General features: G+C 43.2%; 3 non-coding genes across 3 annotated transcripts; 1 reads left to right on the forward strand and 2 right to left on the reverse strand.

Moving 5' to 3' along the window:
- Nucleotides 1-28,177: 28,177 nt before the first annotated feature.
- On the reverse strand, nucleotides 28,178-28,250 carry TRNAF-GAA (transfer RNA phenylalanine (anticodon GAA)). The gene has a single exon. It is a non-coding gene; the product is annotated as a tRNA-Phe (tRNA).
- Nucleotides 28,251-29,902: 1,652 nt separating this feature from the next.
- On the forward strand, nucleotides 29,903-29,975 carry TRNAT-UGU (transfer RNA threonine (anticodon UGU)). Its single transcript has one exon. It is a non-coding gene; the product is annotated as a tRNA-Thr (tRNA).
- Nucleotides 29,976-31,279: 1,304 nt separating this feature from the next.
- On the reverse strand, nucleotides 31,280-31,366 carry TRNAS-GGA (transfer RNA serine (anticodon GGA)). Its single transcript has one exon. It is a non-coding gene; the product is annotated as a tRNA-Ser (tRNA).
- Nucleotides 31,367-72,089: the final 40,723 nt, after the last annotated feature.

Genomic DNA, 72,089 nt, shown 5'->3' on the forward strand with positions numbered 1-72,089 from the left:
TTGGTAGGGGCCATTCTTCCAGGCCGTTTTATTCAGCACTTCAGGATTTTCACGGTCCTCCAGATGGCCGTGGTTCTCATATGCAGTATTCTGATCAGTTGCTCTACAGTGCACCGCCAACTCCTATCAGTGCACCACCACTCTAGAGTTTTTAGGGTGGTCATTCAGGCCGTCAGGGTTAGCAGTATCAGTAGCCAAGGGCTTGTTATACTTGTGGCGATATGAGGCATATTGCTAGATTTTTGCCCTCAAGCACCGAGCAACTCCCAGCTTTAGGGTTCCCATGCCATTGTTCAGGAATCGAGTGTTCCACCGCCCGTTCAGCCAACTAGAGGTAGAGGTAGAGGTGCTAGAGGTGAAGGTAGAGGTATTAGAGGTGGAGGCCAGCCGACAGGAGGCTATCCCATAGATGTAGTTTAGAGTGGTGGGGCCCAACCCCGATGTTATGCAATTCCAGCTAGGCCTGAGGCTGAGGCTTGCGATGCAGTTATCATTGGCACTGTTCTGGTCTGTAGTAGAGATGCTTCAGTTCTATTTGGTCCAGGATCTACATACTCCTATGTGTCATCTTATTTTGCACCGTACCTGGTCATGCCTAGTTATTCTTTCAGTGCTCCTGTATATGTGTCTACACCAGTAGGTGATTTTGATGTCATATTGGGGATGGACTGGTTATCTCCTTACCACGCTATCTTGGACGCTCATGCCAAGACTGTAACCTTAGCCTTGCCGGGTTTACCTCGTTTAGAGTAGAGAGGGACTCCTGGTCATTCTACCCATAGGGTAATCTCATACATGACGGCTCAACGTATGGCCAAGAAGGGGTGTTTGTCCTATTTGGAATATGTTTGTGATTCTAGTGTCGAGGTTTCTTCTTTGGATTATGTGCCTGTTGTTCGTAAGTTTCCTGAGGTATTTCCTTTAAACCTGCCAAGTATGCCACCCGACAGTGATATTGACTTCTGCACTGATTTGGCTCCAGGCACTCAACCCATTTCTATCCCGCTGTATCGTATGGCCCCGCCTAAGTTGAAAAAATTGAAGGAGCAGTTGCAAGACTTGCTTGATAAAGGCTTTATTAGACCTAGTGTCTCGCCTTAGGGTGCGCCAGTGTTGTTTGTCAAGAAGAAGGACAGATGGATGAGGATGTATATATATTATCGACAGTTCAACAATGTTACAATCAAGAATAAGTATCCATTACCGAGGATTGATGATTTGTTTGATCAGCTTTAGGGTTCCTAAGTGTTTTCGGAAATTGACTTGAGATCTGGCTACCATCAGTTGAGGATTAGGGCATTTGATATCCCTAAGACAGCTTTCCGCACTCGGTACGAGCATTATGAATTTTTGGTGATGTCATTTGGGTTGACAAATGACCCAGTAAATTTCATGGATTTGATGAACTGAGTGTTCAAGCCTTATTTGGATTCGTTCATAATAGTCTTCATTGACAATATTTTGATATATTCCCGCAGCCGGGAGGAGCATGAGCAACATCTGAGGGTTGTTCTTCAAACTTTGAGAGATAGTCAGTTGTATGCTAAGTTTTTGAAGTGTGAGTTCTGGTTGAGTTCAGTTGCATTCTTGGGTCACGTTGTTTCAGCAGAGGGTATTCAGGTGGACCCGAAGAAGATAGAGCAGTCAAGGACTGTCCTAGGACCCGCGTCAGCTATAAAGATCCGGCGTTTCTTAGGTTTGGTAGGATATTTCCGTCGGTTTATGGAGGGGTTTTCGTCTATTGCAACCCCAATGACCAAGTTGACCTAGAAGGGTGCCTAGTTCAGGTGGTCGAACGAGTGTGAGGCGAGATTTCAGAAGCTCAAGACAGCTTTGACTACGGGAACGGTGTTGGTTTTGCCCATAGGTTCAGGGCCATATACAGTTTATTATGACGCATCTCATATTGGACTCAGTGCGGTGTTGATGTAGTATGGCAAGGTCATTGCATATGCTTCGTGACATTTGAAGATTCACGAGAAGAATTTTCCAGTTCATGATTTGGAGTTAGCGGCCATTGTTCATGCGTTGAAGATTTGGAGGCATTATCTGTATGGCGTATCGTGTGAGGTGTTCATGGATCACATGAGTATGCAATATTTGTTCAAGTAGAAGGAGTTAAATTTGAGGCAGAGAAGGTGGTTCGAGCTATTGAAAGACTATGATATCACCATCTTATATGATCCGGGAAAGGCCAATGTGGTGGCCGATGCTTTGAGTAGAAATTCAATCAGTATGGGCAGTCTTGCGTATATTCCGGTCGGTGAGAGACCGCTTGCTTTGGATGTTCAAGCTTTGGCCAATCAGTTCGTAAGGTTGGATGTTTCTGAGCCTAGCCGTGTGTTAGCTTGCACAGACGCTCGTTCCTCATTATTTGAGACTATCTGAGATCGGCAGTGTGATGATCCTCATTTGTGTGTCCTTAGGTACACAGTGCGGCACGGTGATGCCAAGCATGTTACATTCAGAGATGATGGATTTTGAGGATGCAAGTTCGAGTTTGTGTGCCTAATGTGGATGGGCTTCGAGAGTTGATTTTAGAGGAGGCCCATATTTCCCAGTACTCTATTCATCCGGGCCCTGCTAAGATGTATCAATACTTGCGGCAGCATTATTGGTGGAGGAGGATAAAGAAGGATATTGTTGCATATGTAGTTCGTTGTTTGAATTATCAGCAGGCAAAGTACGAGTATCAAAGACCTGGTGGTTTGTTGCAGAAGATTGAGATTCTTGAATGAAGTGGGAGCATATCACTATGGACTTCGTTGTCGGACTCCCACGGACTCAGAAGAAGTTCAATGCAGTGTGGGTTATTGTTGATTGGATGACCAAGTCAGCGCAATTTATTCCTGTGGCAATTTCCTATTAATCTGAGAGGTCAGCCAAGATCTATATCCGGGAGATTGTTCGTCTTCATGGTGTGCCCGTGTCTATCATTTCGGACTGAGGTACGTAGTTTACCTCACATATATGGAGGTCAGTTCAGTGTGAGTTGGGAATACGGGTCGAGTTGAGCACAACATTTCATCCTTAGACGGACGGGCAGTCCGAGCGTATTATTCAGATTTTGGAGGATATGCTCTGAGCTCGTATCATTGACTTTGGAGGCTCGTGGGATCATTTTTTGCCTTTAGCAAAGTTTGCCTACAACAACAACTACCAGTCGAGCATCCAGATAGCTCCATTTGAGGCTTTATATGGTAGGCAGTGTTGGTCGGCAGTTGGATGGTTTGAGCAAGGAGAGGCTCGATTGTTGGGTACGGATGTAGTACAGGATGCCTTGGACAAGGTCAGGATCATTCAGGATAGTATTCGTAAAGCTCAGTCCAGGCAAAAGAATTATGCCGACCGTAAGGTTCGTAATGTGGCTTTCATGGTCGGCGAGCAGGTGTTGTTTCGGGTGTCGCCTATGAAGGGCGTGATGAGATTTGGGAAGAGGGGCAAGCTTAGCCCTAGATTCATTAATCCGTTTGAGATTCTTGATCGAGTGCGAGAGGTGGCTTACAGACTTGCGTTGCCGCCTTGTTTATCAGTCGTACATCCAGTGTTTCATGTGTCCATGCTTCGGAAGTATCAAAACAATCCATCCCACGTGTTAGACTTCCGCAGTGTCCAGTTGGACAAGGACTTGTCCTATGAGGAGGAGTCGGTAGCTATCCTAGACCGGCAGGTTCGTTAGTTGAGATCAAAGAATTTCCCTTCTGTTCGTGTTCAGTGGAGAGGTCAGCCTATTAAAGCAGCGACCTGGGAGTCCGAGTCCGATATGCAGAGCCGATATCCCCATCTTTTTCTCAAACTCAAGTACTTCTTTCTTATATCCGTTCGAGGACGAACAATTATTTTAGAGGTGGAGAATGTGACGACCCAAAAGGTCATCACTCTTTTTGGGAATACATTCTATGTTCTGAGGCCTTAAAAAACTTTTTTGTCTCACCTCAATTTGCGTGTGCAGTTCGGGCGCATTTCCGAAAAGCTTTTATGTCAAAACTAAGTAAAATAAGGAAATTGACTTTTAAAATTGAATGAAATTGACTTTGTTCAACATTCTTGGTAAACAGACCCGGACCCGTGATCTGATGGTATTGTAGGGTCCGTAGTAAAATTTGGGACTTGAACATATGCCCGGAATCGAATTCCGAGGTCCTAAGCCCGAGAAATGAATTTTTGAAGGAAATTGTTCAACTGAAATTATATGAGTTTTTGGAAATGAAAAGAGGTTTGAAATCGATGGTATCGGGCTCGTATTTGTGTTTCGGAGCCCGGTATAGGTCTTATATAATAATTAAGTTGAATCTGTGAAGTTTGGTAAGAATCAGAGTTCGTTTGGTATAAATCGGACCTTTATTTGAGAAAATAGTAATTTCAATGTTCTTGAGTGATTTCATGAATTTGAGGTTGAATTCATATTTGTTGATGTTATTTTGATGATTTGATTGCACGAGCGAGTATGTATGATGTTTTTGGACTTGCGTGCATGTTTGATTTGGAGCTTCGAGGGCTCGGGTCAGTTTTGGATAGGCCACAAAGTGAATTTTGACTTAGGAAAACTGTTGGTGTGTTGTAGGTCTGCATGCTTTGCAATTACAAAGCCTTGTTCGCAATTGTGAGCTCGCATTTGCGACTAACCATCACATTTGTGATGACTGGGCAGGGGGGTGACCTTCGCATTTGCGAAGCTCTAGTCGCAAAAGCGACTCCAACAATGTTCGCATTTGTGAATGGTTGTTTGCATTTGCAAGGTTAACAGGGCAAGCCTCCCTTCACAATTGTGAAGCCTTGGCCGCAATTGCGAGTTCACATTTGCGAATATATCATCGCAAATGCGATATCTGCACCTGTGTAAATCATAACTTAGCCGAAAATTCTTCATTTTTCAAACTCCCTCAAACCCTAAGCTCTCTTGGGCGATTTTCTAAGGAAAAGTTCTTCTCCAAATCAATTGTAAGTCATTTGTAACTCATTTTCTTCAATCTATAACATCTTTTCACCTGATTTCAATACAAAATCAAGGGTTTTAATGGGGGAAATTGGGTGTTTTGGGTAGAACATAGGATTTTAAAATTTTGGGAATTTGGACCTCGATTTGAGATCCAATTTCAAAACAAATTATATATTTGAGATCGTGGGTAAATGGGTAATAAGATTTTGGTTCGAACCTCGTATTTTTAACATATGGGCCCAGGGTCGATCTTTCCTGTCGTGCGACTTGATTTCTAAATGCTAATTGAACTTCCACTTTGTTCTTTCTAAATGGTGAGAACACGTACCGCTTCGCCAGTATGACCAGCTTAGGTCCTAGAGGGGTTCATTGCCACCCCGGTACTTCAGGATGCTCTGGTCCGACTAGTGGGCCTTATGGAGAGTATCTCCCAGGAAAGCTTGCTTCCTGTAGCACCAGCCATCTCTCAGGCTGGAGGAGGATCCTAGACTCCTGCTACTCGCACTCCGGAGAAGATGGCTCCCTAGTTACAGACTCCAATAGCTCAACCAGTTGGGGTAGTTCAGCCTGGTGTTGTGGCACAGACCGGAGATGGGCCAGCTATGTCTGCTGATGCCTTGTGAAATTGGACAGGTTCACCAAGCTCTTCACTACTACTTTTGGTGGTACATCTTCTGAGGATTCCCAGGATTATTTGGACAACTTTCATGAGGTTCTACGGAACATGGGGATAGTGGAGACCAATGGGTTCGACTTTGCTGCTTTTCATTTGTCTTGATCCACCAAGACTTGGTGAAGAGATTATTGTTTGCCTATAACAGCTGGTTCACCAGCTTTGACTTGGGATAAGTTCTCTCAGCTATTTCTAGAGAAGTTTCTTCCTATCACTTAGAGGGAGAACTATCGGAGGTAGTTTGAGCGTCTACAGCAGGGTTCTATTACTGTTACTTAGTATGCGACTAGATTTATCTACTTGGCCCTTCAAGCTCTTTTTATACTTCCCACTGAGAGAGAGAGAGAGAGAGAGTGAGGAGGTTCATTAAGGGACTCGTTCATCCTATTCGATTGTAGATGGATAAGAAGACGAGGAGCGATATTTCTTTTCAGGATGCGACCAATGTGCCCAGGAGAGTTGAGATGGTTCAAGCACAGGGGGGGTGGTCTGGGGTCTAACAAGAGGCCTCGCCATTCGGGCAAATTCAGTGGTGCCTCATCTAGAGGCACAGATTCTTTTGGTAGGGGCCATTCTTCCAGGCTGTTTCATTCAGCACTTCAGGATTTTCACGGTTCTCCAGATGGTCGTGGTTCTCATATGCAGTATTCTGATCAGTTTCTCTACAGTGCACCGCCAACTCCTATCAGTGCACTACCACTCCAGAGTTTTTAGGGTGGTCATTCAGGCCGTCAGGGTTAGCAGTATCAGCAGCCAAGGGCTTGTTATACTTGTGGCGATACGAGGCATATTGCTAGATTTTTGCCCTCAAGCACCGAGCAACTCCCAGCTTTAGGGTTCCCATGCCATAGTTCAGGAACCGAGTGTTCCACCGCCCGCTCAGCCAACTAGAGGTAGAGGTAGAGGTGCTAGAGGTGGAGGTAGAGGTATTAGAGGTGGAGGCCAGCCGACAGGAGGCTATCCCATAGATGTAGTTTAGAGTGGTGGGGCCCAACCCCGATGTTATGCAATTCCAGCTAGGCCTGAGGCTGAGGCTTGCGATGCAGTTATCATTGGCACTGTTCTGGTCTGTAGTAGAGATGCTTCAGTTCTATTTGATCTAGGATCTACATACTCCTATGTGTCATCTTATTTTGCACCGTACCTGGTCATGCCTAGTTATTCTTTCCGTGCTCCTGTATATGTGTCTACACCAGTAGGTGATTCTATTATGCTAGATTGTGTCCATCATTTATGTATAGTTGTGATTGGGGGTCTTGAGACTCGAGTAGATTTATTACTTCTGGATATGGTTGATTTTGATGTCATATTGGGGATGGACTGGTTATCTCCTTACCACGCTATCTTGGATGCTCATGCCAAGACTGTAACCTTAGCCTTGCCGGGTTTACCTCGTTTAGAGTGGAGAGAGACTCCTGGTCATTCTACCCATAGGGTTATCTCATACATGACGGCTCAACGTATGGCCAAGAAGGGGTGTTTGTCCTATTTGGCATATGTTTGTGATTCTAGTGTCAAGGTTTCTTCTTTGGATTATGTGCCTGTTGTTCATAAGTTTCCTGAGGTATTTCCTTTAAACCTGCCAAGTATGCCACCCGACAGTGATATTGACTTCTGCACTGATTTGGCTCCAGGCACTCAACCCATTTCTATCCCGCTATATCGTATGGCCCCGCCTAAGTTGAAAAAATTGAAGGAGCAGTTGCAAGACTTGCTTGATAAAGGCTTTATTAGACCTAGTGTCTCGCCTTAGGGTGCGCCAATGTTGTTTGTCAAGAAGAAGGACAGATGGATGAGGATGTGTATATATTATCGACAGTTTAACAATGTTATAATCAAGAATAAGTATCCATTACCGAGGATTGATGATTTGTTTGATCAGCTTTAGGGTTCCAAAGTGTTTTCGGAAATTGACTTGAAATCTGGCTACCATCAGTTAAGGATTAGTGCATTTGATATCCCTAAGACAGCTTTCCGCACTCGGTACGAGCACTATGAGTTTTTGGTGATGTCATTTGGGTTGACAAATGACCAAGTAAATTTCATGGATTTGATGAACCGAGTGTTCAAGCCTTATTTGGATTCGTTCATAATAGTCTTCATTGATGATATTTTGATATATTCCCGCAGCCGGGAGGAGCATGAGCAACATCTGAGGGTTGTTCTTCAAACTTTGAGAGATAGTCAGTTGTATGCTAAGTTTTTGAAGTGTGAGTTCTGGTTGAGTTCAGTTGCATTCTTGGGTCACGTTGTTTCAGCAGAGGGTATTCAGGTGGACCCGAAGAAGATAGAGCAGTCAAGGACTGTCCTAGACCCGCGTCAGCTATAAAGATCCGGCGTTTCTTGGGTTTGGCAGGCTATTTCCGTCGGTTTATGGAGGGGTTTTTGTCTATTGCAACCCCAATGACCAAGTTGACCTAGAAGGGTGCCCATTTCAGGTGGTCGAACGAGCGTGAGGCGAGATTTCAGAAGCTCAAGACAGCTTTGACTACGGGACCGGTGTTGGTTTTGCCCATAGGTTCAGGGCCATATACAGTTTATTATGACGCATCTCATATTAGACTCAGTGCGATGTTGATGTAGTATGGCAAGGTCATTGCATATGCTTCGCGACATTTGAAGATTCACGAGAAGAATTTTCCAGTTCATGATTTGGAGTTAGCGGCCATTGTTCATGCGTTGAAGATTTGGAGGCATTATCTGTATGGCGTATCATGTGAGGTGTTCATGGATCACATGAGTATGCAATATTTGTTCAAGTAGAAGGAGTTAAATTTGAGGCAGAGAAGGTGGTTGGAGCTATTGAAAGACTATGATATCACCATCTTATATGATCCGGGAAAGGCCAATGTGGTGGCCGATGCTTTGAGTAGAAACTCAGTCAGTATGGGCAGTCTTGCGTATATTCCGGTCGGTGAGAGACCGCTTGCTTTGAATGTTCAAGCTTTGGCCAATCAGTTCGTAAGGTTGGATGTTTCTGAGCCTAGCCGTGTGTTAGCTTGCACAGACGCTCGTTCCTCATTATTTGAGACTATCTGAGATCGGCAGTGTGATGATCCTCATTTGTGTGTCCTTAGGTACACAGTGCGGCACGGTGATGCCAAGCAGGTTACATTCAGAGATGATGGATTTTGAGGATGCAAGTTCGAGTTTGTGTGCCTAATGTGGATGGGCTTCGAGAGTTGATTTTAGAGGAGGCCCATATTTCCCAGTACTCTATTCATCCGGGCCCTGCTAAGATGTATCAATACTTGCGGCAGCATTATTGGTGGAGGAGGATAAAGAAGGATATTGTTGCATATGTAGTTCGTTGTTTGAATTATCAGCAGGCAAAGTACGAGTATCAAAGACCTGGTGGTTTGTTGCAGAAGATTGAGATTCTTGAATGAAGTGGGAGCATATCACTATGGACTTCGTTGTCGGACTCCCACGGACTCAGAAGAAGTTCAATGCAGTGTGGGTTATTGTTGATTGGCTGACCAAGTCAGCGCAATTTATTCCTGTGGCAATTTCCTATTCATCTGAGAGGTTAGCCGAGATCTATATCCGGGAGATTGTTCGTCATCATGGTCTGCCCGTGTCTATCATTTCGGACTGAGGTACGTAGTTTACCTCACATTTATGGAGGTCAGTTCAGTGTGAGTTGGGAATACGGGTCAAGTTGAGCACAACATTTCATCCTTAGACGGACGGGCAGTCGGAGCGTACTATTCAGATTTTGGAGGATATGCTATGAGCTCGTATCATTGACTTTGGAGGCTCGTGGGATCATTTTTTGCCTTTAGCAAAGTTTGCCTACAACAACAACTACCAGTCGAGCATCCAGATAGCTCCATTTGAGGCTTTATATGGTAGGCAGTGTTGGTCGGCAGTTGGATGGTTTGAGCAAGGAGAGGCTCGATTGTTGGGTACAGATGTAGTACAGGATTCCTTGGACAAGGTCAGGATCATTCAGGATAGTCTTCGTAAAGCTCAGTCCAGGCAAAAGAATTATGCTGACCGTAAGGTTCGTAATGTGGCTTTCATGGTCGGCGAGCGGGTGTTGTTTCGGGTGTCGCCTATGAAGGGCGTGATAAGATTTGGGAAGAGGGGCAAGCTTAGCCCTAGATTCATTAACCCGTTTGAGATTCTTGATCGAGTGCGAGAGGTGGCTTACAGACTTGCGTTGCCGCCTAGTTTATCAGTCGTACATCCAGTGTTTCATGTGTCCATGCTTCGGAAGTTTCACAGCAATCCATCCCACGTGTTAGACTTCCGCAGTGTCCAGTTGGACAAGGAATTGTCCTATGAGGAGGAGTCGGTAGCTATCCTAGACCGGCAGGTTCGTTAGTTGAGATCGAAGAATTTCCCTTCTGTTCGTGTTCAGTGGAGAGGTCAGCCTATTAAAGCAGCGACCTGGGAGTCCGAGTCCGATATGCAGAGCCGATATCCCCATCTTTTTCTCCAACTCAAGTACTTCTTTCTTATGTCCGTTCGAGGACGAACAATTATTTTAGAGATGGAGAATGTGACGACCCAAAAGGTCATCACTCTTTTTGGGAATACATTCTGTGTTCTGAGGCCTTAAAAAACTTTTTTGTCTCACCTCGATTTGCGTGTGCAGTCCGGGCGCATTTCCGAAAAGCTTTTATGTGAAAACTAAGTAAAATAAGGAAATTGACTTTTAAAATTGAATGAAGTTGACTTTGTTCAACATTCTTGGTAAACAGACCCGGACCCGTGATCTGATGGTATTGTAGGGTCCGTAGTAAAATTTGGGACTTGAACATATGCCCGAAATCGAATTCCGAGGTCCTAAGCCCGAGAAATGAATTTTTGAAGGAAATTGTTCAACTGAAATTATATGAGTTTTTGGAAATGAAAAGAGGTTTGAAATCGATGGTATCAGGCTCGTATTTGTGTTTCGGAGCCCGGTACAGGTCTTATATAATAATTAAGTTGAATCTGTGAAGTTTGGTAAGAATCAGAGTTCGTTTGGTATAAATCGGACCTTTATTTGAGAAAATAGTAATTTCAATGTTCTTGAGTGATTTCATGAATTTGAGGTTGAATTCATATTTGTTGATGTTATTTTGATGATTTGATTGCACGAGCGAGTATGTATGATGTTTTTGGACTTGCGTGCATGTTTGATTTGGAGCTCCGAGGGCTCGGGTCAGTTTTGGATAGGCCACAAAGTGAATTTTGACTTAGGAAAACTGTTGGTGTGTTGTAGGTCTGCATGCTTTGCAATTACAAAGCCTGGCTCGCAATTGTGAGCTCGCATTTGCGACTAACCATCACATTTGTGATGACTGGGCAGGGGGGTGACCTTTGCATTTGCGAAGCTCTAGTCGCAAAAGCGACTCCAACAATGTTCGCATTTGTGAATGGTTGTTTGCATTTGCAAGGTTAACAGGGCAAGCCTCCCTTCACAATTGCGAAGCCTTGGCCGCAATTGCGAGTTCGCATTTGCGAATATATCATCGCAAATGCAATATCTGCACCTGTGTAAATCATAACTTAGCCGAAAATTCTTCATTTTTTAAACTCTCTCAAACCCTAAGATCTCTTGGGCCATTTTCTAAGGAAAAGTTCTTCTCCAAATCAATTGTAAGTCATTTCTAACTCATTTTCTTCAATCTATAACATCTTTTCACCTGATTTCAATACAAAATCAAGGGTTTTAATGGGGGAAATTGGGTGTTTTGGGTAGAACATAGGATTTTAAAATTTTGGGAATTTGGACCTCGATTTGAGATCCAATTTCAAAAAAAATTATATATTTGAGATCGTGGGTAAATGGGTAATCAGATTTTGGTTCGAACCTCGTGTTTTTAACATATGGGCCCAGGGTCGATTTTTGACTTTTTTGGGGAAATCTTTAGAAAACCTATTTTTATGCATTAGAATTGATTCATTTAGCATTTATTGATATCGTCAAGTAACTTCTGCCTAGATACAAGCGAGTTGGTTGAAACAAGAGGTAAAGTGGAAGTTGAGGCTAGAATTGTGTTCGTGGCATCGAGGTAAATGTTTGGTCTAAACTTAGCTTGAGGGATTAGGAGTTGTGTCTTATTTTCTATATGTTAATTGTTGAGTACGTCATATAGGCATAGTGACGAGTATCTATATGTCGGTGTCAAGCATGACCGTGAGTATTATACTATGATTAATGTGTCCCCATTTCGTATTGTTCATGCTTTATATGGTGATTTCTATTGTTGAACAAGGCTTGTGGAAGTATTATTGGTAATTGAACATTGTAGAGCGTTGGTCAAGTTGAGAATTGAGTTGTGAAGTAATTGTGGGAAAGATAAGAGGTTTATGATATTGTCTCCCTTGCCAGGATGTTATTGCTTTTGATATTATCTCCCTTGTCGGATGTTATTACTCATGATATTGTTTCCCTTGACGGGATGTTGTTGTTATGCTATAGTTCCCTTGACGGTATTTTATTATGATATTATTGATTCCCTTTCCCAAATTACTTTGTGATTGTATCTTGGGTGAGGAAGAGTGTAAAGCACGAAGGGTGATGCCGTGTATGATATTTGTGAGAGAGTGTTAAAGCACGAATGGTGATGTCGTGCATGATAATTGTGAGAGAGTGTTAATGCACTAAGGGTGATGTCGTGCCGCACGATGTACAATCTTGTGCCTTTATATGAGTGATATTGCACGAAGGATCATTCCTTGCCATGATTATGTGAGGTAAAAGCACGAATGGTGATGCCGTGCCGATTATATTGATTTTGTGGTGAGGACGAGAGTAAAAGCACGAAGGGTGATGGCGTGCACTTGTCTTTGATTTCCTGATTTCTACTGATAATTGAGTTATGGTGTTCTTGACATTTAACTGTTGGTTTCTATTGCTACTTGTTGTTCCCCCAGCATGATTCCCCCTTCCTATCTTAATTGTAAAGTTTTGCCTTTATTTTTCCGCTGTATATGATTTAAGTACACGGGTTTATTTGGTAGTCTGGTCCTAGCCTCGTCACTTTGGCTAGGCACTTACCAGCACATGAGATCGGTTGTGCTGATACTACACTCTGCACTCTTTTTTGCAGATCCTGGTACTGGAGCATACGGACCTTAGCTTGGGGTTGTTGCCTTCGGTCCATTTGGAGACCCGAGGTAGTCCTACAGACGTTCGCAAGCCTTGGCGTCTCCTTATATATTTTCATTCTGTTTCTTTTATGTATTTCAGAGACAGCGTTGTATTTATCTTTCGGACCCTTATTTGTAGTATTCCTAGACAGTCTGTGAAATTGTTACACCAGTTCCGGGTAGTCTATGTTTAAGGATTTGTATCGGTAATGTTTAAATGGTGATATTCTGTTCTTCCGCTTATTAAATTCCGCTTTTTACATGATGTTGGTTCTTAATTGTTAAAGGATTAAAATGGGAAAAAGGAAAATAATACAGATGGTTGGCTTGCCTAGCTTTAACTAGTAACCGCCATCACCACTCCCGAGGGTGGGAAATACGAGTTGTGACAAGTTTGTATCAGAGCCCTAGGTTGCTTAGGTCTCAAAATTCACGGACAAGCTTATTAGAGTCTGAGGGATCGGTACAGAGATGTCTGTATTTATTCCCCAGAGGCTGTAGAGTTAGGAAAAAAAGCTTCACATCTATTTTTTCCTTTGGTGCAACTTGATTTCTTAATGCTAATTGAACTTCTACTCTGTTCTCTCACAGATGGTGAGAACATGTGCCGCTTCATCAGCTGACCAGCAGCCCGAGCCCTCAGTAGCAGCCCCCACGATGGGCAGAGTTAGAGGCCATGCTAGAGCCCGAGGTAGAGGCAGAACTCAGCCTAGAGATCAAGCAGTAGCACCAGCGGTGGAGCCTCAGGTTGAGTTTGACGAGGAGATTCCAGCCTAGTCAATTCCAGTGAGGATAGCTCAGGTCCTATAGGGGTTCATCGCCACCCCGGTACTTCAGGATGCTCTAGTCCGTCTAGTGGGCATTCTGGAGAGTGTAGCACAAGCAGGCTTGCTTCCTGTAGCACCAGCCATCTCATAGGCTAGAGAAGGAGCCCAGACTCTTGGTACTCGCACTCTGGAGCAGATGGCTCCCCAGTTTCAGACTCCAGTAGCTCAGCCAGTTGGAGTAGTTCAGCTTGGTATTATAGCACAGATCGGAGAGGGCCAACTATGTCTATTAATGCCTTGTGGAGATTGGACAGGTTCACTAAGCTCTTCACTACCACTTACAGCAATGCATCTTCTGAAGAACCCTAGGATTATTTAGACAGCTGTCATAAGGTTCTCAGGAACATGGGGATAGTGGAGACCAATGGGGTCGACTTTGTTGCTTTTCATTTATCTAGATCCGCCAAGGCTTGTTAGAGAGATTATTGTTTGGATAGACCAGCTGGGTCACTAGCTTTGACTTCTCAGCTATTTCTAGAGAAGTTTCTTCCTATCACTTAGAGGGAGAACTATCAGAGGCAGTTTGAGCGTCTCTAACAGGGTTCTGTGACTAATACTCAGTACGAGACCAGATTTATTGATTTGGCCCGTCATGCTCTTCTTATACTTCCCACAGAGAGAGAGAGTGAAGAGGTTCATTGAGGTTCATTGAGGGACTCGTTTAGCCTATTCGACTACAGTGGCTAAGGAGACGAGGATCGAGATTTCCTTTCAGGACGCGGCCAATGTGGTCAGGAGGGTTGAGATGGTTCTATCATAAAGAGGTTGTCAGTGGTCTGACAAGAGGCCTCGTCATTCAAGCAGATTCAGTGGTGCCTCATCTGGAAGCAGGGATTCATTTGGTAGAGGCCATCCTTCTAGGCCTTTTCAGTCAACACTTCAGGTTTCTCATGGTGCATTAGGTGGCCGTGGTTCTCATATGCAGTATTTTGATCAGCAGTCCTATAGTGCACCACCAGCTCGTATTAGTGCACCGCCGCTCCAGAGTTTTTGGGGTGGTCATTTAAGTCATCAGGGTCAGTAGTCTCAGTAGCCGAGGGATTGTTATACTTGTGGCGATACGGGGCATATTGCTAAGGTTCAGGCACCGAGTGTTCCACAGCCTGCTCAGTCTGCTAGAGGTGGAGGTAGAGGTGCTAGAGGTGGAGGTAGAGATGCTAGTGGTGGAGTTAGAGGCATTAGAGGAGGAGGTCAGACCGCTATAGGTGGAGGCCCGCCAGCAGCAGGCCGTCCCAGAGATGTAGTTCAGAGTGGTGGGGCCTAGCCCCGAAGTTACGCTCTTCGAGCCAGACCTGAGGCTGAGGCTTCCGATGCAGTTATCACAGGTACTGTTATGGTTTGTAGTAGAGATGCTTCAGTTCTATTTGATCCAGGATCTACATACTCCTATATGTCATCTTATTTTGCACCATATCTGGTCATGCCTAGTGATTCCTTGAGTGCTCCTGTATATATGTCTACACCGGTGGGTGATTCTATTGTGGTAGATCGTGCCCATCGTTCATGTATAGTTGTGATAGGGGGTCTTGAGACTCGTGTATATTTAATACATTCAGATATGGTTGATTTTGATGTCATATTGGGGATGGACTGGTTATCACCTTACCATGCTATCTTGGACTGTCATGCCAAGACTGTGACCTTAGCCTTGCCGGAGTGGCCTCGTTTAGAGTGGAGAGGGACTCCTGGTCATTCTATCCGTAGTGTTATTTCATATATGAAGGCTTGACGTAAGGTCGAGAAGGGGTGTTTGGCCTATTTGGCATATGTTCGTGATTATAGTGCTGAGGTGCCTTCTATGGATTCCGTGCATGTTGTTTGTGAGTTTCCTGAGGTTTATCCTTTAGACCTGCCGGGTATGCCACCCGACAGGGATATTGACTTCTGCATTGATTTAGCTCCAGGCACTCAACCCATTTCTATTCTGCCGTATCGTATGGCCCCGCCCTAGTTTAAAGAATTGAAGGAGCAGTTGCAAAACTTGCTTGATAAGGGATTTATTAGACCTTATGTCTTGCCTTGGGGTGCGCCAGTGTTGTTTATTAAGAAGAAGGACAGATCGATGACAATGTGTATAGATTACTAGTAGTTGAACAAGGTTACAATCAATAATAAATATCCATTACAGAGGGTTGATGATTTGTTTGATCATCTTTAGGGTGCCAAGGTATTTTTGAAGATTGACTTGAGATCTGGCTACCATCAGTTGAGGATTAGGGCATCCAATGTCCTTAAGACATCTTTCCGCACTCTGTACGTGCACTATGAGTTCTTGGTGATGTCAATTGGGTTGAAAAATGCCCAAGCAGCTTTCATGGTTTTGATGAACCGACTATTCAAGCCTTACCTGGATTCGTTCGTGATAGTCTTCATTGATGATATTTTGATTTATTCCCGCACCCGAGAGGAGCATGAGCAACATCTGAGAGTTATTCTTTAGATTTTGAGAGATAGTCAGTTGTATGCTAATGTGTACGGTGAAATTGGAGGACAAATTTCTCATGGGCAAATTGCTTCAGGAGGTCGCCTCGAAGGCTCGGGACCTCGAGCTGGTTACTTCCCTCAAGATCTGTCGATACCCAGCCAAGGATAACATCGGCCGAAACCCCGACGAATACGGGGAACCTCTGAAGAGTGCATGCAAAGTCGATCAAGTTTACCTAGGCAGCCTAGCATTAGCCTACATATACATTATGAAGCTAGTTATCTATCCCATCCCGTTTCCTTTATCACTCAACGTATCTTGTACTAATTTTGGACTCCCCCCTCTTATAAAAGGGGAGTCGTTAGCACTCTATAAAGGAGATCTCCAATTATTCTACACAAGACCAATAACATCTCTCTCTCCTTCTTCTCTCTAACTTACTCGCTCTTACTCGCTCGAGGACACTCTTTTCACTTATTACTTTCATACTTGTTCTTCATTTATTTCTTGGTATTGGCCATAAAGAGCCTTCTTTAATTATATTCTAACTGTTATCCCTTCCCCGGTTACCCCCGATAGCTCGAGCTCGAGCCGGATATCGACCCCGAGGCCCTTTATCGATCAGTCCGAAGCCCGGGCAACAAGCCCCTCGGTTTGATTACCGCCCTATTTTAGCTTGTAACTCATCGTTAAAATTTATACTCCTAGCGTCAACTACTCTAACAACTACATAAAAATAGATCACCTATTTTAGAGTCCCATTTACAAATTTCATTGTTGCTACCATTTTCACGGTAAATAGTTTGGCGCCCACTGTGGGGCTAAAAATAATAGTGATTATTTTCTTGCTAGTTTCATTACACAAGCACAAGTTATCTTTCACGTTTTTCTTGTTCAAGATCTTTGATTTCAGATCAAAATGTCTGGCTCGGTAAACAGAGTCGAGAACGACAACTTCAAAAACTATGGGAAAAATGGCGTGGCTATTCCGGGTGTCAACGCGCCACCACACAATCCCAATAACGCGCCTGGACCGATTCTAGCGGACTAGGATTCACAGGACGTACAACAGGTCAACGAAACCTCGCATACCGTTAGGAGTATACGACATGGCGACCGACAGGAAGCCCAAAAAACCCCAGCCCGGGAAGAAATAGAAGTTAGTCTTCATGTTATTTTTTGAAATGTTGCAGGAACAACAGTTGGCCATCTCTTAGTTACAAAAGCCATCCGAAAACTCCCAACACAGCAGCACCAGAAATAGCTCCCCCCGCCGAACAAGTTCCCGAAAGATCGAGGAATAACGGATCGGTAGCCGATCCCGCCATCGTGAAAATACTGGAGGACCTCACCAAAAGGATCAATTCAGGCGAGAAAATGATAGCGGCCAACGATAAGAAGGTCGAAACTTACAACTCTAGGGTCGACCAGATCCCAGGTACGCCCCCGGCCATCAAGGGCATGGATTTGAAGAAATTCATTCAAAGGCCATTCCCCGAGGAAGCGGCCCCGAATCCCATTCCGAAGAAGTTCAGAATGCCGGAACTCCCTAAATACAATGAGACCACTGACGCTAATAAATAGGTTATTAACTACACCTGCGCGTAAAAGGCAACGATATAAAGAATGACGAGATTAAGTCTGTATTGTTGAAAAATATCGGAGAAACACTCTCGAATGTGGTATCACAACATGGCTCCTAATTCCATAGATTCATTCGCCATGCTAGTAGACTCCTTCGTAAAGGCACATGTCGGAGCCATCAAGGTAGCGACAAGAAAATCCGACGTTTCAAAATCAAGCAAAGAGAGAACAAGATGCTACGAGAATTTGTGTCTCGCTTTCAGATGGAATGGATGGAGCTATCACCAGTCTCCGACGACTGGGCAGTGTAGACCTTCACCCAAGGCCTGAACGGCGAAGCTCGGCGACTTCAAAACTGCTAAAACAGAACCTGATCGAGTATCCAGCCGTGACCTGGTCGGACATCCACCCGGTATCAATCGAAGATCAAAGGACGAGGATGACCAGCTGGGAGCCCCTTCGGGCTCAGTATACCCAAAGAGGCTCCTAGCAAAGGAGCCGAAACCAAACAAAGAAAGGTATCAACCATACCTCGAGGATAGGAGGAACGCCCCAAAGCGTAACCTACCTCACAATGATCGGAGAATGGATCGAGTACATGACCCCCGAGGGCTCCTCAACAGAACCAGGTTCGATCGAAACACAATGCCAAAGGGTGCGCCCACCTATCATAATACAACTTCAACGTCGATGTGTCAGACATCGTGCTCGCCATCAGTAATGTATGCGGCAAAATCAGAGGATTTGATTTCTCGCTATCAAGCCACTTCGTAAGAATGCCTCAAGACCCCGAGGACGTGAAACCACAACCGAGTTCCCTCCCTCGGGGCTCGTTGGGGCCCGACTCGAAGAAGACAAAGGACGAGGCTAGAATAGAAGGGGAAGTTCCCTAGGCACACGGCTAAGTGTGACAGGGCCGTCCTATCCAGAGCCTTCGCTGAAGCATGGCGTCTAGCTGTCAAATCTACAAACTTTACAATTAATGCCCATGTACTATAGTCGGGTTCCCCTCCTATATAAAGGGAACCCACACTACCTTGTAAAGGGCTGATGTTGCTCCATTTATTTCTCCATAACATCAATAATATCTCTCTCTCTCTCTCTTTTCTCACTAACTAGCTTGCTCTCATTGGCTCGAGGCCACTTTAGAATTTATCGCTTTCTTACTTATTCTTTATTTATCGCTTGGCCTAGGCCATATAGAGCTTTGTTTGATCATAACCTAACTATTATCCCATTCCAGACTATCCCTGATAGCTCGAGCTCGACCCGGATATCGACCCCGAGGTCCCCCATCGACCAGTCCTATACCCGGGCAGCAGGCTCTCGGTTTGATTGTTGCTTCATTTTAGCTTGCATTTCATTATTAAACTTCATATTCCTAGCATCATCTGCTCTAACAACTAGCATAAAAATAGGTCATGTATTTTAGGAATCCCATTTACAAATTTAATTGTTGTTACCATTTTCACAGTAAATAGTTTGGCACCCACCGTGGGGCTAAAAATAATTGTGATTATTTTCTTGCTGGTTTCATTGATCAAAGCAAATTATCTTTCACACTTTTTCTTGTCCAAGATCCCTTGATTTTAGGTCAAAATGTCTGGCTCGACAAATAGGGTTGAGAACAACTACCTCCAAAATCACAGCGACAATGGTGTGGCTTCTCAGGTCGTTGGCGCGACCCTGATATCGTATCCAGGCCGATTCCAGCAAACGCGGGTTTGCAATACGCGCAGCAAGTTGATGAAACCTCGTGCACCGATGGGATCATACAGAATATCGGTCGACAGGAAGCCCAAAAAACCCCGGTTCGAGAAGCACATGAAGTGAGTCTTCACGATATTTTTCAAATGTTGCAGGCACAGCAGTTGGCTATCGCTCAGTTGCAAAGCCACCCGGAGACTCCCAGTACAGCAGCGCCGGAAACAGTTTCCCCCACCAAACAAGTATCCGAGAGATCAAGCAACAACGGATTGGTAACCAACCCTGCCATAGCAAAGTTGCTCGGGGATCTCTCCAAAAGGATCGAGTGAGGTTCGTGGAAGTTCATGCAACGGCCATCCCCCGAGGAAGCGGTCCCGAAACCTATTTCAAAGAAGTACGGAATGCCATAATTCCCTAAGTACAACGGCACCTCAGATCTCGACGATCACATCACTGCTTGTACGTGCGCGGGAAGAGGCAAGGACCATGAGATGATGAGTTCGAGCTAGTCTTGTTGAAGAGATTTGGGGAAACACTCTCAAAGGGAACCATGGTGTGGCATCATGGACTAACACCTGACCTCGCAAACTCGCTTACCACACCGGCAGATTCCTCCATAGAAACACACGACGATGCCATCGAAGCAGCGACGAGAGAGCCCGACACATCCAGGGCCGAACAAAGGGAGAGTGAAGCGCCACGGGAATTCGCACCTCATTCCTTGATATAACAAACGCGATTGCCCCCGGTCTCGGATGACTGGGCAGCACAGGCCTTTTCCAAAAGCCTAAACAAACCAAGCCCAACGATTTCAGGGCAGTTCAAACGAAACTTGGTTGAGTACCCAGCCAAGATCTGGTCGGATGCCCGTACCCGGCACCAGTCGCGAATCAGGGTCATGGACAACCATCCAGGCACCTCATCGGGTTCAGTGTACCCAAGCAGGTTCTCGGCAAAGAAAATAATGCCAAACAGAGGGAGGTACCATCCGTACGTCGCGGATAGGAGGAACACACCGAGACACAATCTACCTCGCAACGATTGGAAAATGGCCCGAGGGCAACATCCTCGAGGAATTTTCAACAGAGACAGATTCGACGAGGCATGGCCCACAGGGGCACCTAGCCCATTAGAGTATGATTTCAACATTGCTATACCAAACATCGTGTTCACCTTAAGCGAAACCAGGGACGCCAAACGGCTCAGACCTATTAGACCGAATCCCCCTCAAAGGAACCATAACCTGACACAGGAACCGCATGGCGCGTGCGACCACAGGGTCGAAAATGGCCACTAGCTTAGGAGGAAAATAGCCTTGCTACTCAATAAAAATCATCACCGAGTACTATCGAGCGATCAGGCTCGAACCCAGCCCCCAGGGAGGAAGGCAACCAGGAAGAACGAAGCAAATAATCCGCAACGTATTGCCACGATAGTGGAGGAACAGGAGCACCCTCCAATACTCATAAAGCGGAAAGTAAAAATGCTCGTTACCAGGAAAAGACGGCTCCGGGGATACATTCTTGAGGACGCCCTTATATCCAGCAAAAAATATGCTGTGACTTCGCCTCGTCCTCACACTAACGCATTGGTAACCTTCTCCTTATTTGATCTATTTCAAATAAAGGATGTGTTCATGAATTCAGGTGGTTCGATCAACACATCAATATTGTCGGGCCGAGGTTAATATTGCGACTCGGACCGCTGGGTAAAAACACGACCACCTCTCGAATCATTAACAAATTCCAGATGGCGATCGCTACAACAAGGAGAAAGACCATTCTCTCGATACCGCACGACTTGCTCAGTTGGGAACGCCGAGTCCCTTACCATCAAAGGAGGCGCAAAGCATGGACACTTTATTCAGACAACCACAAGCGCACACACAAAGACAGAGCTGCCCCTACTTCGCCCGAAGGATGAAATTCCATGCAAGGGACGAAATTAAAACCGTGAGAGAAAAGCAATACACAGCAAGAGGAAATTCCTCATCATATGACGCATCGCCGACATCGATACCTCCACTCTCGAAAGGATGAAAGGGTAAGCGAACTACATCTTCGGCCATGTCCGATTAAGCACGGCGGAGGTCCGTACTAGAATCCACGCACCGAAACAATAGGAACCTATCAAACCCCGGAACATCGCGTACACACACGCGGTAAAGAAAAACTACCTCCTTCCTTCATTATTTTTTTACTAACATGTATGCAGACATCTGGCTAGGACATTCGAAAGTGCTAGCTCTACCCAAGGATCCCAAGGCCTTAACAAGACGTGTCGCACTCTTTCCCCTCGGCCGGACATCCGCCCCAAAGAGGGTCCCATCAGTGAGTTTCTTAGTGGAGCAGCGTACCCCTTAAGGAGGACCCGACAAGATCGTAAGCCTTCCTTCTGCAATCAAACGGTGGAGGACATCCCCCTCTCTGAAAGCTACGACCGCTTAAAAGGGCCAGGGAATGACAGATCGAGTTTTAATAGGGAATCATGTATCAGACCAAATGGTCCAAGGATCCGCGCCCGTGCGGGCGGAGTTCACAACAACGAAATGATATGTATTTACTCCAAGCAATAAAAGAATATCATTCAGCATATCATACTCCGAAAGAGGAAATTTCAGTATACTCTCGACAAGGATCCCTCTACCGAATGCATCCCGAAGTACTCGGAGACCTGACGTCGACAATTTGGCGTTCGCACGACCCCAAGGTCGAAACTCCAGGTTCATAATGCCCCAGCAAGGTAACTCGAGCTCACTAATGACGGCCTTCAAGCTCAACCAAACTCGATGACTCGGAGACTGTCGCCAATTGCCTTACTCTGGGAAACCCGAGGCCGTAAGACCCCGTGCGGGCAGACTCGGTATAACCAGATCTATTCTACATAGCAACACAAACTGTAAGACCTCAACAAGCATGACAAAACTGTAAGACCTAAACAGGCATGACAAACTGTAAGACCTCAATAGGCACGAACAATTTTGTAAGACCTACTACAGGCATAAAACTGAAAATCCCAAAGTTTAGGCTATACGTTGCATTTGTAAGAATCCAAAAAGGGCATACCCTTGGTATATATGCCTAAACTATCACTCGGGATCAAAAATGGCTCCGACCAAACATATATGACTACGGTCAAAATGGCTGATTCAGCCAAAATAACACAACTCGGGGACGCCCGACTGTCGCTAAACAAAATCGAAGGCCATTACTTCGAATATACTTCGGAAAGAATCGGTTAGAACAGGCTTCCCTCAACAGGCAAACGAGCTTCGACCATGTCAGCTCCAAATCACAAGGCTTCGACCTACTCAGCCTACGAGCTAAGAACCTTCCGAGGTGCTCAAACATCGCCGATAATGACTTGAAATCGAGGTTCTTCTCGAACCGACGATGGGTCAGGAAAAATTATTTCAAAAAGACCTTAAAGAGAGGAATACAAAGCCTACAAAATGCCTACGGGCAAAAGCGTAAGAGCTATTGTTGCCAGCTAAATAAGCATCCGGGCCGCACACTAAAAGGTCTCAATGACCAAACAGCGTAAGAGCCATTGTCGCTAGCTTGAAAATTGACAACTTGAGGATTAAAATGAGCTCGAGTCATAACCCTATTAGGAGACCGAATCCAAAATAGTTAACTATTCAAGCCTCTGGGCCGTATATTAAAAGGTCTCAATGACCAAATAGCGTAAGATCCATTGTTGCCAGCTTGAAAATTGAAAAAACTTGAGGATCAATTGAAGCTTGAGTCGCAACGCGACTCGGAGACTGGACCCAAAATATTTGAAACAACAAACAACTAAGGGCAAGAAATAGAACCATCGTCATCCGCCCATGCATGCATGAAAAACTTGAGGGTCAATTGAAGCTCGAGGCGCAACACGACTCGGAGACTGAACCCAAAATAGTGGAAGCAACAAACGCCCAAGGGCGAGAAATAAAAACGATTATCATCCGCTCATGCATGCATAGGAGATTGGGAGGTCTGGTAAGCTCGAGTCAAGGCCGTGCTCAAAGATTGAGCCTAAACAGCTGGGCAAAACACAGAGGCCCCAACGCCTACTTACAACAAAAGTCGCACTTAAAAGCCTCCAGGTCTGCCTAATTAGCTGCGGACCCATGAGGTTCCCGTAAAATACCAAAACCTGGCTGCCTGGTCAAAAGCAATGCAGAAACGGATACGAAAGAGATAAAGCTTCAAGTTTTCTCTTATTTTATATACGCAAAATGCGCGCTCTACATCTACAAACTTGCTCTACAGATATCAAATACAAAATTGAAAAACGATGGAATCTACGCTCCGCTACAAAAGGCTATGGCTTGCCAACCCCAGATTCGCTCTCTGTGACGGCTGCAAGAAGTAACCGAGTAGCACGCTCGTTCGCCCTTGCGCGAGCCAATTCCTCCGAGAGAACGAAGCCCCTAGTGCTGATCTCCTCGAGTACCTCTCTGCGGGATCTATAATGAACATACTCTTCGATCCTCTTCCCACAATCGAAGGACCGCTTCAACTCGGCCTAGTCATCAGCAACATCTTTCACATGAATCGCCATCTCCTGATCAGCACTGGCTCAACTCAATGATGCTTCAGCCCGAGCATCAGTTATCTCAGCCCTGACCTTTAAGAGATCGGTCTCGAGCATCACGATCATATCTACTTGAACTGAAGCATCATCACGAGCCAAACGATGTTGGACCTCAAAGGTGGGAACCTTGGCTGAGGCGCTTTTCTCCTCGAAAGCTTGAGCTTGCACCTGAACCCACCGCAAGTAATCCTGACGCGGGCGGCTTCGCCCAAGAGGTATTCGAAAGCCTCCGTCTTTTTCTCCAGCTGAGATGGGAAAAAAGGTAACCTTAAGGGTCAAAAGGAGCGAAGCGCGTACTACGAAAGGTTACCTGCTCCATCAAGTAGCTCACGTAATTCGAGCTCTGGTATGCCTCATATCGCCAATACATCAACTCAACCTCTTTCTCCTCGCTAAGGAGCATAAAGGACTCACCCTCATCCAGAGCTTCCCGAAGCCTGGCCCCTTGACTGAACAGTTCAGATCTGAGCCTATCAAAGGCCTGCAAAAGAAAAACTTGATAAAGAACGGAAGATGCGAAATACCGGGATGACTGCGCCGAAAACTCACCATCAAGTGAAGCCGGCGGACTTCCTCGAAGGCGGAGCACACTCCTATTGGTCCTTGCCCTCTGGCCCTGGGAGAACCAACTTCGGGCAAAGCATATTCACTCGGGGGAACCACCATCCTGGAATTAGACACTTTGGGAATAGTAGGCTCGGGCGATGCCCCCTCTTCGAAGGTACGGGCCCGTTGAGCCCCATTAAAAGCTCCACCACACTACGGGTACAAATCCCATTTATCGCCATCGTCCCTCAGCTCGTACGTCGATGACTCCTTCCCCACTTTGGAAGAGCACTGCCTCATCCCAAGGAACCGCCCGATACCTACAACGACAAAGCCGGTACAAAAGAAAGGGGAAAATGTCATCTCAAATATACAAAGGCCAAGGCAAAGGCAGCGTGTGCGCATACCTTGATATCTCGCTCCCTATATGATACAGAATACAGTTCGCCACCTATGCTCGTCGCAGGTCGAATGGATCAAAAACCTTTGGACCTAGTGGGCAGATCGACAACTTTTCCCTGCGTCCATAAAGTTTCTACAAAAGGGAGAAGAACAATTGCTCAATTGATTTTTCGCTATAAGCAAAATCTGAGAAATCGCCAGACACTCGACTCACGTGCGTAATTCCATCCCTCGGGAAATGGCATAAGCTCTACGGGGATGATGTCAGCCGTCCATACCCGGACAAATCGACTGGCCCACTCCTGATCCCCATCTTCTTCATCGTCGATGACCAAAGGCGTGGATGAACGGTACTACAGGGTTAGCAGGCCCCGGTGATGGAAGGGCCGGTACAACCTAATGAGGTGACTGAGCGTGAATTTAAGCCTAGCCTTCTCCGCAAAGGACTTTATCATCAGCACCACTTGCCAAAATGACGGATGTATCTGAGCCAAAGTAACCCGATACTTCAAGAAAAAATCAAGCACGACCCTATCAATGGGGCCAAATGCGAAAGGATATAGGTATACGCTCAAGAATCCATCAGCAGAATTCGTAGTACTCTCATCCGGGGAAAGCCCCTGCAACATTACCCATTCGCTCCATCCGCAGTATCTCCTCACCATCTCCAGATGTTCTTCTTTTATCAAAGACACGGTCTTTAGAGCAAACTCCCGCAGATCTTGAGTGTCGGGAGTGACACTCCCCACTCCTTGCCGGGCCGGCACTGAAGTAGTTGCCATGGCTATGGTAGAATTGACAAACTAAAGCAAGAACATGCGCCAACACCTTTTTGCGCCTGAATAAATGAAGAACCCTACGCTAAGGCGGAAGGGTAACTATCTAAAATAGGGAGGCCTTTTGAAGAAGCCGAAGACGCCCCACACATATGCGGGAAACAGCGACGATTCACCTATCCGGAGTGAGCCCCGTGGAGCCAACAACCTCGATATAGATCGATGGGGTAATACCCGACCCCAGAGGCATCCGCCGACGAGAAGCCAGGACTCAAGGAGTCAACCGTATTGTCTCTAGTTTCGATACAACATCCGATCAACCTCGAGGATCTCCGCCAAAAAAGAAGTCGAGATTCAGGAAACTTTCAACGCCATCACTCAACTCAAGGCGGTACCCGATCTCATGGTTTCCTTTTCTAAAAAGAAAAATAAGCATGCGAAGCTCCGATCACGAAGGATCCAGGAAGGCTCGAGATAGTGCCTGGGTACAGGAAACCTCTCAACAGAAATCTATCTCTTACGCTTTAAAAAGCTATCTGCATCAAGTTCAAAACACAGCCCCAGGTACCCAAAGCTGATCGTCGCTCAAGTTACCGCTCTCGAAAGCTCCAAAACATTGCGTACTATCTCCATGCAACTCGAAGGGCCCGATAGCCCGAATCTATCAGATCAATTCAGGCTTGGTACGAGGTACGACGAGGGGCTCGAAAAAGAGCCATGTCAATCAGCAGAGGATCGGAAAGAACGCTCGCATCCGAGTTATATATCAGCGGTCAACAACAAAGGAAAACATTCGAAGACCTCAAAGGGCACAAGAGCATGCAATAAAAAGGCAAGAATCCAAAACAAAAGTCAAGGAAGTATATTCATATTCATAAATATCCATATATAACGGCCCTCGAGGGGTCCTTACATACAATTACAAAAGCCTACAGAGGATCTCTACACCAAAAATGGAGGAACGGAAGGATGTACATGTGATGAAACCCGAGATCTCGGTCCATCCTAAAAAATCCATCTCCGGTATCAACATCCTCAAGCGCCGCCCCCTCGAGCACGCATCCTCGAGGGCGATTCCTTTTACCGCCGCTTCCTCTAGGTTCCCAACTCAATCCCCCCGGGGGGTCCCCGCTGGGGAAAAAGATGAAGAAGAGGAAAAGGAGGGGATGCAGAGGAGACAGAGAATAGAGACATGACCCACCAAAGCCAAAGGTTGAAGATTCGGCGGGCCCCAGCCTCAACAACCGGTAGTGCCAATTTATCCCTTGGTAAAGGAAAAACCCAAGGGATGAAGTGTCGCACCAGGCCCAGGTAGAAGAGTGAGCAGCGATGCATAGTCCGAATGACTTCCCCCGAATTAGTGAATTAGACAGGATTCCTTTGTCCAGACTAAAAAGTGGTGGGTCAATTTTCAGAAATTTCATCGTAAATGTGAAATACTTATATAAATAAAAATGCGGGAGAGATAAAAAAGATGCAGGGTCGTTTGTCTGCTTGGCTAGTCAAGCATGGGCTAATTCATAGATCTTTGGGCTTTGATTACCAAGGAATAGAGACTTTACAAATAAAGCCCGAGGATTGGCATTCCATTGCTGTCATTTTTTATGTATATGGGTACAACTATCTCCGCTCTCAATGTGCCTATGATGTAGCGCCTGGCGGGCTGTTAGCTAGTGTGTATCATCTTACGAGAATAGAGGATGGTGTGGATCAACCAGAGGAGGTATGCATAAAAGTATTTGCCTCCAGGAGGAATCCTAGAATTCCGTCTGTTTTCTGGGTTTGGAAAAGTGTGGATTTTCAAGAACGAGAATCATATGATATGTTGGGAATCTCTTATGATAATCATCCACGCTTGAAACGTATCTTAATGCCTGAAAGTTGGATAGGATGGCCCTTACGTAAGGATTATATTGCCCCCAATTTTTATGAAATACAAGATGCTCATTGAATGATAAGAAAGCTATTTCCACTTAGACAATTTCAGATATTCAAGGATTGCACGTTCTGTTCTAGATTAAGCAGGTCTAATTTAGGGAATTATCGATAGGCTAACAAAAAAAGACAATTAGGGATTCATTGGAATTCTCACATTTATTTGGAAGATACTTATTTCGGATGGGTCACACCAATAGGATGAACCAAATGAGTTCTGCATCATGAACTTTGTACTGCGCACATTACTTAGATGGGTTCTAGAAAGGCATATAGGAAGGAATGGAGAAATCCGGAATGAAGAAATCGAATATGAAAGAAAAGACAAAGAAATGAGAGAATATCGGATTCTATTTCTTTGGATCTGAGCTGAATCTTGTCTATTTCAACCCCCTAGATTCGGATTCGACTTTTGAGCCTTTCAACAATTAACCAATTGAACCTTTCGAATATGTATTACGTATTCAAATTCGGTTGAACGAGAGGAGAAAAAAAGAGGAGATAGAATCCAATTCTTTTAGATACTTTATCTAAGAAACTCTACCCATCTAGAACATAGATGGGGTATATCTCGCCAAACTGGATAAAGCTATTATTCTAATCTAGACTCTAAAAGAATATGTATGTTGATTCATATCAATTAATTAGAAATTAATTCGAGGGAAGAGAGACCCATACAAATTAATCATGTGCCAGGAACCAGATTTGAACTGGTGACACGAGGATTTTCAGTCCTCTGCTCTACCAACTGAGCTATCCCGGCTATTCCCAATGTAGTATCCTCATTTTATTAGAGAACTGGGGTCTATGTCAATTACAAGGACAAAAGTAGATTAAAAATTTTCTCAAAGCCGGGGAATTTCTTCGATCTTCAAAAAGATGACTTTGTAAGTTTCAGTATGAGTAATGATATTGATAGGGAATCATTCAACTAGGGATTCCTTGCTCAAAGACGTTCATTTCTATGTGTATCATATATATCACAAGACTTGTGATAAGAGAAAGCCATTTACGCTCAAATCCATTTCTAAAAGAATAGAGTGAATGAGAAAGATAAGGAATTTGGAACCGCTAAGGAAAGGGGGTCGGATAAATAGTTGGGGAGTGAAATAGTCTTTTTGGGGATAGAGGGACTTGAACCCTCACGATTTTTAAAGTCGACGGATTTTCCTCTTACGATAAATTTCATTGTTGCCGGTATTGACATGTAGAACGGGACTCTATCTTTATTCTCGTCCGATTAATCAGTTCTTCAAAAGATCTATCAGACTATGGAGTGAATGGTTTGATCAATGAATATTCGATTCTTTCTTCAATGTAGAATCGATTCACACCAATTCTTCTATTTTTTATAGAAAAAATACAGATTCGGGTCATCATTAATCATTTGATTTTGATATAGTATTCAATACGTATGTATATACGTTTATCCTTCACTTCATTCTTTTTCTTTCTGAAGTTTCGATGTAAAGATTCCTCTACCAACGCATTTAACTCCATTTGTTAGAATAGCTTCCATTGAGTCTCTGCACCTATCCTTTTTTTCTGAACCTTTGTTTGTTTTCGGAAAACAGGATTTGGCTCAGGATTGCCCATTTTTGTTAATTCCAGGGTTTCTCTGAATTTGAAAGTGATCACTTAGTAAGTTTCCATACCAAGGCTCAATCCAATTAAGTCCGTAGCGTCTACCGATTTCGCCATATCCCCCTTTCTTTTTGAGATTAGGATCTCGTTGTGATGTCATTCCTTTTTCTTTTTCTTTCATTTATACTGGAACCATTGAATTCATTAGATACCGATTCCTATCTCGAAAACGTGTTTTCTCCTCTTTGATTTTCTTAACTATCTTCTATAGGAGACCTTTTTTTGTCCAATCAAAAATGATTTTATCATTTCGGAATCCGCAATTCAATATAGATGGATATATACCCCATCTATATGTCTCTCTTCCTGCCATTTTGCCATTCAATTTGGAATACTTGAACGGTCGATTCTTTTTTTTATCTTCACTTTCGCCTGAAAGCGGAGGAATGTCTCATTAGTTATAACTAACCATTCCATTAAACAATTAGAATTTGAAATAAATATAGAATGAGAGATATATATGATATAGAATAAAATATAGAACTGTAATAAAAAATCAAAAGGATTTCAAATGACAAAAAAAGAAATGAAAAAGAACATTTACCATTCAAATGGAAAATGAAAAAAAAGAATATTAACAATATTTACAATCACTATTTAATAATATTAGTATTAGAATTGTTATTAGAATTGTGATAAATCGAAATTCTATATCGCTATATTAATCCTTATGTTCTAGAATATTCAATATAATATTGAATAGTTAATAACTAAGATTCCAATTCCAATAGTTTAGTCAATTACTATGCATATAAGATTTCTGTTATGTGGGCCCGCTTAGCTCAGAGGTTAGAGCATCGCATTTGTAATGCGATGGTCATCGGTTCGATTCCGATAGCCGGCTTTTCCCTATTCTTTTTTTTATTCCATTTTTTAGATGATTGATAATGTTCCTTTGAAATCAAAGAATATTGAAATAGCGCCTTCTTCCTTTTCCAAAAGCTATCAATTTATTATAGGAACTTCCAATTATGTCGGGAAAGGATTATATATATAATAGAAGGGGGTCTGTATATTTATCCAATTCATCCCATTCTTCTTTTCTTTATAGTAATAGTACAAGTACACTATTTCAGTAAACTTCGCTTCATTTAGTTCAGTTTAGTTTTAGTTTAGGTTTATTCTGTAAAATAAAATTCAATAAAAAATAAAATAAATAGAAATAAGAATTAATTCGAAATACTAAATAAGAAATAAGAATAAGGAGTCTTTATGTCGCGTTACCGAGGACCTCGTTTCAAAAAAATACGCCGCCTGGGGGCTTTACCAGGACTAACTAATAAAAAGCCTAGGAACGGAAGTGATCTTAGAAACCAATCGCGTTCCGGGAAAAAATCTCAATATCGTATTCGTCTAGAAGAAAAACAAAAATTGCGTTTTCATTATGGTCTTACAGAACGACAATTACTTAAATACGTTCGTATCGCCAGAAAAGCCAAGGGGTCAACAGGTCAAGTTTTACTACAATTACTTGAAATGCGTTTGGATAACATCCTTTTTCGATTGGGTATGGCTTCAACTATTCCCGCAGCCCGTCAATTAGTTAACCATCGACATATTTTAGTTAATGGTCGTATAGTAGATATACCGAGTTATCGCTGCAAACCCCGAGATATTATTACGGCAAAGGATGAACAAAAATCCAGAGCTCTGATTCAAATTTCTCTCGATTCATCCCCTCATGAGGAATTACCAAACCATTTGACCCTTCACCCATTCCAATATAAAGGATTAGTCAATCAAATAATAGATAGTAAATGGGTCGGTTTGAAAATAAATGAATTGCTAGTCGTAGAATATTATTCTCGTCAGACTTAAACCTCAGACTGAAACCGAGGGTTCGGAAAATTTTCTTCCCTTTAGGCGAAGTAAATTAACCTAAGGTTAAGTAAGATAAATCCGAGTTTGATCTGGATTTCCCCCATTTTTGTATCATAGACCAAGGATCTATTTTCATTCCTTGTCTACTCTTTTCTTTCCAGTATTTTGATTATTATTATTTTTTAGTATTCTATTTTACGCGTCACAGCAATTAGGAATTGAGAATCTATATCTTTAGATCAAAGAAGGGTCTAGCTGTTGGAATAATGGTATCCATTGCTATTTGAGCCCTTGTTGTTAGTAAAATTGGTGAATTAAGCGAAGGTACGGAAAGAGAGGGATTCGAACCCTCGGTAAACAAAAGCCTACATAGCAGTTCCAATGCTACGCCTTCAACCACTCGGCCATCTCTCCTACATAACGATTATGACCCAAAAACCGAGTGAATAGCGAGTCAGTCATAATCCATATTCCATTATTGGATAGGTATGATCAATCCATTTTAACTGAAAATTTTTCATCAAAGTCAAAGCAAAGAACGATTTTTCTTTCCTTCGAGGCTCCGGGATAAAGATACAATTTTGCGTAAAAATTGTGAAAAAAAAATTCGATTCATGTTTGCAAAAACAACGTTCCCTTCTTTTTCTTTTTCTGATATTTTTATAACGGATTAATTCAATGAATTAGAACGAATCAACTGATTGATGGTCTATATCTTTTAGACTATAGTTAATGGATACTCTTAAATCATAATTCTAATTATATAGACTATGATTCCATACCAGAAAAATTTTCAAATTACTTTTCGGTTTTGGAGTTCTCAACAACAAACACCTACCCCTCTATTAGAATAGAAATTCATAAAAAAAATTTAGATTTGATTGTATAGTGTATACCCGTTATGTACACAAAATTGGCAGTTATTCTATTTTCATCATAGAATGATTATTCGGTCTTTTTTCTTCTTTGTAATTTGTATCATGATTCAATCAAAATTTCTCGAGTTCTTCGAATTTGTAACTTCACCGAAATCGGAATAGTTCCTATACTACTACATTAGTATGAAATCGAATCGCCTTGAAATATTTCTTATTTCTTATCGATTCCTGTCAAAAAGGAACAATTGGAATAGAGGATTCATATCTTTTGTTTTTTTCTTAAAAAAAAAGAAGTTTTTATGTTATTTCGTACTATACAATTCTTTTCTTTGTGGGATCTTTTTCCCATGAGAGGTAATGAGAAGAATTCTAGAATGGATTGCTACCTATGCCTAGATCACGGATAAATGGAAATTTTATTGATAAGACCTTTTCAATTGTAGCCAATATCTTATTACGAGTAATTCCGACAACTTCAGGAGAAAAAGAGGCATTTACCTATTACAGAGATGGTGCGATTTGATTCTTTTTTTTTTTATTTCATATTTAGTCATTTCTCTCAGTCTTACGAGGAGAAAAACACGTGATTCGAGAAAATTTTTGAAAAAATCTACGCTTTTTGAAGGTGAAGTTTGGAAATAGAACAATTCCTTCTGTCGTGTATCCTCGATTAATGCAACCTCAGATGCTATGTTTCGATTCTCGATTCTAGTATTAAGCGAAAGGTTACGCCTAGAGGTTCTGTATTACGGGTCAATCCTACTCTACTAGCGCTAATAGGCAGCAGAGGGGAAGAAGCACTACACCTAGGAATCAACAACACGAAAACTTTGTTCTAAGTCAGCCCTTTCCTTAGCGGGCTTGGGACTAAAAGAATGGTTGGGACAACAAACATCCATCTCGTTCGTCCTTTGGATACCCGTATAACCATCGAAGGCTATTGAAGTGACTAATTCCTGGAAATTAGGAGGCGTTAAAAACAAAGAAATTGTTGGAGTTATCTTATCATTTCTATCTAGTCCCAATAGGCTTGATGTTAAGAAAGAATCTCTTGCAGGAAGGTTGGCTAGAGATTTCTTGTAAAAACACTAGCCCTGCTGAGTTCATAATGAGAATATTTTCATCGTTGAATCTTTTTTGATTCTATGTATTATTCTCATTATGCACATAAGGGAGGAGCATAAAAATAGATCACGTATTTTTAGAATCCCATTTACAAATTTAATTTTTGTTACCATTTTCACGGCAAACAAGTAAAATCAGAGACGCCAAGTGGCCCAAACCTATACAGTCAAATCATTCGCAAAGGAATTATAACTTAGTATGCGAGTTTCACAACACGCACGGCCACGGGACCGAGGATTGTCATCAGATACGAGAAGAGGTAGCTCGACTGCTTAACAAAGGACATTTCCGGGAATTCCTTAGCGATCGAGCCAAAAATCAGTTCCAAGAAAGGGAAGCAACCAAGAAGAACGAGGCGAACTAGCCGTAACATGTCATCCACATGATCATGGAGGGCGCCGATGCCCGGCAGGAAGCCGTAATGAGAAGAACAAAAATATCCCTCACCACAGAAAAGCGGACTAGGGGATATATACCCGAAGACGCCCTCATGTTCAGTGAAGAGGACACCAAAACCTTATCTCAACCCCACCACGACGCACTGGTAATCTCCTTCCTTGTAAATTCTTTTCAAATAAAATGTGTACTCGTGGATCCAGGTAGCTCGGTTAATATTTTTAGGTAGAGGGTGGTAGAGCAGCTCGGATTGGTCAACCAAATCGTGCCCCCCACTCGGGTCCTCAATGTAATCAACATGGCAAGCGAAACAATGAAATGAGAAATCATCATCCTGGTTACCGTGGTCGGCACGACCCAAGACACCAAATTCCATGTCAGCGAAGGAGATATGAGGTATAACGCCTTATTCGGGTGGCCATGGATACATTGCATGAGATCAGTGCCATCCACCCTTCACCAAATGATAAAATTTCCAACAAAGGATGGAATTAAAACCGTCTATGGGGAACAACAAGCGGCGAGGGAAATGTTCGCAATACACAATGTGGTACCAACATTCGTGCCTTCGCCCTCGACTAAAACAAAGGGCGAATCGGGCCTCACCCTCGATCGAACCTGACAAAATGAAGTACAGAACCATACTGCATCTTCGCCTCAGGAAATTGAAACAAATCAGCCCTCACGATTGTAACAAATCAATCTCTAGGCATCGCCAGCATATCTTACTTCAAGGTATGACCATCTCCCTTTTTGTTTCGAATTTAGAACTAACCCTTATGCAGGTACTCGACTGGAGCTGTCAGAACACTAACACTACCCGAAAACTTTGAGGCTCTAAAAACGCACTTGTTGCTCTCTTTTCCTTTGACCGAGTTTTTGTCCCAAAAGAAGGGTTTTACTGGCAAGGTTTTTAACGAGGTAACGTCTGCGAGATACCTAAGGAAAACTCTGCAAATTCTCAAAACTTCTTTTGTAGACAACTTTGAATGGTAAGGGGCATTCCCCTAGAAAGCTACCTACTCGAAAAAGTCTTGAAATGCCAAATAGGGTTCCTGTAGGAAAGTAATGTACCAGGCCAAATGGTCGAACGAACCGTATCCATATAGCCAGGCTCCCATAGACAAATACGTGTACTATTGAACCGAGCAATCAAAGAATACCTTTTGTCAAATACACCTTCGCAAAGTAAGGTAGCAATTCCTTAGCCGAAAATATCCCGAACACTCGGGGACTGACGACAGCAATTCAACACTCAGACGGCCTCCTGGTTGAAACTCCGAAATCACAAAACCTTTAGGTAAGGCAATGCGGAAATTGCCAAGCATCACCAACATCAAGGGTACCTTGAGTACTCGGAGACTGTCGCCAGTCGCCACGAACTTAAAAACCCGAGGCCGTAAGACCCCGAGCGAGCAAACCTGGCCTAGCAAAGATCTATTCAACACAACAACATGTATTTACGCCAAGCAATCAAAAGGTATTTTTCACTAAAAGCATCTCGTACTCCAGAAGAAAGTCCATCCTTCCCACGGCAGGGATCCCTCCACCAAGTACGTCCCGAAATACTCAGAGACTTAGCGTCAACAATTTGGCACCTGCACAACCTTAGGGTCAGAATTCAGGACTCATAAGGCTCCAACAAGGCAATTTTGAGCTCACGAGTAACGGCCTTCGAGCCTAAACAAAATCGATGACTCGGAGATTGCCATCAATCGCCATTTACTAGAAAACCTGAGGCCGAAAGACCCCGAGCGGGCAGACTCGGTCTAGCCAGATCTATTTTTCGTAGCAACAAAAATTGCAAGACATCAACATGCATGAAAAAACTGTAAGACCTCAACAGGCATGAAAAAACTGTATGACCTCAACAGGCATGAAAAAACTCTAAGACCTCAATAGGCATGAAAAACTATAAGACCTTAACCGACATGAAAATTTTGTAAGACCTTACTACAAGCATAAAACTCAATCCCGAAGTTTAGGCTATATGTCGCATTTGTAAGACTCCCAAAAGGGCATAACCTTGATGTAGACGCCTAAACTATCACTCGGGATCAAAAAATGGCTCCGGCCAAACACATATGACTATGGTCGAAATGGCTGCACCAGCCAAATTAATGCGACTTGGGGATGCCCAACCGTCACTGACAAAATCACAGGCCATTACTTCGAATCTACTTCGAAAAGAACCGGTTAAAACAGGATACCCTCAATAGGCAAACGAGCTTTGACCATGTCAGCTCCAAATCACAAGGTTTCGAGCTACTCAGCCTACGAGCTAAACCTTCTGAGGTGCTCAAACATCGTTGCTAGCGACTTGAAATCGAGGTTTTTCCCGAACCAATGACGAGTCATGCAAAATTATTTCAAAAAGACCTTAATGAGAGGAAAATAAAGCCTACAATATGCCCACGGGCAAAAGCGTAAGAGCTATTATCGCCAGCCAAACGAGCCTCAGGGCCACACACTAAAAGGTCGCAACGACCAATAGCGTTAGAGCCACTGTCACTAGCTTAAAAAATTGAAAACTTGAGGATTAAATGAGCTCGAGTCGTAACCCGATTCGGAGACCGAATCCAAAATAGTTAACTACACATGCCTAAGGGCACAACATAAGAGACATCGTCGCCAGCTCTACGAAGCCTCAGGGCTACATACTTGAAAGGTCTCTTCGACCCGAGGCTTGAGAGCCATTGTCGCTCGCCCATGCAGGCACAAAAAACTTGAGGGATAATTAAAGCTCGATTGCAACACGACTCGGAGATTGTACCCAAAATAGTTAAAATACAAATGCCCAGGGTTAAGGCGTAAGAACCAATATCGGCCGCCTGTGCAGGCACAGGAAATTGAAGGTTAGGTAAGCTCAAGTTAATGATTGACTCAGAGACTTAGCCCGAAAGAGTTGGGCAAAGTAGAAGAGCTATAATGCCAGCTTGCACTAAAGGCCTCGTTTATCGAGCGTACAAAAGCCTCCGGGCCTGCCTGATGAGCTCCGGAGCCATATTACGAATCTAATGGTTCCTTCCAAACATCAAAACCAGCCTGTCTGGTCATAGGCAATGCAGAAAGAGATACAAAGGAGATAAAGCTTCAAGTTTTCTTTTTTACAAGCGCAAAAGGTGCATTCTCCATCTACAAACATGCTCTAGCAAATACAAAATGACAAAATCCATGCTCCGCTCTAGAAGGCTACGGCCTGCCAGCCCGAGCTCTGCTCTTCGTGACATCGGCAAGAAGTAACCAAGCATCACGCTCGTCTACCCTCACTCAAGCCAATTCTTCCAGGAGAACAAAACCCCTGGCGCGGATCTCTTCAAGCACCTCTCTTCGGGATATACAACGAATGTAATCCTCGATCCTCTTCTCACGATCGAGGTCCAGCTCAAACGCGGCTCGGGCATCAGTAACATCCTTCAAATGAATCTCCATCTCCTCGTTAGCCTTGGTCCGACTCAATACTGCTTCAGCCCAAGCATCGATTAGTTCAATACTGACCTTCAAGAGATCACACTCAATCTTCGCGATCATATCCACTTGAATTGAAGCTTGAGCCTGCACTTGGGACCTCAGCTCACCACAAGCATTCCTAACTCGGTCGGCTTCGCCCCTAAGGTACTCTAGAGCCTCCGTCTTTTCTGCAACTAAGATAAGCAAAAAGCCTAACCTTAAGGGTTAAAAAAATAAAACGTTTGCTACGAAGAGGTCACCTACCCTACCAAATAGCTCTCGTAATTCGAGCTCTGGTGTGCCTCATATCGCCAGTGCATGAACTCAACCTCATTCTCCTTGCTAGGGAGCCTAAGGGACTTACCCTCATCCAAAGCTCTCCAAAGCCTGGCCCCATGATGGAACAACTCAGACCTGAGCCTATCAAAATCCTGTAGAAGGAAAACTTAATAAGGAAGGGAAGACACGAGATGCGGAAGAACTGTGTCGAAGCTCACCATAAAAAGAAGCCGGCGGACTCCCTCGAAGGCCGAGCACATTCTTGTTGGTCAAGCCCCCCCTGCCTTGGATGAACCAACCTCGGTTGAAGCACGATCACTTGGAAGAAACACCGCTCCGGAACCAAAAACTTCAGGAGCAGCAGGCTCGGGCGATATTCTCTTGCTAAAGACACAGACCCGTTTAGCCCCGCTAAAGGCTCTATCACACTGCGAGCACATATCCCATTTATCACCATCGTCTCCTGGATCGTAAGACGAAAACTCCTCTCTCTCTCCGTCGAAGCAAAGCCTCGCCCCTAGGAGACCTTTCGATACCTACAACGCCCGTATAACCACTACAGAAGAAGGAAGGAAGACACATCTACTAAATCCACTCTCACTATAGGCAGAACTGGCAAAATACGGGGCACGCCACCTAAGAGTATTTCTCCATTTTCCAACAGATAATACAGGTTCCTAAGGTATAATACCAGCAGTCAGCACCCGAGCAAAATGACCTGTCCATGCACAGTCTCTGTGTCCCCGGTGATAGCAATCAAGGGCCTGATCGACTGGTACCATGGAATAAGCAAACCCCGATGATCCCAAAAATCGAGGGGAGCTTCCCCCCTATCAGATTAATCCCGACATTGCCGCCATCACAGTCGCAAAGTTGAAAGACTAAAAGGCAAAAAGATGTAGAGGTGTGGTAATACCGAAAACATAGATTGGGAAATGGCAACTGCATGAGACAGGGTAACCCCTGAGAAGGCTAAAACGACCTCATGTTATATGTGGTAAGAGCGGAGAAGATTCGAAGTCAACCGAAGACACTAACCAATAGCACCCTCTTCAGCCTAGGGGAAGTACCCGATCTCGAAGACCTTCATTATAGTAAAGCGGCACTTCGGAGAGCCAACAACACCTTCACCAACACAAGGGTGGCACACGACTTCGAAGATCTCCATCAAAGGGGCCCAGTCTATGAAGAGATAAGCATTTTCCAAATGTCGCCCGTACCAACCAGGCTCTGGGTGCTGTCCAGGATGGTCCGAGTGCGAGCGAGCCTTCGCTCAGGGACTGCTTTCAAGAAATCACAAGCATCCCCCGTCCACGGGTCCCCGAGCAAATTTCTTCTCAAAGGTTATTATGAGGCCCAAAAAAATTATCCTCATTCTCACGCAAAGTTAGGGTCCCGGCGACCCGAGGTTATTAGCCTTATTCCGGTTCAGTCCGAGGAACCGCAAAGGGCACCGCACGAAGCCGTTACCATAAACTAAAGGCTGGAAGGAATAATTGCATTCGGGTTTAGTATTAGGAACGACAAACAGGATCATGCGTTAGGAGCCACCGCTAACATAAAGAAATATAGCAAGTATCAAAGGCAGGAGTCAAGAAAATATCTTTGTATTCGTAAATGTTTGCTTACAATGGCACTCGGGGGGTCCTTACATGTGATTACAAAAGCCCGCAAGGGGATCTTTACATAGGAACAAAGAAGTACAAGGGTATGCATACAACAAAAGTCTAAGAATCTAGCCTATTCCCAAAGTACGACATCATCGACATTATCTCCTCAGGTGTGCAACCTCAAAGACAATATCTTCCAAGTGCGATCCCCTCGGGGACCTCAGCTCGACCCTCCCAGAATGGCATTTTCAAAAGTAAGGATATAGAAGAGGAAGGCGATGGAAAAGAGCAAAGTGACGAAGGAGAAGCCGCAAGAAAATAAGAAGTGGCTGGGTGAAAAATCAGGCTAGTACGAACTCCGCCAGTAATAGTACTATAAAGGCACTTCTTGAGACGTTTCCTCGGCCTGGGAGGCGACATCCAGTAGAGAGTGTTGCCATATCCTCAGGAATCCAAAGGGGGTGTAATGCGCCAAACCAAGGAAGGAGGGTGAGCAGTGGTGTATAATCCGAGCCCCCTCTTGAGCAGCGGTGCATAATCCAAGTATCTCCCTGGGTTGGAGAAAATAGGTCCTCTATTTCATCTCCCTGAGCCAACAGAGATAACAACAACAACAACAACAATAACAACAACGAACAACAATAACAATAGCATCACAGCAGCACAACTTCGTCGGACCGGAGAAGGTTCGGGAGTTGGGCCATAGCATGCATGACGTTGGCATAAGACCTTGAGGCCATGGGCCTCAAAAATGGTAATATGGTAAAGGATATAAATAGCGAGAAAGGAGGAAAGGATGGATATCGATGGATTCTTGGATAAAAAACTGATCATAAGAAGCCCCATTTATAGGGGGGAAGGGCAAAGTAATCGACGATGCCATTATCGCCCTTGAAAAGCGTAACAGTAGGCGCATTCAATGCGTTCATAGAAGCTGAATCGACGACAACATTATGACCCCGAAGAATGAGGAGTCACGACACGTCGGACAACCCTGAAAAAGCGAAAGGGTGAAATGCCTCAACACTTGTAAAAGGGAATGCGCCATCAGCACGACGTCATTATGGGAGCCCATAAGTGGGTTGTTAAAATTATTTCTGATCGCCCCCTCTATGAAATGTGGAAACTATCTGTGTATGGTGAAATCGGAGGACCAATTTGTCATTGGCAAATTGCTTCAAGAGGTTGCCTCGGAGGCTCGGGACCTCGAGCCGGTTACTTCCCTCAAGATATGTCGATACCTAGCCAAGGATAATATCAACCGAAACCCCGACAAATACGGGGAACCTCCGAATAGTGCATCCAGAGTCGATCAAGATTACCTAGGCAGCCTAGCATTGGCCTACGTATACGTCATGAAGCCGTTATCTGTCCCATCCATGAAGGGGAGTCGTTAACACCTTGTAAAGGAGAGCTCCAATTATTCTACACAAGATTAATAAAATCTCTCTCTCTTTCTTCTCTCTAACTTACTCACTCTTACTCGCTCGAGGCCACTCTTTTCACTTATTACTTTTGTATGCGGCGAAATCAGAGGGCTTAATTTCTTGATATCAAAGCCACTTCGAAAGAATATCTCGAGACCCCAAGGACGTGGAGTTGCGACCGAGTCTCCTCCCTCGGGGCTCGTCGAGTCCTGACTCAAAGAAGACGAAGATCGAGGCTGGAACAAAAAGGGAAATTCCCAAGGCACACGGCTAAGTCTGACAGAGCTGGCCTACCTAGAGCCTGTGTTGAGGCGTCATATCTAGCCATCCTATGTCCATTATTTTATAATTAATGTATGTTGCACTATAACCGGATTCCCCTCCTATATAAAGGGAATTTACACCACTTTGTAATGGGCTGTTATTGGTCCAACTATTCTACACAAGATCAATAATATCTCTCTCTTTCTTCTCTCTAACTTACTCGCTCGAGGCCACTCTTAGCGTTTATCGCTTTCATACTTTTCTTCATTTATTGCTTGGTATTGGCCATAAAGAGCCTTCTTTAATTATATTCTAACTATTATCCCTCTCCCGGTTACGCCCAATAGCTCGAGCTCGAGCCGGATATCGACCCTGAGGCCCCTCATCGACCATTCCGAAGCCCGGGCGGCAAGCCCCTCGATTTAATTACTGTACCATTTTAGCTCATTTTTCATCATTAAACTTCACATTCTTAGCATCAACAGCTCTAACAACTAACATAAAAATAGTTTGGCGCCCACCGTGAGGCTAAAAATAATAGTGATTATTTTCTTGCTGGTTTCATTACATAACTGCAAGCTATCTTTCACACTTTTTCTTGTCCAAGATCTCTTGATTTCAGGTCGAAATGTCTGGCTCGGTAGATAGGGTTGAGAACGACTACCTCAAAAATCAAGGCGAAAACGGTGTGGATGTTCCAGTCGTTGGCGCGCCACCGCAGAACCCTGATAACGCACCTGGACCAATTCCAGTGAATGCGGGTTCGCAAGGCGTACAGCAGGTCGACAAAACCTTACACACCGACGGAAGCATACAGCATGGAGACCAATAGAAAGCCCAAAAGACCCCGGCTCGAGAAGCACATGAAGTTAGTCTTCACGATATTTTTGAAATGTTGCAGGGACAACAGTTGGCCATCGCTTAGTTACAAAGCCATCCAAAAACTCCCAGCATAGTAGCGCTGGAAACAACTCCCCAGTCAAACAAGTGTCAGAGAGATCGAGCAATAACGGATCAGTAGCCGATCTCGCAATTATGAAAATGCTAGAGGACCTAGCCAAAAGGATTGAGTCAGGCAAGAAAATGATAGCAGCCAATGATAAGAAGGTCGATACTTACAACTTCAGAGTTGACCAAATCCCGGGCGCACCCCCGGTCATGAAGGGTGTAGATTTGTGGAAGTTCGTGCAACGGCTGGTCCCCGAGGAAGCGGCCTCAGAACCCATTCCAAAGAAGTTCAGAATGCTAGAACTCCCTGAGTACAATTGGACCTCATATGTCAACGAATACATCACTGCCTATACATGCGTGGTAAAAGGCGATGACCAAAAAGATGATAATATAAGGTACGTCTTATTGAAGAGGTTTAGGGAAACACTCTCGGAAGGGGCCATGATGTGGCATCATAACCTAGCGCCCAAACCCATAAACTCACTTACCATACCGGTAGATTCCTCCATAAAGGCACACGCCGGTGCCATCAAAGCAACAATAAGAGAGCTCGACACATCCAGGACCGAGCAAGGGAAAAATGAAATGCTACAAGAATACGCATCTCATTCCTAGATGGAACGAACGGGACTACCCCCGGTCTCGGATGACTGGGCGGTACAGGCCTTCACTCAAAGCCTAAACAATCCAAGCCCGACGATTCCAAGGAATTTAAAACAAAACTTGATCGGGTACCTAGCCAAGATCTAATCGGATGCCCATATCCGGCACCAGTTGCAAACCAGGGTCCTGGATGACCATCCAGGAGCCCCCTCGGGCTCAGCACACCCAAGCAGGCTCCTGGCAAAGAAACCAATGCCAAATAGAGAAAGGTACCGACCGTACGCCGTAGACAGGAAAAATGCCCCGAGAAGTAATCTACCTCGCAACGATTGTAGAATTGATCGAGGACAATATCCTCAAGGAATCATTAATAGATCCAGATTCGACGGGGACACAATGCCAGCAAGGGTGCCCCGCTCATCAAGATACAATTTCAACATTGTTGTATCGGACATTGTGTTCACCATCAGTAGAGCCGGGGACACAAGACGGCCCAGACCTATCCAGCAGAATCCCTCTCAGAGGAATCACAGCTTGGTGTGTGAACATCATAACACACACGACCACGGGGCCAAAAATGGCGACGAGCTTAGGAGGAAAATAGCCGAGATACTCAATAAAAATCACCGCCAAAAAACTGTCGAATGATCAGGCTCGAGTTCAGTTTCGAGTGTCAAGCCCCCTTTTTCTCGCAAAATCGAGTTTCTGACATTTGGGAGGACAACTCGTTCCCTTTCAGGAACTGGGTTTGAAGTGAAGAGTCGCCACCTAATGATTTGAGTGCATTAGGACACTAGGGAAGGTTTGACTTGAACAACCAGAGATTGGGTAAGGGCTTGAAATTATCTCAAGGGGAAGGTGTTAAGCACCACACAAGATCCACTAATGTGGTTCCCGGCCAAGTTATTATTATGACTTTAGTGCAAATAACACATAGGCAAATAAATGCTTCAAATAAGAGGGGATTTTCACGTAATAAACAAAAGTAAGAAAAATGAACTAAAAGAGTTGAGTTTTTTAAAAGAAATGGTTTTAAAAGATTTAAAAGAAACAAAGAAAACAAAGGAAGAGGGGGGGGGGTCCTAGGTTGATTAATAAAATGGATCACCCCACACAACATCCGGTAATCACTCCTCAGTGAGGGGCTACACGTGATGTTATTGCATGGTCATCATATCCATATCTACCCTTTCCCACCCTATTAAGGTATTAAAGCGCGAAATGGTCTCGTTCACTTATTGCATGCTATTACCCGCCCCAATCCTATAAGTCCCGGAGGCATTTAGGACTACTAATCCTAAAAGGAGGAGGTATTGCGCTTATTTGTGGTTTCAAAAGGTAAAATACTATGGCGACAAACAAAACACATATAGCAAGTTTGGGGAAAGCATATAAACAAATAAAAGGGCTCAAACAGACCTTCTTTAAACCAAAGAAAGCACATAATGTAGCATGACTTGCATGTACTGTTTAAGGTCTGATTAAAACTTAAAGGGTCGAGGCAGACTGATTTATTACATAGTTCAGATAAGAAGCTCGAATCAGGCCTGCCTGTTGGTTGTAGCATATAAAATCTGATTCAGTTTATAAACTTTCACCCTATGGCTTGCCTAGGTGTTAGACGAAGAGCCTATAGGCATGATATCTACTGATTCCAGAAATAATGAAGTAAATATAAATACATACTGGTTTAAGAAAAAAAATCGTTTGTTATTAAAGAAAGGCGAGTTTTAGCAAAATAGCACAAGTCATTTGTGACTGGTTTTAAACTTATAAGCAAATGAAGCGATTCAAATTTTATTAAAGCTCCTATAGGCATGCTTTCTATGTGTTGTTGATTTTGGACACTTTTACAAACATAGAAAGAGTGCAGAAATCCTATAGGCATGGAATATAAATGATGTACTTCTCTTAAGCCTATGAACATGATATCTAGATAAACCTAGTTATTTAAGACCTATAAACAAGTTTGCCTAGTGACAGATGCGTATGCAGGATTCAGATTTCCAGTTAACTCTAAGCATGGTATCTATATGAGAGATGCAAAAATTTAATTATAGGCAGGATATCCATATGAATGCAAAATTTTAGAAAACCATCGGAAGGATATCTATATGGGTGCAGAATTCCTTATAGGCATAGTATCTACATATGAAAGTGCACAATTTCTATAGGCAGGATATCTATGTGATATGTAGAGATCAGAAATTCCCTATGAGCATGATATCTACCCCTTTTACATACATAGTTATTCCCCCATTTTCCACTAGGCATCCCCAATAGTTTATTACAAAGTTATTACAGTCCAGAAAAAATAAAGTAAAGAAAATACATCAAAAGTTGAAAATTACAACCAAGGAGAGCCTGATTCAAACTTCCTGTCTGAAGTATGAAGTAAACCAACTCCAAAGATCATGTTTCAAAGCCTTTCTACCACTTGGGTGTGTCAGAGTTCCCTAAGAGTTTCATAAGAACTCTGGGCAGTGCTTACATCCAAATGTATCGCCATATTAAGCCAAAGTGCAGTGTGGAAGGGCCAACCCTCAGGTTTCCAAGTTCAGAGGGAACTCAAGGTCCCAAGGCAAGGCTCACAAGAGGGGGGCAAAACTTAGATACTAGGAGAGAGTGCAAGTGCAGAATTCTGAAAAGGGAAAAAGGGAAGGGAAACAGTACACATAGGGATATATGGTATGGGGGATTGCGAGAGCACAAGAAGAGCAGGGTGATGGGCATACCCGACAATGGGATGTGCAGGCACACCCTCCAGCCTGTTTAGAGGTTAAGACCCCTTGGTTCAAAGCTCAGTTCATGGACAACAACTCATATTGCCATGCCCTAAGCCACTATTTACAAACACATAGGGGTAATGGGGTAGGGAGCAAAGATTCACAACAGAAACAGGTAGTAGAACATAGGCATACTAAGCTAAATGTCGAACTCTACAGAAAACAAAAAAGTAGACATGGATACAAAGACTGTAAGTAAACACATTGGAGTGATGTTGAAAATTAAATCAGGACATACAAGTTTCGAAGAAATAAGTAGAAAAAGCAGTAGTCTTGTAAAAGCCAAAGTGCAAACATGAAGACAAAATACTATAAGTGTGAGTTCATAAGAGATTGTGAAATTGTGAAGTCTGAAGTGTGTATTTTGTGAAAAGGGTCATGCCTTTTATAGTGTAGAAAGCAGGCATAAATAAGGTAAGAAAATAGTTTGAAAACTGATTGTTAATCAATTACACAAGGCTTCCCTTAATTAAGGGATTTAGATTCAAAACGAGTAAAACTATTTAAGGAAAGTAATTTAATAAACACTTTGTGTAAAGCATGAAATTGAGGGCAAATACATAAAGGTTATTTAAGGACAGGGTTTTGACAGTACACAGTTTGTGCAAATAAGGTAATGGAGTCAATTAACAGCCAGCAAATCACAAGGTCTGAAATTTGGTATGAATGAACCAAGTCAGAAAAGATGACGAAGGGTTTTACTTAAGTCGAGTAACAGAGGAAATCAGTAAAAGATGGAAAGAAATCAATCAAGCTATACTCAGAATGAAGTTTGCACTAATTGCAAATTTGAAAACCATTTAGAGGAAATTCATCATATCTAAGGAGCACGTGAGCATGAAAGAAGACTGTCGTGTAAATCAGAAGAAAAAACCAGTGTAGAAGAGTTTAGCAAAAAGTTCAGCATTGTATGAAAATAAAGATGTCCATACTCAGTTCAGAGACTCAAAGTTAGTCTAAAAGAGTTAAGGATTCTGAAATAAAACTCTAGTTCAATCAAACCTCGGCAGACCCCCGAAATTCTAGGGTTTCCACCTTGAATCAAGTACAGAGATGAGGAGGCAAGTAGTCAAATCGAAACATGTTTAGAGGTTTCAAAAAAGAATTGAAACTTCTAACATGCTTCTTCTAGCAACAAAACTCATTATAACATGTAAATACAACAGAGGGGTTCAAGGCAAATAGAGTAAAAAACTATTTGGAAATATGATAAGAAAAGATTGATAAGAACAGTATAAGAAAGCATGCTTAAGAAGATCCTTTTAAAAGAAACTTAAACAAAGTTCAATAGAAGAAAAATAGTAAGAACACTTAAGAACACGGTAGAAGAATACAGTAGGCGAAACATACGAGAACATAGTAGAAGAAAATAGCAAAACATAGTAAAAAAGCATACAAGAACATAGTATAGAAAGCACAGTCGAGGAACATACAAGAACGAAATATAGAAAGCACAGTAGAAGAACATACATGGTAGAAGGAAAACATAGAACATAGTAGAGGCAAATACACACAAAAGAAAAGGAAAAGAAAATCAGAGAAACACTTAAGCATTTTCAGAAAACCCTAAATCGTAAAAGAAAGACTTTGAAAAGTAATTTTCGAAAAAAAGTTAGGGAGATCGTTTGAAAACTCAAAGAGAGCACAAATACACAATGGATCTAAAGAGATCGAAGAAAACCTCGAAGGGTTAGGGTTTCAGAAGAACCCTAGAAATGAGAAAGGCTTTGAAAAAGGTCACCGATCTGAGTCGGAGAGGTCAGAACCAGGCTCAAAACACCATGGTACGCCGGAGCAAGGCCGACGATGACTCTGGAACCTTGAATCGGCAGAGGTTTGGCTGCAAACCTTCGAGTCTTGGCCTCGAATATTTAGGTATCAGGTGTGTAAGAGCAAATGGAGGTGAGTATAGGGCCCTTACAGCTTGGGAAGCCATAGCTTCCGGTGGGTTTCAAGGTGGAAGATGATGAGAGGCGGCTAGGTTTAGGGAAGGTTCGAGAGAGGAGATGGGTTTTAGAGGCGGCGGGTGAATGAAAATGATTTCAGGGTTGGGGTGTTTGTGAATTAAAAAAGGAAAGGTAGAATCGTGGCCGTTGATCATTTTGATCAACGGCCTAGATCAAAAGGGGAGCCAGGTGGGTTGGATAAACGGTTCAGGGGTTGGGTAATTTAGAATTGCAATTGGGTTTAATTGGGGGGTTGATTTGGGCTACAATTGAAATGAAGTTGGGCTAGTATTTAAATAGACACTTTTCCCTTTTTCATTTTATAAAAAATAGTAAATGATTTCTGGAAATAAATTAAAGGTACCAAACTAATTAATAATGTATATATATTAAATAAAAAATACTGGAATGAATTTTGTAATTATAAACACAATTAAATCTTACGATAGGCTGAAATTGCAATTATATGCAATTCAGCTTTAAAAATACTAAATAAATTTGTAAAAATGTGTAAAAATTACCTTAACTATATTTTGGTATACATATGAGAATAAAGTATGTTAATCACCAAAATGATAATTTGAGGAATAATTATTGGTTTTTGTACTACTAAAATAGGGCAAGAAATTGATTTAAAAATCTTTAAAAATTAGAAAAAATACTAAAATATTTGGACACACTTATAAATACATACGTATGCTATTTTCAAAGTATTTTGCATTTATAAAAAAATATACAAGGAAAAATTGGGTATCAACAGCCTATTTACCCGGGAAGGATGAAAGAGTTATCGGGTAAAGATATGATGGACAATTTTGAACGAATGGAATGGTTTGAAGAATTTGACTGAGCTATGGCTCCTGAGCTGCCTACATATCCCTGGTCTTACAAGAATCAGGCCATATGTAGTTCAGAATCTATTGGCGGAATATGCCGATCGAGATTTTCCAAGACGGACGCGATATTTGGGTTAGGATGAATGGTTAAACTCTAATAGGGCTGCAGGAACTGGAGCGGGATTACTCATGCTCAAATGGTCATTGCTCGCCAGTTAACCTGCAAATGAACAATATGTTGTGTGGAAATTTAAACATGATGCAAGTTCCCATCGGACCATGAAATGTTGTCTTTGGACGGGTAGGATGACGTCCTCAGACCATGACGTCCTGGGCCATGAAGCGTATAATAAGGATTCTAAGGCCATAAAATAGTGCTCTCGGGCCATAAGAATGATGCCTCTGAACTATGACGCCTCTGAATAATGATATGCGAAAGATAAAAGGGGTCCTCAGGCCATGGCATGGCATTCTCGAACTATGAAAATGGTGCCTTCGAACAATGATGCCTTTGGATGATTTGGCGATCTTTCAGCCTTTGAGATGCAGTAAGTGGCGATCTTTCAGCTAGTGCAAATGTAAATAAGGTGCATCTTTCAGCCAATGCAAATGTAAATAAGGTGGAGATCTTTTAGCCAATGCAAATGTAAATAAGGTGGCGATCTTTCAGCCATACAAGATGTAAATAAAGTGGCGATCTTTCAGCCGATGCAAGGCATAAATGTAGTGGCGAACTTTCAGCCGATGCAAGATGTAAATAAAGTGACGATCTTTCAGCCGATGCAAGATGTTGATGAAATGGCGATCTTTCAGCCATGTAAGATGTAAATGAAGTGGCAATCTTTCACCCATGCAAGATGTAAATGGAGTGGTAATCTTTTAGCCGATGCAAGATGTAAATTAAGTGGCGATCATTCAGCCATGCAAGATGGAGGTAGAGCTTAACCTCGAAAGGCAGAATGGTAGCCATATGTAATGCAGAGAATACAGATGGAGGTAGAGCTTAACCTCGGAAGGCAGAATGATAGCCTTATGCAATGCAGAGAATGTAGATGGAGACAGTGCTTAATCACGTAAGGCAGAATGGTAGCCTTATGCCGGAAATAAAAATGGCAAATGGCAATAGAGTTTTCTTAGTTGATAGCGGATTGCGGTATCACGATTGCTGGGGATATTGTGCCTGCTGGTGATACTGTTGTGCAGATAGCAGTTGCGAGCAAGTGCAACGGTTCGGAGAGTTGTATTCTTGAACTTTGTGAGTGAGCGTATAGTATATTTGATGATTTTGCAACTCTAGTGCCTCCATCCAAAGAAAAATCGTGAGTTTGTAATGGGGGAAAGGTTAGTTCGTATCCCCGCTAGCTTTGCTTGACCTGCTCGACTTTGATCCAGCGATACCGTATATATCACTGGGTAGTGTTGCTAAACAAGGCAATTTTAGTAATAAACATGCATGATTTAGTAAAAGCATAACATAAGTACATAATTAAGAATAGTTTTCTTTAGATGAACCATCGACTGCGACATGGTTCAAGACATTGCAACTTCTCTTACTCCAGAATTTTGAGGGTCCTCAAAATTTTGCCCCAGTTTACTGGGCTATTGCTTCTGACGGCTGTTAATGATAAATGGCTGGAATCGACTTCGGAATTTTGAGGGTCTTCTTCAAAATTCGGCCCCATTTTCCAATAGCAGGGGAAATAGAAATTTTGTTGAATTGTGACCGAACCCATAGGGCTGCCTACGTATCCCCTTTCAAAAAGGAATCAGGCCAGGCGTAGTTCAAATTACATCATATAAGGAGAGCATAAAGATTACACATAGTATTGCTTGACTGCGTATGAATTGATCGGCTTTGGCCAAACGTTTCCGTCCATTTCTGCAAGTATGAGGGCTCCTCCTTTCAGAACCTGGTGAACCATGTACGGACCCTGCTAGTTGGGAGAGAATTTTCCTTTGGCTTCATCTTGATGCGGAAAAAATTTCTTTAACACCAGCTACCCCGATGTGAATTGTCTCGGCTTGACTATTTTGTTGAAGGCTCTGGACATTCTGTTCTGATAGAGCTGACCGTGGTAAACTGCATTCATTCTCTTTCCGACTATAAGATCTAGTTGCTTGTAACGACTCTTCACCCATTTTGCGTCGTCGAGCTCTGCTTCTTGTATGATCCTTAAGGAAGGAATTTCTACCTCAGCGGGAATGACTACCTCTGTACCGTAGACCAACATATAGGGGGTTGCTTCTGTCGATGTGCGGACTGTGGTGCGGCATCCCAATAAAGCAAACGATAGCTTCTTGTACCACTGCTTATTCTTCTCTATCATTTTCCTTAGTATCTTCTTGATATTCTTGTTGGCGGCCTCTATGGCTCCGTTCATCTGAGGTTTATAGGCTGTAGAATTCTTGTGATTGATCTTGAAGGTTTCACACATGAATTTCATCAAATCACTGTTGAGGTTGGACCCATTATCAGTAATGATTCACTCTGGAATTCCGAACTGACACACGATACGATCGCGGATGAAATCTGCCACGACTTTCTTAGTCACTGCCTTGTAAGATGTTGCTTCAACACATTTGGTGAAATAATCAATCGCTACTAGGATAAACATGTGCCCGTTTGATGCGGCAGGTTCGATTGGTCAGATAACATCCATTCCCCATGCGGTGAACGGCCATGGAGAGCTTGTTGCATTAAGCTCATTTGGAGGCACCTTTATCATGTCTGCATGTATCTGGCAGTGGTGGCACTTTCGGACATACTGGATGCAGTCTGTTTCCATAGTTATCAAAAAGTAACCAGCTCAGACTATTTTCTTTGCTAAAACAAAGCCATTCATATGTAGACCGCAGGTCCCTGCATGAATTTCCTCTAATAGTCTGGATGCTTCCTTTGCATCGACACACCTTAGAAATCCCAAATCAGGAGTCCTCCTGTATAAGATTCCTCCGTTGTGAAAGAAATTGTTGGATAACCTCCAAAGCATGGGTATTCTCTTTTTGCCAAGTATTCCTTGATATCATGAAACCAAGGCATTCCGTTTGCTTCTTATTCAACATGAGCACAGTAAGCGGGCTGATCATGGATCTTTACTGGAATGGGATCAATGAAATTCTTGTCTGGATGTTGTATCATGGATGATAGGGTAGCCAGTGCATCAGCGAATTCATTCTGGACCCTAGGAACATGCTGGAATTTTGTCTTTGTGAACCTCTTTCTCAACTCCTGTACATGATGCAGATAATGGAGTATCTTGGCGTTCTTGGTCACCCTTTCTACTCGGACCTGATGTATAAGCAAGTCTGAATCCCCAAATACTAGCAACTCTTGGATGTTCATGTCAATGGCCATCTTGAGCCCCAAGATGCAAGCTTCGTACTTGGCCATGTTGTTGGTGCACGGGAACCTGAGTTTGGCAGATACCGGATAATGCTGACCGGTATCTGACATTAGGACTGCTCCTATGCCAACTCCTTTGAAATTTTCTTCTCCATTGAAAAACATTCTCCAACCATCATAGGATTTTGCAATGTCTTCTCCTATGAATGATACCTCTTCATCAGGAAAATATGTTTTTAAGGGTTCGTATTCTCCATCCATGAGATTTTCAGCAAGGTGGTCTGCTAGTGCCTGTCGTTTGATTGCTTTTTGAATCACGTAGACAATGTCAAATTCACTTAACAACATTTGCCTCTTGTCCAGCTTGCCAGTGGGCATGGTCTTCTGAAAGATGCACTTCAAGGGATCCATTCTTGATATGAGATATGTAGTATAGGCCTCAACTTATGAGCTACTCAAGTCAAAGCACAACAGGTGCGCTCTAACAGAGAATACCGAGACTCGTACAGGGTGAACTTCTTACTGAGGTAATAGATGGCCTGCTCTTTCCTCCCCATTTCATCATGCTGCCCCAGAACACAATCGAACGCTCCATCCAATACTGCAAGGTAGTGTAATAGAGGTCTACCCGGCTCAGGCGGAACTAAGACTGGTGGTGTTGATAGGTATTCCTTGATTTTGTCGAAAGCTTTTTGGTAATCATCAGTCCATGTGGTAGCGACATCCTTCTTAAGCATCTTAAAGATCGGCTCACAGATGACCATAGATTGTGCTATGAATCGGCTGATGTAGTTGAGTCTTCCCAGGAAGCTCAGTACGTCCTTCTTGTTCTTTAGCTGTGGTAGTTCTTGAATAGCTTTGACCTTAGATGGATCCAGTTCTATCCCTCGGTGGCTCACAATGAACCCAAGTAGTTTTCCGGCAGGAACCCCAAATGCACATTTTGCGGGATTCAGTTTCATGTTGTATCTTCTCAGTCTGTTGAAGAACTTCCTCAAAATCTTCCATTTGGTCAGTGGCTTTCTTGGACTTCATGATGACATCATCTACATACACCTCAATCTCCTTGTGTATCATACCATGGAAGATAGTAGTCATGGACCTCATGTAGGTGGCCCCTGCATTCTTTAACCTGAATGGCATTATCTTGTAGCAGTACATCCCCCACGACATAATAAAAGCCATTTTCTTATCATCTTTTTCGTCCATCCAGATCTGATGATATCCAGCGAAGCAATCTACAAATGATTGCAACTCATGTTTGGTGCAATTGTCGATCAGGATGTGTATGTTCGGCAAGGGAAAGTCGTCCTTTGGACTGGCCCGATTGAGATCCCAGTAGTCGACACAAACTCTGACCTACCCATCCTTCTTCGACACCGACACAATATTGGCTAACCATGTTGGATATTCTACTACCCTGAGGACCTTAGCTTTGACCTGCTTAGTGACTTCTTCCATGATTTTCAGACTCATGTCGGGTTTAAACTTTCTGAGCTTCTTTTTTACCGGTGGATATGTCGGATCGGTTGGCAGTTTGTGGGCCACAATAGATGTGCTCAAACTAGTCATGTCATCATATGACCAGGCGAATATGTCCTCATATTCCTTAAGAAAATCTGTGTATTCTTCCTTTTCTGTTGGTCAGAAATGAACGTTGATCCGAGTTTCTTTGATATTTTCGGCATCTCCCAGGTTAACAATCTCGTTCTCATCCAGGTTGGACTTAGGTCTATTCTCAAAAATTTCAACCACTTTAATAATCTCTTCCGGTATATCATCTTCCTCTGAATCTATGTCCGTTTGTTGTGTTGTCTCGTTGCATGTCACAGCCATTGGTTCATCAAGATAGGTAATAGTAATGTTGTATAAGTAAAGTAATGAGAGAAAATAATAAGAGTAAGATTTGTAAGGAAACCGAAATACTTTGATAAATTTCATAACTATTTTGAACATTGGAAGATCTTATTGCGAAAATTCAAAATGCGAAAGGAAAATCAACTAGTAAAAATAAAAGATAGTGCATGATTCTTTGTTCACCTTGCTACTCCGAGGCTTTCCGGGCTTTGGTGGTTCTGATAGTCCAATTGTTGAGGCATGATCCTCTACTCACTGCCTGTATGGAAGGTCCTTCTTCCCCTTCCTCCTCAAAAATGACACAACAATCCATGTCATCTTCTTCTAGGAACAAATTCCTCACTACTGCCAGTGCTTCCTCTTCTTTCGACCCATAGATAACATCGGCCGACTGGAATGTCTGCTCCAAATGCAGTATTGGCTGCTCCAGCGGTTAGTATGGGCCGCGCCATGATGGAGACCAGTTGTTAAATTCCTCCCAAGTATACTCGTATCCCAAACCGAAAGTAGTGCCATGTTTCTTCAGTTTGATTGTCTTGGCGATTCCTTGGAGGTTCTTGCCAAGTACCTTACTAGGCTCATATCCGCTCCAGTTCAATATGCTTTCAATTTTGTTCCCACCATTTGTCTTTGTCAACGACGTTGACTCACTCGATGTGGTTATAGGTTTCCCCGCCTATATTTCTCCTTCCTCCAATTGCTAGGATGGTTTGGCGACTGTATATGGGATTGCTACGATCGTCGTGAATGATCACCTCTTGGTGGTTCCACTCATATTTCACCGCCTGATATAGTGTTGATGCTACGGCCCCAGCGGCATGAATCCACGGTCGTCCCAACAGCAAGTTGTAAGATGACAGCACGTCTATAACTTGAAAATCAACGTTGAACCAAGTAGGCCCAATTTGCAAACACAGGCTGATTTTCCCAATGGTGGATCTTTGGGAACCGTTGAAAGCTTTGACGTTGATGGACCCGTCCTTGATCTCATGAAGACCCTTTGCCAATGTTCTGTGTGTTACCAATGGACAAATATTAAGGCTGGACCCTCCATCAATCAGGACCCTAGTGATAAAATAATCTTCACATTGCACGGTGATGTGCAACGCTTTGTTGTGACTCAACCCTTCTGGTGGCAGCTCATCTTCATGAAAAGAGATCTTCTAACTTTCAAATACCTGCCCTACCCTGTTTGCCATTTCTCCTTCGGTGATGTTGCTTGGTATATAGGCCTCACTCAGCACCTTCAACAAGGCATTCTTATATATGTCGGAACTTTGCAGCAAAGCTGGGATAGAAATCTGTGACGGTGTTTTGTTCAGCTGGTCAATGACTGAGTATTCCTTGGCTTGTATCTTTCTCCAAAGATCATCGGGCCCAGTTTCAGTGATGGTTGACCGAGCAAAGTCCTTCTTACTCGACTTAGCTAAATGCTCCGGAGTATAAACCCTGTCGGTTCTTGTCATACCCTGTGCCGCAACTGTTTCCCCGAATTTAACTTTCCCTTTCCTTCTCGCCTCGGCTGTGTAATCCTAAGGTATGGAATTTGTATGGAACGGGGTTACTGCCAACATTGTTACTAGGATGGGCACCTTTATTCCGAATGGGGCATGTATTTTGGAGGGTAAAACCGCAACTTCAAATTGTGCGGGTGCATTTGCTGGAGATCCAAACTCGACCTCAATTGGTGTTGGCGTCTTTATGGGGGGTAGTGCTTCAAACTCAAGTGGTACAAACATGTTTACCTCGGCATCCTCATAAGGCTGAGTCTGGACTACAATCAGATTGAGGGTAACTATTGGCTTCTTTGGTTCGTCACCTTCTGTGATTAAACTAATCGATCCTTTGGGATCTCAATCATCCTCTATTTCAATCATATGAACACCTCCACCCTTATGGTCCGACAGAGGGTTGTTGGAGATGTTCGGAGTAGGCTCCTTTGCTACAATGATCTTGTTATTTATCAGAGTCTGGATCTTATCTTTCAGAGAGCGACACTCATCAATGGTATATCCCTTCATGCCAGAATGGTATGCATAGGATTTATTTGGATTGACCCACTGAGAAGGGTTTTCAGCGGTTATAGTAGGGATAAGGGTGACATAACCAGCAGGTTTGAGCCTTTCGTACAGCTGACCGATCGGTTCAACAATGGTTGTATACTGTTTGGGGGGTCTGCGATCGAAATTTGGTTCAGGTCTAGGAAAGTTTTGACGTGTGGGAGGTGATTGATAGTGGGATGGCTGAACATTGTAGGCTTGGTAGACATGTGCGGATTGGGAATATCTGGGTGAAGTAGGTTGATATTTGGGAGGTGGGGGTGATTGGTAAGTAGGTGGTAGAGTTTGGTAAGAGGGTGAGGGTGCTTGGTAATTCGGGGTAGGCTGATATGTGAGTGGAGGTATCAGAGAGGATTGGGACCTGATAGGGGATTTGGCTCTTTGTGCAACCATTACGACACCTACGTCCCTTTTCTTGGGCGTAACACCAGACTGTAAAGCCTTATTGGTAGCTTGCAAGGCTTCAAAGTTCGTAACCATACAACTTTTGATGCCCTCTCTAATCCTTTCACCCATCTTGATAATGTTGAAAAATTTCTGGCTCTCAATCAACATCAGCCTTTCATAGTACTGCGGGTCTTGAGCCCAGACGAAAAACTTGTTCATTTGTTCTTCTTCTAAAGTAGGTCTCACCTTAGCAGCTTCTGATCTCCAGCGAGTGGCATACTCGCGGAATGTTTCCGTGGGCTTCTTCTTTATGTTCTGAATGTAGAACACATCTGGTGTATTTTTTGTGTTGAACCTGAACCTGTCCATAAAGTCAGACGCCATACTCACCCAGTTGACCATTTCTTTGGGTCTTGGCTAATGTACCAAGATAGAGCATCTCCCTTCAGACTCCTCGTGAAAAGCTTCATGCGAATCCTTTCATCTTTCCCTACTCCGACCAGCTTGTCGCAGTATGTTCTCAAGTGGACTCTAGGATCCCCTATAGCATCAAATATTTTGAATTTAGGAGTTTTATACCCCTCGGGCAGTTCAACATCATGTTGTATGCAAAGATCTTCGTTGTTCAACCCTACAATCCCCTTACTTCCTTCGACACCCTGAATTCGACTAGTCAATTTCTTGAGTTCCGTAGCTAGGTTCCTGATGAGTGAGTCTTTATCATCAGACTCAGGTGTGCTTGAGACAGGTTGGATAGAGTGTGGCATGGTTTCCACAAAGATGGGGGTGTTATGGTGGAAATGGTCATTTGTGGAATTCAGAGGTTTTGGGATGAGCAGTAGAGTACTGCTGGATGTGTCGCATGTATTGCAGTGGTGGTGAGGAGCGGGATAGTTTTGTAGTTTTGGGATGTTTTGTGGAGGCGTGGGGTTCTGAGCGTTTGGAAAATTGATATCTGGACTGGTGAGGGAAAATGACAAGTTTGCCAGATTTAGAACCTGATCAAGTTCCTCCTGAAATTTCAACAGTTTCTTCTCCAGTCGGGACGCACTTTCTTTGGAGACCTGAGCACCATGAGTGACCTCTACCCATTCAGTAGAGTTTTCATTTCTGGTGTTGTTCAAATCTTCCATCTTTCCTTTGTTCCTGCTTCTGATAGGACTAGGAAGAGGAGTGGGTGGAGGGCCCTTTGATCTTGTGAAATATAATGACGATGCCAGAGTGCACAAACTAACCTTTGGGGAGGGGAGTAAATAAACAAAAAGCAAAAACAAAAAGGTAACATGTCAGTGGGGATTATAAGAAAGTGTTGCGATATTTAAACACATAGTGCAAGAATATAAATCACGTCCTAATTTGGGATCCTCGTTGTGCCCGAGGTAGGCCTAGCGACAAATTCATTTGGAGAACATAGAATGTTAAATGCCTCATTTCATTGATAAAAAGTAGACGAATCCCAAAACAACACTATAACAAGGAATAAAATGTCACTAGTGGCCATTGGCCTTATTACATTTCATAAAGTAAAAAGAACACTCCTATCTATTTGGTCCCAGAAGGACCTTCCCCAAACTCGGCATCTTTAGCTCCATCGAACAACTTCACTAGCTCGCAAAGTCCCAGTAGTAGGTAGGCTCTGGCCAGGTGTCCACCCTCGTTTCCTTCAACATTCTGGAAGTCCTCGATCCTCTTGAGAAACTTCCTTTCCAGCTCCACTAAACCTCGTTCCAGGTATCCTAATCGCTTGTTGGCACTGACAGCTATGTCTTTCCACTCTTCAATCAGTTTTTGGTGGGCTTCTTGAATCTCACAATGCTCGCTTTCATATTCCCAAATCCTCTTGTGTAGTTGGTTGTATTTGACCTGTGCTTCAGCACTTTCATCGATGATTCTGTGACCTCGAAAAAACCCGAGTTAGCCCAGACCGTTGTGATTATCCTCCAGCTAGCCTGAATAGTATGGGGTGTAGCCAACATGGTATCTGTCTGGTTCGATAGTATCTCTTCCCATGATGATCTTGCAATGCTACATATGCTGAGCTCAACACTTATAAGGACTATCATCAGCTTGGAAGTCAACTCGGAAGTGACCCATCTTGTCGACCCTTGGTATAACCTGCTTCCTACCAGCATGTATCATAACTCGGAAAGGGACATAAGGGTAGGTTCCTCTCAAACCGATCAATATCAGAAATGGTGCGAACCTGGAACGGGCGATGAACTCTTCAGTAGGGAACTACTCAAACATCCATTGTATTTGATCCTCAGTTAGATTTTCAAACAGCTCCACCTACCCCTTGGCATCTTCGGGATGAGCAAACATGTTGGGCATGTAGTTCATTCGCCTTGGTTGATGGAAGGCTATATGATCGTCCCAGTCTCTACACTGAATCTCTTGCCGATATTCACCCCTTTGAAGATACTCCATGAGCCAGAGATGGAGTAGCAAGTTGCAGCCCTCGAGGTGTTGGGCTCCTCTTTGACACTTCTCCAAGGCTCAGTATATCTCTGCGATGATCATGGGCACTATGCTAAATGGTTGTCCACCAATTCCCTCCATCAAAGTTTTGGTGACCATGGCTAGCCTGGTGTGGATCCTTGCTTTCTTCATTGGAAACACTATCATCCCCAAGAAGCAGAACATGAAGACAAAGACCCTTCGGTGAATATTCCCCAACGATGTAGGGGCGAACTCATCCGGATAAGTATGGCAGGATTTGCTGTGATCGTATCTCTCGTACAAATAATCAAAGGGAATGTAAGGCTCTTTCAAACATGTCAAGTCTGGATTCTTATTTAGGCCCATCATTTTGAGAAAACCTCTACCCTTGCGATTTTCCGGCATTAACAAACCCGGGGTCTCCCATGGTATACCAGCCAATCCTCCTATTTCCTATAGCATGGGTGTCATCTTAATCTCTCCGAAGCAAAACATAGACCTATCACAATCCCAGAATAGAGTAGTAGCTTCTATGATTTTGTTGTTGTGTTGGACCTCCAAGAGGGAAGGTAGATTTCCTAGGTATTTCCGGACAAGAGTCTGATCACTGGAATGAAGATCCTCCCACCAGCTTAGCAACCTTGGGTGGATGTTTGTGACCATGCCAAATCTGGGGGCTTCGTCATGTTTCTACAAGTCAAAAGGGTTAGGCCCTTACCCCCACCAGACTTCACTATTAAATACCAATAATTGGCATAAAGCATTTAGTTCTCCAAATAAATGCACAAAGTGTGGTTATGTCCGTTTGGATTTTAGGGAAACCCAGTGGACTTTGGATAAGACTATCTTAAAGAGTCATTATGCGGACAACATAACTGCTTGGCTAGGTTTGGCCATGATGCATGTACAATTAAACAGAGTAAGGTCTCTATGGGGGTTTTGGACTGGTACCCTTGAGCGGACAACTCAAGAGGGAAAGGCACCAAACCGGCGACTACACCGTTGATCGACTAGTTTTACCGCAAATACGCCTTTGCCGGATTCAAAGGGTGATAATATCGGAAGAGCGCAACCACTCATTATAAGTGTTGCTATGGTATTTGTTTGGTACGAGTGGAATATGATGTTGGAAACATGCAATTAAAACAAGTTGTCACGTATTTGCACGTTCATAAAGTAATAATTACAATAATTTAAAACAGTAATAAAGAAGTTCAGTAAAGGAAAGTGGTGAAAGAAACAAGGGAAAGAAACAAGAGACAAGTTAGTTTTTGCAGTAGAAGAGGGAATTAAATGCTTAAAGGCATTAAGCAAATAAAGACATATAGAGAAGCGCAAAGTCACAATAATAGCCTGAAATGGTAAAAGCCTAATAGAAAATCCCCAGCAGAGTTGCCATGCTGTTGCGCCCCCTTTTTCTCGCGAAATCGGGTTTATGACATTTGGGAGGACTACTCATTCCCTTTCGGGAATTGGGTTTAAAGTTAAGAGTCGTCACCTAATGATTTGAGTGCATTAGAACACTAGGGAAGGTTTGATTTGAACAACCAGAAATTGGGTAAGGGCTTGAAATCATCTCAAGGGGAAGGTGTTTGGCACCCCTCAAGATCCACTAGTGTGGTTCCCGGCCAAGTTATTATTATGACTTTAATGCAAATAACACATAGACAAATAAAGGCTTCAAATAAGAGGGGATTTTCACGTAATAAACAAAAGTAAGAAAAATGAACTAACAGAGTTGAGTTTCTTAAAAGAAATGGTTTTAATATATTTAAAAGAAACAAAGAAAACAAATGAAGAGGGGGGGGGGTTCCTAGGTTGATTAATAAAATGGATCACCCCACACAACATCCGGTAATCACTCCTCAGTGAGGGGCTACACGTGATGTTATTGCGTGGTCATCATATCCATATCTACCCTTTCCCACCCTATTACGGTATTAAAACGCATAATGGTCTCGTTCACTTTTTGTATGCTATTACCCGCCCCAATCCTATCAGTACCGGAGGCATTTAGGACTACTAATCCTAAAAAGAGGAGGTATTGGGCTTATTTGTGGGTTCAAAAGGTAAAATACTAAGGCGACAAAGAAAACACATATAGCAAGTTTGGGAAAAGCATATAAACAAATAAAAGGGCTCAAACAGACCTCCTTTAAACAAAAGAAAGCACATAATGTAGCATGACTTGCATGTACTATTTAAGGTCTAATTAAAACTTAAAGGGTCGAGACAGACTGATTTATTACATAGTTCAGATAAGAAGCTCGAATCAAGTCTGCCTGCTGATTCTAGCATATAAAATCTGATTCAGTTTATAAATTTTCACCCTATGGCTTGCCTAGGTGTTAGACGAAGACCCTATAGGCATGATATCTACTGATTACAGAAACAATGAAGTAAACATGAATACATTCTGGTTTAAGAAAAAAAATCCTTTGTTATTAAAGAAAGGCGAGTTTTAGCAAAAGAGCACAGATCATTTGTGACTGGTTTTAAACTTTTAAGCAAATGAAGTGGTTCAGATTCGATTAAAGTTCCTATAGGCATGCTTTCTATGTGTTGTCGATTTTGGACACTTTTACAGACATAGCAAGAGTGCAGAAATCCTATAGGCATGGCATCTAAATGTTGTACTTCGTTTAAGCCTATGAATATGGTATCTAGATGCAGTTAGTTATTTAAGCCCTATAAACATGTTTGCCTAGTGACATATGCATATGCAGGATTCAGATTTCCAGTTAACTACAAGCATGATATCTATATGAGAGATGCGGGAATTTAACTATAGGCAGGATATCCATACGAATCCAAAATTTCAAAAAACCATAGGCAGGATATCTATATGGGTGCAGAATTCCTTATAGGCATAATATCCACATATGAAAGTGCAGAATTCCTATAGGCAGGATATCTATGTGATATGCAGAGATCAGAAATTCCCTATGAGCAGGATATCTACCCTTTTTACATATATAGTTATTCCCCCCTTTTTCCACTAGCCATCCCCAATAGTTTATTACAATGTTATTACAGTCCAGAAAAAATAAAGTAAAGAAAATACATCAGAATTTGAAAATTACAACCAAGGAGAGCCTGATTCAATCTTCATGTCTAAAGTATGAAGTAAACCAACTCCAAAGATCATATTTCAAAGTCTTTCTACCACTTGGGTGTGTCAGAGTTCCCTAAGAGTTTCATAAGAACTCCAGGCAGTGCTTACATCCAAATGTATCGCCATATTAAGCCAAAGTGCAATGTGGAAGGGCCAACCCTCAAGTGTCCAAGTTCAGAGGGAACTCAAGGTCCCAAGGAAAGGCTCACAAGAGGGGAGGGGGAGAACTTAGAGACTAGGAGAGAGTGCAAGTGCAGAATTCTGAAAGGGGAAAAGTGAAGAGAAATAGTACACATAGGGATATAGGGAATGGGGGATTGCGAGAGCACAAGAAGAGCAGGCTGATGGGCATACCCAGCAATGGGATATGCTGGCACACCCTCCAGCCTGTTTAGAGGTTAAGACCCCATTGGTTCAAAGCTCAGTTCATGGATAACAACTCATATTGCCATGCACTAAGCCACCATTTACAAACACATATGGGTAATGGGTTAGGGAGCAAAGATTCACAACAAAAACAGGCAGTAGAACATAGGCATACTAAGCTAAATGTCAAACTCTATAGAAAATAATAAATTTGACATGGATACAAAGACTCTAAGTAAACACATTGGGGTGATGTTTAAAATTAAATCAGGACATACCAGTTTTGAAGAAATAAGTAGAAAAGGCAGTAATCTTGTAAAAGCCAAAGTGCAAACAGGAAGACAAAATACTATAAGTGTGAGTTCAGAAGAGATTGTGAAATTGTGAAGTATGAAGTGTGTCTTTTGTGAAAAGGTTCGTGCCTTTTATAGTATAGAAAACATGCAGAAATAAGGTAAGAAAATAGTTTGAAAACTGATTGTCAATTAATTACACAAGGCTTCCCTTAATTAAGGGATTCAGATTCAAAATGAGTAAAAACATTTAAGGAAAGGAATTGAATAAACACTTTGTGTAAAGCGTGCAATTGAGGGCAAATACATAAAGGTTATTTAAGAACAGGGTTTTGACAGTACACGGTTTGTGCAAATAAGGTAAGGGAGTCAATTAACAGCCAGTAAATCACAAGGTCTGAGATTTGGTATGAATGAACTAAGTCAGAAAAGATGAAGAAAGGTTTTACTAAAGTTGAGTAACAGAGGAAATCAATAAAAGTTGGAAAGAAATCAATCAAGCTATATTAAGAAGGAATTTTGCACTAATTGCAAATTTGAAAACCATTTAGAGGAAAATTCATCATATATAAGGAGCATGTGAGCATAAATGAAGACTGTCGTGTAAATCAGTAGAAAAATCTAGTGTAGAAGAGTTTAGCAAAAAGTTCAGCATTGTATGAAAACAAAGATATCCAAACTCTATTCAGAGACTCAAAGTCAGTCTGAAAGAGTTAAGGGTTCTAAAATAAAACCCTAGTTCAATCAAACCTCGGCAGAACCCCCAAATTCTAGGGTTTCCACCTTGAATCAAGTACAGAGATGAGGAGGCAAGTAGTCGAATCGAAACATGTTTAGAGGTTTCAGAAAAGAACTGAAACTTCTAACATGCTTCTTCCAGCAACAAAACTCATGAATAGCATGTAAATACAGTAGAGGGGTTCAAGGCAAATAGAGTAAAGAAACTAATTCGAAACATGATGAGAAAAGACTGATAAGAACAGTAGAAGAAAGCATGCTTAAGAAGATACTTTTAAAAGAAACTTAAAAAAAGTTCAATAGAAGACAAAATAGTAAGAACACTTAAGAACACGGTAGAAGAATACAATACGCGAAACATACCAGAACATAGTAGAAGAAAATAACAGGACATAGTAGTAAAACATACAAGAACATAGTATAAAAAGCACAGTAGAGGAACATACAAGAATGGAATATAGAGAGCACAGTAGAAGAACATACATGGTAGAAGGAAAACATAGAACACAATAGAGGAAAATACACACAAAAGAAAAGGAAAAGAAAGTCAGAGAAACACTTAAGCATTTTTAGAAAACCCTAAATCGTAAAAGAAAGACTTTGAAAAGTAATTTTCGAAAGAAAAGTTAGGGAGATCGTTTGAAAACCCAAAGAGAGCACAGATACACAACAGATCTAAAGAGATCGGAGAAAACCTCTAAGGATTAGGGTTTCATAAGAACCCTAGAAATGAGAAAGGCTTTGAAAAAGGTCATTGATCTGAGTCGGAGAGGTCAGAACCAGGCTCAAAACACCATGGTACGCCGGAGCAAGGACGGCGGTGACTATGGAACCTTGAATCGGTAGAGGACTGGGTGCAAACCTTCGAGGCCTGGCCTCAAATCTTCAGGTATCAGGTGTGTAAGAGCAATGAGAGGTGAGTATAGGACCGTCACAGCTTGGGAAGCCATGGTTTCCGGTGGGTTTCGAGGTGGAAGATGATGAGAGGCAGCTAGGGTTAGGGAATGTTCGAGAGAGTTTGAGAGAGGAGAGGGGTGTCAGAGGCGCTGGGTGAATGAAAATGATTTTAGGGTTGGGGTGTTTGTGAATTAAAAAGGGAAAGGTAGAATCGTGGCCGTTGATCATTTTGATCAACGGTCTAGATCAAAAGGGGTGTCGGGCGGGTTGGATAAACGGGTCTAGGGTCGCGTAATTTAGAATTGCAATTGGGTTTAATTGGGGGGTTGATTTGGGCTACATTTTAAATGAAAAAGGGCTAGTATTTAAATAGCCACTTTTCACCTTTTCATTTTATAAAAAATAGTAAATGATTTCTGGAAATAAATTAATGGTACCAAACTAATTAATAATGTATAAATATTAAATAAAAATACTGGAATCAATTTTGTAATTATAAACACAATTAAATCTTACAAAAGGCTGAAATTGCAATTATATGCAATTTGGCTTTAAAAATATTAAATAAATTTGTAAAAATGTGTAAACATTACCTTAACTATATTTTGGTATAAATATGAGAATAAAATAAGTTAATCTCCAAAATAATAAGTTGATTTAAAAATCTTTAAAAAATTAGGAAAAATACTAAAATATTTGGACACACTTATATATGCATATATATGCTATTTTCAAAGTATTTTGCATTTATAAAAAAATATACAGGGAAAAATTGTGTATCAACACCGAGTAGGGAAGGCGGTCAGGAAGAATGAAGCAAATGGGCCGCAGCGTATTACCACAATAGTGGAGGAGCGACGACCCTTTCCAAGAAATTGTAAAAAGGAGAGAACAAATGCTCGTCACTAGAGAAAGGAGGATATGGGGATATATTATCGAGGAAACCCTCACATTCAGCAAAGAAGGCACCGAGGCCTTGTCTCGACCTCGTAGAAGCACTAGTAACTTTCTTCCTCACTCGATCCATTTTAAATAAAGTATGTGCTCATGAATTCAGGTGGCTCGATCAATGTTGTCGAAACAAGGGTGATAGGGAAGCTCGAACCGCCGGGTCAAATCACGCTCGCCTCTCGAATATTCGGCGGATTCCAAACCGAGATCACAACGACAAGGAGAAAGACCATTCTCTCAATTCAGCATGACTAGCCCCGACCGGACCACCTAGTTCTGTATCATCAAAGGAGGCGCAAGGCATGGACACCTTATTCTGACAACCGCAGATGCACCACGTGAGGGCAGTACCGCCCCCTCTATTCGCCAAAATTATGAAATTCCACGCAAGCGACGGAATTAAAACTGTCGGCAGAAAGCAACATGCAGCAAGGGGAAAAGTCTGCATCACATAACGCATCGCTGATACCAATATCTCCACTCTCGAAAGAGTTGAAGGGTAAGCGAACCACATTTTCGGCCGAGCACTATTGAACACAGTGGTAGGTTGTACTAGAGTCCTCGCTCCACAATGGCAGGGACATATCGGACCTCGGAACATCACCTGCGCACCCCGCGGTAAGGTAAAACTACCCCTTCCTTCGTTATTTTACACTAATCTGTATGCAGACACCCGGCCAGGGCATCCTTAAATGTTAACTCTACCTGAATATCCCAGGCCTTAATACCACCCGTCGTGCTCTTTCCCCTCGACCAGACACCCACCCCAAAGAGGGTCTTGTCAGCAAGGTTCTTAGCGAAGCGACGTGCCTCCTAAGAAGGATTCAACAAGCCTACCGGACTTTCTTCGCAATCAACCCCGTATCGGGAAAGGACAGACGAGGTCCCAATGGGAAATGACGTACCAGGCCAAATGGTTGAACGAACCGTGTCCGCATGAGACAAGCTTACGGCAACCCAATGGCATGTATTCATGCCAAGCAATTAAAGAATATCTTTCAGCATCTCGTACTCTAAAAAAGAAAATTTCGTCATGCTCACGGCAAGGATTCCCTCCGCCGAATACGTCCCGAAATACTCAGAGACTTAGAGTTAACAATATGGCACCCGCATGACCTCAGTGTCATAACTCTGGGCTCATAAGGCCCCAGCAAGGCAATTTTTAGCTCACGAATAATGGCCTTCAAGCCGAAGCAAACTCAATGACTTGGAAACTGTTGTCAATCGCCATACACTGGAAACCCTGAGACCGTAAGACCCCGAGTGAGTAGACTAGGTCTAGCAAGATCTATTTTACATAGCAACAAAAACTGTAAGACCTCAACAGTCATAAAATTTTGTAAGACCTTACTACAGGCATAAAACTCAATCCCGAAGTTTAGGCTATATGTCGCATTTGTAAGACCCCTGAAAGGGCATACCCTCGATGTTGACGCCTAAACTATTACTCAGGATCAAAAATGGCTCCGGCCAAACATATATGACTATGGTCAAAACGGATGCACCATCCAAATTAACACGAATCGGAGATGCCCGGCCATCACTAACAAAATCCCAGGCCATTACTTCAAATCTACTTCGAAAAGAACCAGTTAAAACAGGCTACCCTTAATAGGCAAACGAGATTCCACCATGTCAGCTCCAAATCACAAGACTTCGAGCTATTCAACCTACGAGCTAAAACTTCCGAAGTGCTCGTAAATCACCTTTAATGACTTGAAATTGAGGTTCTTCCCAAACTGACGACGGGTTAGGCAAAATTATTTCAAAAAAGACCTTAACGAGAAGAAAACAAAGCCTACAATATACCCACGTGTAAAAGCGTAAAAGTCATTATTGCCAACCAAGCGAGCCTCAGGGCCGCACAATAAAAGGCCGCAACGACCAACAGTCTAAGAGCCACTGTCGCCAGCTTGAAAATTGAAAATTTGAGGATTAAAATGCGCTCAAGTCGTAACCCGATTCGGAGACCGGATCCAAAATAGTTAACTATACGTGCCAAAGGGCACAACGTAACAGCCATCATTGCCAGCTCCACGAAGCCTCAGGGCCACATACTTGAAAGGTCGCTTCGACCCGAGGCATAAGAGCCATTGTCGCCTGCCCATGCATGCATAAAAAACTTGAGGATCAATTAAAGCTCGAGTCGCAACACGACTCGGAGACTGAACCCATAATAGTTAAAATGCAAATGCCCAAGAGCAAGGCCTAAGAACCGTTATCATCCACCCATGCAGGCATAGGAGATTGAAGGTCAGGAAAGCTCGAGTCAATGCCAGACTCGGAGACTACATCCAAAACAGCTGGGCAAAGCACAAAAGCTCTAACGCATACTTGTGATAAAAGTCACACTTGACTGAGCATGAAAGAGCCTCTGAGCTTGTCTAATGAGCTTCGGATCCGTAGGGCTCCCGCCAAACGCCGAAACCAGCCTGCCTGGTCGAAAGATATGTAGAAATAGATAGAAGAGATAAAGCTTCAAGTTTTCTTTTATTTACATACGCAAAAGGTGTGTTCTCCATCTACAAACATGCTATGCGAATGTCAAATACACAATGGCAAAATGGCAAAATCTATGCTCTGCTTCAGAAGGCTACGACCTACCAGCCCCGGCTTCTCTCTCCGTGATGTCGGAAAGAAGTGATCGAGCATCATGCTCATCCGCCCTAGCTCGAGCCAACTCCTCCGAGAGAACGAAGCCCCTAGCGCCAATCTCTTCGTGTACCTCTCTTCGGGATCTATAATGAACATATTCCTCGATCCTCCTTTTACGATCAAGGGCCTGCTTCAACTCGGCTTGGGCATCAGTAGCGTCCTTCAAATGAATCTCCATCTCCTAATCAACCTTAGTCCGACTCAATGCTGCTTCAGCCCGAGCATCAATTATCTCAGCCCTGACCTTCGAAAGATCAGACCCGAGCTTTGTGATATGTCCACTTCAACTAAAGTGTTGTCACAAGCCAAGCGCAGTTGGGCCTCGAAGGCGGGAACTTTAGCCAAGGCACCCTTCTCCTCTAAAGCTTGAACCTGCGCCTGAGCCCTCAGTTCACCACAAGCATTCCTAACTCGGTCGGATTTGCCCCTATGGTACTCTAGAGCCTCCGTTTTTTTCTATAGCTAAGATAGCAAAGGGATTAACCTTCAGGGTCAAAAAGGCGAAATACGTACTACGAGAGGTTACCTTCTCCATCAAATAGGTCTCATAATTCGAGCTCTGGTGCACCTCATATCGCCAGTGCATTAACTCAACCTCCTTCTCCTTGCTGAGGATCCTAAGGGACTCACTCTTATCTAGGGATTTCTGAAGCCTATCCCCATGATGGAGTAGCTCAGACCTAAGCCTATTAAAGGCTTATAAAAGAAAAACTCGAAAAGGAAAGGAAGACATGAAATACAGAAGGACTACACCGAAACTCACCGCGAAGTGAAGCTGGCGGACTTCCTCGAAGGCCGAGCACACTCCTGTTGGTCCAGCCCCTCCGGCCCTGGAAGAACCAATCTTGGTCGAGGCATAATCACTCGGAAGAACCACCGTTCCAAAACCAAAGACTTCGGGAACAGTAGGCTCGGGCGATGTTCTCTCCTTGAAGACTCAGGCTCGTTTAGCCCTGCTCGGGAGTGTAAGTCCCTTTTACCACCATCGCCGCTTGGCTCGGAAGCCGACAACTCCTCCCCCTCTCCGGAGGAACATAGCCTCGCCCAAAAGGACCGCCCGATACCTGCGACAACAAAGCCAGTACAAAAGAAAGGGGAAAATGTCATCTCAAATATACATAGACAAAGGTAAAAGCAGCGTACGCGCATACCTTGGTATTTCACTTCCCACCTACCATGGGACACAGCTCGCCACTTACGCTCATCGCAAGTTGAATGGATTTCCAACATCCGGACCCAGCCGGGCAGATCGGGAACTTCGCCTGGTGTCCATTAAGTTGCTGCAGAAAAGGAAGAAACACAATTACTCAACTGGTTCTCACTAAAAGCAAATCTAAAGAAAGCACAAGACACTTCACGCACGCATGTAATTACATCCCTCGGGAAATGGCATAATTTCCACGGGGATAATGTCAGCCATTCGAACCCGGACGAATCGACTAACCCACGTTTGATCCTCATCTTCCTCATCATCAACAACAAAGGGCATGGACGAACGACACCACAAGGTTAGTAGGCCTCGATGATGAAAGGGCCTGTACAGCCTAACGAGGTGACTAAGCGTGAATTCAAGCATGGCCTTCTCTACAAAGAATCTCATCATTAGCACCACTCACCAAAATGACGGAAGTATCTACGCCAAAGTAACCCGATACTTCAAGCAGAAATCAAGCACGACCCTATCGAGGGGGCTTAGTGCGAAAGGGCATAAGTATACATTCAGGAATCCATCAGCTGAGTCTGTAATACTCTTATCCGGGGAAAGTGCCTGCAACGCTACCCCCTCTCCCCATCCGCAGTATCCCCTTGCCATCTCCAGATGTTCCTCTCTTAACAAAGACATAGTCTTCAGAGTAAACTCCCGCAGATCCTGATCACTAGAAGTGGAACTCTCCCCTCCTTGCTGGGCCGACCATGAAGTAGTTGCCATGGATACAATAGAATTGGCAGACGTAAGCAAGGGACTATACCAACACTTTTGCACTTAAGATAACGAAGGACCCGATGCCAAAGCGGAAGGATAGTTGTCTAATATAATGGGATCTCCCAAAGAAGCAAGAGCTACTCTACATATATATGGGAAACATCAACGATTTGCCTATTTACGGTAAGCATCGGGAGACCAACTGCCTTGGTAGAAATCCCGGGGTGGTACCCTACCCAAAGGCCTCCATCGATAAGAAGTTAGGCTTTAAGGAACCAACTGCATCATCTCCAGTCCCGAGGTGATACCCGACCTCGGGGACCTCCATCGAGAAGAAGTCAGGCTTTGAAAAGCCTTCAACGACATCATAGAGCTCGAGGCGGTACCCGATCTCGTGGTTTTCCTTTGTAAAAATAAAAATAAGCACTTCAAGCTCTGCCCACAAGGGTTCAACCGCAGAAAGTCGCCTAAATACGAGTAGCCCCTTCCTTAGAAGCCTGCCTGCAACACCTTAAAAAGTTATCTATGTGAAGTTCAAAGTAAACCCTTAGGTACCCGAAGCTGACCTTCGCTCAGGGTACCGCTCTCAAAAACTTTACATCTCAGTGCACTATCTCCATGCAACCCGAAGGGCCCGATGGCCCGAGTCCATCCGACCAATTCAGGCTTGGTCTGAGGTACGACAATGGGATCGGAAAAGAGCCATGCCAATCAGCAAAAGATCGGAAAGAATGCTCACACCCAAGTTAGATATCAATGGTCAACAACAAATGAAAACACTCAAAAGCCTCGAAGAGCACAAGAACATACAATAATAGGGAAAGTATCAAAAATATGAATCAAAGAAGTATCTCCATATTCATGAATATTCATGTACAACGGCCCTCGAGGGGCCCTCAAATATGATTACAAAAGCCTACAGAGGATCTCTACACAATAATAGAGGAGTAGAGGGATGTGCATGTGATGAAAACCCGAGAACCCAGTCCATCCTCGAAGGTCCATCTCCGGTATCAGCATCCTCGAGCTCGCATCCTCGAAGGCAATTCCTTCAGCCACCATCTCCTCTAGGTTCCTAGCTCAATTCCGCGGAAGGGCCTCGCCGAGGGAAAAGATGAAAAAGAGGAAAAGGAGGGGATGCAGAGGAAGTAGAGAAAAGAGACATAGCCCGCCGAAGCCAAAGGTTGAAGACTCGGTGGGCCCCAGCCTCAATGACCGGTTGTGCCATTTTATCCCTTGGGAAAGGAAAAACCCAAGGATGAATGCCACACCAGGCCTGGGTAGGAGAGTTACAGCGGTGCATAGTCCGAATGATTGTCTACAAAATGGGATAATCGATTCCCCATCTATCGTCGTCTCGGGCCAATGGGGATAGCGACAGCAGATGCATTAACAACTATAGTAGCAATGGAACAACATAGTCGAGCTCTGGCAAAAGGCCTTGACATGGCCTATAGAAACAATGCCAATCAACCTTGAGGCCATAGACTCCGAACATGGTGATCAACAATAGAGGAAGATGATAAGAAGAAATGGGAGAATGAGCGGATGAAGGTACTTGGATAGAAAAACAATGCCAGAGCACCCCCATTTATAAGGGGTAATGACACGGTCATCGAGGCTTTGGAAGACTGACTGGGAAATGCAATTACTGCATTCTTGAAGAACCGAATTGACGGTGGTACTTTCACTTTGGAGAACGGGAATTGACAGTGCGTTGAATGATAAGTCCATGAGACATCCCAGTTGTCGCAAAAACTCGCGCCACAAGTTGCATCATCATGCAGTCAGGTGTCAGAATAATTTCCCATCGCTTTATTCTGGGAAACGCAGAGACTATCTGTATGCGGCGAAATCAGATGGCTTAATTTCTTGCTATCAAAGCCACTTCGGAAGAATATCTCGAGACCCCGAGGATGTGGAGTTGCAACCGAGTCCCCTCCCTAGGGGCACATTGAAGCCCGACTCAAAGAAGGCGAAGATCGAGGCTAGAACAAAAAGGGGAATTCCCAAGGCACTCGGCTATGTCTGACAGAGCTGACCTATCCAGAGCCTGTGTCGAGGCATCACATCTAGCCGTCTCATCTCCATGCTTTTATAATTAATGTATGTTGTACTATAACTGGATTCCCCTTCTATATAAAGGGAATTTACACCACTTTGTAATAGGCTGCTATTGCTCCAACTATTCTACACAAGATCAATAATATCTCGCTCTCTCTCTTTCTTCTCTCTAACTTACTTGCTCGAGGCCACTTTTAGCGTTTATCACTTTTATACTTGTTCTTCATTTATTGCTTGGTATTGGCCATAAAGAGCCTTCTTTAATTATATTCTAACTGTTATCCCTCTCCTGGTTACTCCCGATAGTTTGAGCTCGAGCCGGATATCGACCTCGAGGCCCCTCATCGACCATTTCGAAGCTCGGACGGCAAGCCCCTCAGTTTGATTACTGCCCCGTTTTAGCTCGTATCTCATCGTTAAACTTCACATTCTTAGCATCAACTGCTCTACCAACTAGCATAAAAATAGATCACATATTTTTAGAATCCCATTTACAAATTTAATTGTTGTTACCATTTTCCCGGTAAACAACTTTCATACTTGTTCTTCATTTATTGCTTGGTATTTGCCATAAAGATCCTTGTTTAATTATATTCTAATTATTATCCCTTCTCTGATTACCCCCTATATCTCGAGCTCGAGCTGGATATCGACCCTGAGGCCCTTCATCGATCAGTCCGAAGCCCGAGCAGCAAGCCCCTTGGCTTGATTACCGCCCCGTTTTAGCTTGTATCTCATCGTTAAACATCATAATCCTAGCATCAGCTGCTCAAACAACTAGCATCAAAATAGATCACGTATTTTTAGAGTCCCATTTACAAATTTAATTATTTTACCATTTGCACGGTAAACAGCTAAGTTTTCAAAGTGTGAGTTTTGGTTGGGATCCGTTGCTTTCTTGGGTCATGTTGTATCAGCAGAGGGTATTCAGGTAGATCCAAAGAAGATAGAGGTAGTCAAGGACTGGCCTAAACCCACATCAGCTATAGAGATCCGGAGCTTCTTGGGTTTGGCAGGCTATTACCGTCGATTTGTGGAGGGGTTTTCATCTATAGCATCCCTATGACCAGGTTGACCTAAGAGGGTGCCAAGTTTAGGTGGTCGGACAAGTGTGAGGCGAGATTTTAGAAGCTCAAGACATCATTGACTACGGCATCAGTGCTCGTTTTACCTACATGTTCAAGGCCATATACATTTATTGTGACGCATCTCGTATTGGACTTGGTGCGTTGTTGATGTAGGATGGAAAGGTCATTGCCTATGCTTCGCGATAGTTGAAGATTCATGATAAGAATTATCCAGTTAATGATTTGGAGTTGATAGCCATTGTACACGCGCTAAAGATTTGGAGGCACTATTTATATGGCGTGTAAGGTGAGATGTTCACAGATCACAAGAGTTTGCAATACTTATTCAAGTAGAAGGAGCTAAATTTGAGGCAGAGGAGGTAGTTGGAGTTATTGAAAAACTATGATACTAGCATCTTATATCATCCAG

The sequence above is a fragment of the Nicotiana tabacum genome, chromosome 1 (genome assembly GCF_000715075.1).
Source record: "Nicotiana tabacum cultivar K326 chromosome 1, ASM71507v2, whole genome shotgun sequence".
In the NCBI taxonomy this organism is placed as follows: Eukaryota; Viridiplantae; Streptophyta; class Magnoliopsida; order Solanales; family Solanaceae; genus Nicotiana; species Nicotiana tabacum.